This window comes from Carassius gibelio, chromosome A4 (genome assembly GCF_023724105.1).
Source record: "Carassius gibelio isolate Cgi1373 ecotype wild population from Czech Republic chromosome A4, carGib1.2-hapl.c, whole genome shotgun sequence".
NCBI lineage: Eukaryota > Metazoa > Chordata > Actinopteri > Cypriniformes > Cyprinidae > Carassius > Carassius gibelio.
Genome location: NC_068374.1, coordinates 10,288,044 through 10,360,132, shown reverse-complemented (window position 1 = coordinate 10,360,132; position 72,089 = coordinate 10,288,044). Strand labels below are relative to the sequence as shown.

The 72,089-nt window shown below is 37.5% G+C and overlaps 1 protein-coding gene, 1 long non-coding RNA gene and 1 pseudogene across 2 annotated transcripts; 1 reads left to right on the top strand and 2 right to left on the bottom strand.

The window, feature by feature from the left end:
• Window positions 1-20,019: 20,019 nt before the first annotated feature.
• LOC127969967 (uncharacterized) lies at window positions 20,020-22,671 on the top strand. The gene is made up of 6 exons (XR_008156449.1): window positions 20,020-20,607; window positions 20,708-20,763; window positions 21,158-21,252; window positions 21,953-22,025; window positions 22,140-22,310; window positions 22,600-22,671. It is a non-coding gene; the product is annotated as an uncharacterized LOC127969967 (long non-coding RNA).
• Window positions 22,672-25,299: 2,628 nt separating this feature from the next.
• On the bottom strand, window positions 25,300-28,023 carry LOC127969213 (SE-cephalotoxin-like). The gene is made up of 4 exons (XM_052571033.1): window positions 26,721-28,023; window positions 26,483-26,619; window positions 25,624-25,739; window positions 25,300-25,430 (listed from the first exon to the last, which is right to left on the bottom strand). Exons 1-4 carry the CDS (start codon window positions 27,958-27,960, stop codon window positions 25,307-25,309), a joined length of 1,617 nt encoding a protein of 538 aa, XP_052426993.1. The 5' UTR covers window positions 27,961-28,023; the 3' UTR covers window positions 25,300-25,306.
• Window positions 28,024-54,561: 26,538 nt separating this feature from the next.
• Window positions 54,562-55,132, bottom strand: LOC127969748 (4-galactosyl-N-acetylglucosaminide 3-alpha-L-fucosyltransferase 9-like; annotated as a pseudogene).
• Between the last annotated feature and the right edge of the window lie 16,957 nt (window positions 55,133-72,089).

The window sequence follows — 72,089 nt, the reverse complement described above, 5'->3', positions numbered from 1 at the left end:
GTGGTGTGTTCTGCCGAATGTTCGGCAGTTCATCCCTGGTGAAACTGATCGTGTTTGTTAAACAAAAAACAGGAAAAACGAACAAAAACAGCAAAAACACTGGAGAGCCAAGCACTGAAGCAGCCATCTGCGGCGCCATCGAGTACACATTGCCTGCGGTTCCAACACACGATCGTGACCCTTTTTCGTTTGGATTGCATCATCCTTAAGAAATAAACGATGTGCAAATCCGGCATCAAACTGGGCCTTGTTTGTAAAACAAGCATCTTCGAAATGCAGGGAACAAACACTTGCACAACTCCGTTGATGCTCTGTAAAAATAAACTCCATCCATTGGTCCCTTAATGCTGTTTTTTCTTTGGTAATCTGTGCAGGGTTGTCTTGCCCTGGCAACCAAAAACACACTCCTTTTGTGTCATTTCGCGACGCTCTCGCTCTGATCAGTGAAGTCTGTTGTGCTCTCAGTGCTCTGCTATACGAGAGCGCGCTCTTCCGGGAGAAGTGCCCTCAGGACCCATATAAGGAAATTCCGCTCCATCTAACGTCACACAGAGCCATACTCGAAAAAAACTTTCCGAAACTTGTGACAAACCGGAAGGAGTATTTTTGGAACAAAAACAGTATTTTTGGAACAAAAATACTGACAGCACTATGTGTAAAATGTAGGTTATGTTTTATTTTTGACCTGTTGTATAATAATGTCACGTTTGTAGTCATGTGGATATTTGGGAACAATTGCATTCTTGCTCGTTATCATAATTAAATACAAGAGCTCACACAAGGTATGTTTTTGTATCGTAGACAATTTGAGTCTTAAATCGTTATCAATCCTGTATTTGTTCTTCATGCGAGTAAGTGCTAAATCCCCACTCTTACAAAGGTGCATTGTCAAGAACGGCAGTAGCGTTATTTAAGGCAGCAGATTTTTTTGGAACAAAAATACTCCTTCAAACATACAACTTAATTTTTGAAACTTTGTCCATGTTTAGCATGGGAATCCAACTCTTTAACAGTGTAAAAAACTCAGTATGCATGAAATAGCATTTCACCCCCCCTTTAAGAAGTTCTGTATAGACCCTGTAATAAAAATAGCTTTAAAAAAAACCTTTAAATTGTATTAATTATTTTTACTTCTAAACAGGAACGTTTTTTAAACATGACATAAAATACAATCATTTAAAAAAGTATGATAACAAATAGGGGTGTGACGGTTAGTATATAACCGTGAGACCGTGTCATTAAAATATTTTTTACAAACATTTTTTATCAAAAATTATTTTCATTTTTTAGATAGGATCATAAGATTCACGTCATAACCGTCATCACCAGTTCTGAAACCGGCACAACCCTAATATCAAATAATAATCAGTTGATAGATATAAACAGTAAAAATAAATAATACATACTTAACTGTGAAAGGTTAATCCATTTTTTTATATATATATCTCAATGCTTTTTACTGCAGTGTTGTGGCATATTTACCAAAAAGTAAGTGACTTCAGCTGTAGCTGACGTGGAGCATTCCAAGATGGCGGACATGTATATATAATGTGCTAGACCAGTGGTTCCCGAACTTTTTAGCCTGAAGGGATTACTATCCTTCTGCATACCCCCTCTTTTCCACTTCGACTGCAGTCACACCTTTACCATTAAAGGAAAATATTTGCTCCCTAAATTGATTTTTCAGTGCATTTTTTTATTTTAAGTTTTTAAATAACTTTAATGTTTTAAAGAAAAAATGTTGAATAGAGAAAAATGCAATGATGGTAAAACTAAGTAAAACTTTTTAATATTAGTAGGTGGCAGCAAGTCATTGTTTTTATGAGTGAGTCATCGAGTCATTTATTCATTAACAAAGTGAGTGGCTGTGAAAGAATCATTGAATCATTGACTCACGATTCATTCAAAGCCGCAGAAGTGTTCTTGAAACACAGATGTGCGTTGTATTACTGCTGTGGTTTTCATTAGAACTATTATTTCATTGTAAAACAGAGTAAATACTGACAGCACTATGTGTAAAATGTAGGTTATGTTTTATTTTTGACCTGTTGTATAATAATGTCACGTTTGTAGTCATGTGGATATTTGGGAACAATTGCATTCTTGCTCGTCATCATAATTAAATACAAGAGCTCACACAAGGTATGTTTTTGTATCGTAGACAATTTGAGTCTTAAATCGTTATCAATCCTGTATTTGTTCTTCATGCGAGTAATTGCTAAATCCCCACTCTTACAAAGGTGCATTGTCAAGAACGGCAGTAGTGTAATTTAAGGCAGCAGATTTGGCACACAATCTATCAAATGCATGCAGTTTCTATGGATAGTCATTTTTCACTGCAAATTATGAGGTAATCTGATTAAATGTACTGGGTTTACTTCATTTTGCCAATTGGAAATACAAACTCTATTTTAATAATATTTTAAGGTAGAATTAAATGAACTACTCAGCATTTTATTTGCGTACCCCCTATTGTCCCATCACGTACCCCCAGGTACATGTACCCCAGTTTGGGAACCACTGGGCTAAGACTACAGATGATAATTAGACTGGTTTGAAGAATAGAAAGATGAGATCTAGTCATCATTGTGTTTATCCTAGGAATCTGTTTTTTTTTCTTTTTTGTAGTCGTTCCTGAAAATCCTGCTGAAAAGAATGATGCCAGAAGGAAACAAAAGCGGCAATGGTCTACAACTGAAATCACAGCAGTAATGAGACACTTTAAAAAACACATTACCCAGGGAAAACTTGCAACCAAAATTGATTGCCAGCAGTGCAAGAATGCTGAGCATCCTGCATTGGCTCATCGTTCTTTACAAAATATCAGAGACTTTGTTAGGAATAGGGGTTTGACAGAGAATAGAAAGAGACAGGCACAAAACATTTAGTGTTTTTTTTTTTATGGCGTTAAAGGGTTAGTTCACCCAAATATAAAAATTATGTTATTGATAACTCATCCTCATGTCGTTCCAAACCTGTAAGAACTCCGTTCATCTTCTGAACACAGTTTAAGATATTTTAGATTTGGTCCGAGAGCTCTCAGTCCCTCCATTGAAGCTGTGTGTACGGTCTACTGTCCATGTCCAGAAAGGTAAGAAAAACATCATCAAAGTAGTCAATGTGACATCAGAGGGTCAGTTAGAGTATTTTGAAACATCGAAAATACATTTTGGTCCAAAAATAGCAAAAACTACGACTTTATTCAGCATTGTATTCTCTTCCGTGTCTGTTGTGAGAGAGTTCAAAACAAAGCAGTTTGTGATATCTGGTTCGTGAACGAATCATTTGATGTAACCGGATCTTCTTGAACCAGTTCACCAAATCAAACTGAATTGTTTTAAATGGTTCGCGTCTCCGATAAGCATTAATCCACAAACGACTTAAGCTGTTAACTTTTTTAATGCTTACTGTTCTTCGAACACACCTGTTGTGTATGATTAGTATCGCTGGATTGAGTTATCTGAGATAATTGCACGTTCATGTGTTGTCTTAAAAGGGGATATGTATCGATACTCTAAACCATGATCAACAGTGCAGCGATTGGCTGGTGGCAAGACGACAATGTAATGACGTCATATAATTTAAAATGACACCTGATGAAAAACTTGACAAATTTCTGGACTTTTATAAGGAAACAGCCAAGCAAACAAAACTACATAAATGTTATAATAGATACATGAAACAGATAATAGATACATGTTTTTATTTTATTATAATTTTTTTTCATGATTCCTAATCATTTAGATTCACAATTTATAATAGTTGTGCAGTCTTTACATTTTTATTTCAATGTAGAAATTATCTATTTATTTAATTTTATATTTGGACAGATTTGTTACGTGACAGCATTAATGAAAGTTTCTTAAGGGACAATATCATCTAATCTAATACAATCTAATACAATTATGAAGTAATAATTTTATGACAAATAAATATTTCAGTGAGTAAAACTGGCTGTGTCTATAGTAGGCTGTTATGGACTACACAACATTTTAATATTATTTTTAAATCATTTTTAAAATGATTATTATTTTAAATTATTGTCCCTGGATCAGTACGATACTCTTGTAATAAAGTAGCAGTGGTAGCAGACATATTTTGAGTATCAGTTCTGGTTGAAAAGAAGCGATCTAATCCTGTTTACATGAAATAAGCTGCTCCCGACCAGGTTTAAGCTGACGGACCTGTTGCTATGACAGCAGCTCCGGGATGAGCTTCAAAGAACCAAACGATCCAAGATCACGCCAAATCGTCAACATTCAAATCCAGCTAACTGAGTTAGCGACGTACAAAGAACAGGCCCCAGGACTGGAAAACCTGTTCAATCTCACTCTCAGCTACAGACATGGTGCAGATATTCTTGTATGGTATCACTTGACTGTCAGGAAGAAACCAGCTGAGAATTTTGTAATTCCCAAAAAGGACAAACTGGTGTGTGGGTTAAGTAACAACAATCCCTCAACTAGTGTCAGCACAACAAACAAAGTTTTACTAAGAATTCAGAAAATACATCCAATGACTTTGTTTGGGAAGACTTACATAAAGTTTCTGGATTATAAACACTATTATCCGACATGGCTAGCTGCAAATGTTATCTTGCCTCTGAGAACTTCATCCACAAGAACTACATCACTGAGAAGTTAAATGGACCGTCCCTGTGGTGTTGGGTTTCTCCGAGAAGTAACTATGAAAAATGTGCTCACGCCGAGTCCTTCATTCATGTCAATGACTTCCCAGATGCCAGATGTCACTAGCCTGACACTCTAAACAAACTAAACAAAATAAAGCAAAAATACAGGCTGTAATGCCATGAATTTTTACTCGCAAAGGGACAATGTATCCTGGGTTATTTTTGTCAGCTAATTTAATTTTAGTTTTAGACCCATGTTAAAATTTCCTTTTTAGTTATTATTATATTAAGTCAACCTTATACTGTTTAGTTTTAGTCAAGTCATAGTCGACTAAAAGTCTCAACATTTTAGTCTTTAGTCTAGTCTTAGTCCAAAACTGCCCTTACCTATGATCTCCCTATAGTTGAAATCATCAGAACACAAAATATATAAGTATAAGCATGCGTTAACAACATAACTAGTTTAATGTGAATTAAACTTGATCAGTTACTGTTAACCTTAAAGCATTTTTAGCATAGATTTAGCTAGCTATCTATAACCATCCAAACAATATGTAATATTACATAGACACCATGCACAGAAAGAAACGTTAAAGGGATAGTTCACCCAGAAATGAAAATTAGCTCATTATTTTCTCACCCTCAAGCCATAATAGACATATGACTTCGTTCTTTCAGACGAATCCAGTCATGGATGTCAATCCCCTTGGGGCAAGAGGTCAGAGGTCAAACAGGAAGTCATCAATCAAAAAGTTGATGCTTGTATTGTAATTAAAAAGAAAGTTGGTTAAAAAAAAATTCCGCCTCGGCCTCCGAAACAGCATCGGGCACCGCCTCGGCCTCTGGAACAGCATCGGGCACCGCCTCGGCCTCTGGAACAGCATCGGGCACCGCCTCGGCCTCTGGAACGGCATCGGGCACCGCCTCGGCATCGGGCACCACCTCAACCTCCGAAACAGCATCGGGCACCGCCTTGACCTCTAGAACAGCATTGGGCACCGCCTCTGCATCGGCCACCACCTCGGCCTCCGTAACAGCATTGGGCACTGCCTCGGCATCGGGCACCACCTCGGTCTTCGGAACAGCATTGGGCACTGCCTCGGCATCGGGCACCACCTCGGTCTTCGGAACAGCATTGGGCACTGCCTCGGTCACTGCATCGGGAACGTCCTCCTGGACGGCAGCGGCCCGCTCGTGAACATCCCCCTGGACGGCAGCAGCCCGCTCGGGAACGTTCTCCAGGCTTTGAGGAACGGTAGAAGCCTGTCTCCTCATCCTCCGCCCTCTACGATGGCGAGTCAGGGGCACCTTGACTGGCAACTCAGAAGTTGAGTAGGCCATCTTGTGCTGTGGCTCTAAGCTGGCGACCATCTTGGGCTGTGGTTCTAAGCTGCCGGCCATCTTGTGCTGTGGCGCTGGGCTGGCGGCCATCTTGTGCTGTGGCGCTGGGCTGGAGGCCATCTTGTGCTGTGGCGCTGGGCTGAAGGCCATCTTGTGCTGTGGCTCTAAGCTGGCGGCCATCTTGTGTTGTGGCGCTGGGCTGGAGGCCATCTTGTGCTGTGGCTCTAAGCTGGCGGCCATCTTGTGTTGTGGCGCTGGGCTGGCGGCCATCTTGTGCTGTGGCACTGGGCTGGCGACCATCTTGTGCTGTGGCGCTGGGCTGGTGGCCATCCTGGGCAGCGGTGCTGGGCTGACAACCACACCGCCGGAAGAGACAGGAGTGGCTGGGGCATCCCACTGACACCGATGCTGCAGGTAGCGCACAAATTCCCAAAATGCCAGTGTCTCTAACTGCGCCATCTCCTCCAGAGACACTGGATCATCCAGACCGTCATTAAAATAATCTTTAAGGGCCGTATCGTTGTAGCCCATGCCCTCTGCCAGGGACCAGAACACCTGAGCCAGGGCACCAACTTCATTGCCCTCTTGGTGGAGGGTGGTTAACCTCAGATACTTGGCTCGCCTCTCCGCCAGCTTGGCTGGGGAACGGAAAAATTACATACGGCTGGTTCCTAGTGTGACGAAGTCCTTCTGTCACGTTCGGTGTTATGGGAAACACAGGAGAAGGAACCAATTGCAGGTAAGTCATTTATTAAGGGATAATCCAAACGGGTAAACAAGCCAGGCAGGGTCAAAACCAGAAGATCCAAAACAAAACAAACAAAGACACGAAGGCAAGGCAAGACAGACAGGCAGGCAGACAGGCAGACATACATACAGACATGCAGACATACATACATACATACATACATACAGACATACATACATACATACATACATACAGACAGACAGACAGACATGAAATAACTCTGACATTAAACAAGGACTCCGTAACAGACTGAGATAAACCGGTTATAAATACACAGAAGGATGATGAGGGAAGTGGAGACAGGCGGGGGACAATCAATTAACACAAACAAGGAAGAAGGTGACCAAACAAGGGAAAGTGAGACCTCTAGTGGACACCCAGGGATACACAGACCAGACATACAAATTTTACATGTTACAAAATGATATTTACATAAAATAATATTAGGATTACAGCTCAAGATAACAGTATTATTCTATGTTCACTCTTCCTCCTGCACTAAAATGATTGTATTTAGATGCTGTAACTGATAAGAGGAAGTGTGCTGATGAAGTGTTAAGACAGACTGTCGCTTCATACTCTGCAAAATTCTTGGTGTTTATAGAAGTCTGTACTTGAGTGTAAAGAAGTTAATGACATAATGAAGTGCTGATTGAGCATTAGTGATGAACACCTGCTGTTAACAAGCAGAATCACTGAATGAAAGAGAAACAACTGCGACTGACTTCCAGCCTTACAGCCTTCGATTAGATCAACTATATATTAAATCTGATAATAACTCCGCAGAGGATGATTAAACAACTCCACAAACAGCTTTCCCAGCTTCACTTATTCATACACCGTTTGACTTGATTTCTTTTTTGCATGTCTACAAAAGTTCATATTGAGAATGAACAGAGGTTTATCTCTAGTCAATGCTGAACTCTACTGCAGTCAGTCAGAAGAGGGACACAAGTCCTATTCGGACGGGACTAGTTTTACAGGGGGTCGTTAGAGAAATCTGCGTTTCACAGACGTACTTGGTGATTTTAATCCCGTCCGAATCTGCCACGTCTGTGTTTTTCTCACACAACCTCTGTGATAATTCCAGAGCAAATTACCTACCGTTTTTCAGCAAACTCAGTGATCCTCTGAGAAAACTAATCCCGTCCGAATGCAAATGTCTGTGGTTGCCGGTGATGTTTTATATCACGACGCGTTTCCTTGTGTGTTTTGGCCAACGTGAATTACCGTAGATGCTCTTACCGCGCGGATGTTTGATATATTTGCTTAGCGGCAAATAAATAATAATAAAAAAATAATAAAATCAAGAGCAAGATCGCGTAAACTGTTAATACCGGCTATTGTAATATCAGCATCAGGTAAGAATACTCACGTTCATTTATGTACTCAGTTACATAATGTTTTAATTACATTTTATATATATATAAAAAAAAGGAAAACAAGTTAAACTAAAGGAACCACACATTAAAATGGTTTTGCTATACTAGCCATTTAGTATTTATTGTGTAATAATACTAAGGCAATCATTCTGAATGAATTAAATGCACGCACCAGATGCACAAATCAGACCCTCCCACCTCTGTAATAAACACGGAGATACTAGTCCCGTCCGAATTGGTACATGACAATCACAGACGTCAGGTGGTAAGAATAGAAACTCAAACGTAGTTTAGAAAACTAGTCCTGTCCGAATAGTGCTACAGTCTCGTCTCTCGACGTCTGTCTCAGTGTCACATACACAGAGTATGTTTTCACTCATATTTCTGAATAACTTTTGTTAAATCGATAAACAATATTTTTCCAGTACATCCTCCACAGCAGGCGTATGCAGTGTTGAATCTATGTGATGAAATAAAGGAGTGTGAATCAATGACTCGGACATGCAGCATTATTACAGTGGAGAATATTAGTGTATCTCCAGAAATGAACATTAAGAGAATTACTCTGGTGTCATGTGTGAGTTAATGAGACATGTATTTAAAAACTTGTGTCTTTACAAATAAATGACTGAGTTTTATTTATTTCTGTTATTTCAGCAGTCAGATGTGTTTCATTTGCTGAAGCTGTTGGAGCTTCAGCTGCTCAGATTACTGTAGATCTGGTGACTCTTAACTGCAGTTTTACTTCACATTTAAAGCTCTCAATCTCTTGAGGTGTGTCACTGAATCATGGGTAACATCTCCTCCATCACCACAGCAGTTCAGATGGAAACAGACTTCAGATCAATTTGTTCCAGTAGAAGAATAGGGCGAGTTTTATACATTATACAGTTTAAGTGTTTTGATGATCTATTGTTATGTTGACAGTCACATGAAGAGGATGAAAAGGGGATCTGCTGTAAAAGAGAGTTTTCTCTCGAAATGTGAAGTGAACCACCAACAGCAGGTTTTTGTCAGACCACATCTGCAGTTTCTTCATCACACAACCAGAACCAGACACTCAGTGGTTTCTCAGATCACTTCCTTTAGTCACAGTCTCTTCTGAGAAAAGTCTTTCTGTCTTACTTTACAAATATCTCACAAATGTACACAATTATTCACTTAAATTAACACATTTAATTCACATAAAATAATTGAGAAAATAAAATGAACTTCTAGCCTGTGATTGTATAGTTGTTTTTGTTAAAGGGTCACTTTTATGCTCATTTACAGATTATGATTTTGTTTAGAGGGTCAACTAGAAAAAGTTTACATGATTTAATGTAGACAAAATGCATTCTTTCTTCTAATATTCAAGAGTTCACACTTACATATAATTAGCTGAAATATTCTAATGCATTTTTGTAATCAGTGGGATTAATACGGCTCAATACTTACTGCATCAGACGGGTAAGCCTCGCCAGACAGGGAGCGGGAAAAAGAAAACCCAACTGCGCGGGCTCTAGCCACATCCGATGGGAGATCAGGATGCGGGGGGAAAAGATTTGGACAGCGTTTGGTGGGAGGTCGAGACTCTTGTCGTCATACGGCTGAGCCTCGTCACCTGTCAAACAGGAACGAAAAGTTAGGTGGCCGTGAGATTCTCACAGACATCTGATGGGAGCTCAATACTCAGAGCATCAAACAGTTAAGCCTCTCCAACCGTAGCATGGAGAAAGTAAAGTTTATGTGGCTGGGAGACTCTCTGGCATCCAATGGGAGCTCAAAACTCAAGGCATCGAACGGGTAAGCCTCGCCAACCGTAGCATGGAGAAAGTAATGTTGTCTAAACGGGAGGCTCTCGCCAACATCTGATGAGCGGTAAATACTCACAACATCAAGCGGGAAAGCCTCTCCAAATGTAAGATGGAAATATAAAGTTAAATGGCTAGTATTTGGCCAGACAGTGAAGAGTTAGATAGAGTTATATTTTATTTTGTTTTTTGAGTCGTATAAAAATAGAGGTTTGTGGGGGAATTGTGTATGAGAATTTCTAAGAAAGAGGTACTCGAAGATAGACCAGGATGTCTAGTAAAAGAAAAGAAAAGATAAGGTCGGGCAAAAAGAAAAGAAAAGGTAGTTGTCGAGCCAGGAGGCTTTCACCAACATCCGACGGGAGCTCAATACTCACTGCATCAAACGGGTATCCTCACTGATGTAAGACAGAAAGGTAGGGTTGTGTTGCCGGGAAGCTCTTCTCGCCATCAGATGGGAGCTCAATATTCACGGCATGAACGGGCTTCTCTGGTAGTCGGATGGAAAGGCCAAGATTGCTTTTAACCAGGAGGGCTCTTGCAGCATTCGACAGGAGTTCAATACTAAGAACAATTTGATTGTCTAAAAGGGTTGACGCTATGAGGATTACTTGCATAATTGTTTAACAAATCCAATGAGCTGCTTCTGATAACATGTCAGAAAATCTTGTTGCACTCATTGGATTTTAAAATTAAGCATGCAAAAATAAATCGAATTTCCTGTGCCAGTGTACCCCAAATAAGTGCCATGAATCAGCGATCTGGTCATTTGTCAAATCGTCATATTTCAGCACTTAAGAACGACGATATTATGGTGCATGGGTGGAGTAAGAGAGAGACCCTTTATTCTTGTCATAGCGTAACCACTTGGTGTTTTAAACCGTGCAGGTGCACGAGAGAGAGCCTTTGGAATCATTAATAATAAAAAATAAATAAATTATATATATATATATATATATATATATATATATATATATATATATATATATATATATATGCTACTATACTATATAAATACTATTTAATAGCCAGTAAATATTGACAAAAGGTAATATTTGTTGACGTTTTTTAATAATACTTTTTTAGGCTTCAAAATATATAAATGCCACCTCTTGTGTCACAAAGCTGCACATTATCATTGTTGTTACTGTAGCAAACCAATATTACGTCGAACAGACTTGGAAAATCCCCTCCTTAGACACCACAAATATAAGTGCAGAAAGACATTCAACCAGGACAATCGCATGACATGAACAACAACAGCCTACTGTGGCCAGTGCAACAGGGTTCCATAAATCCAGCATGGATGAAAAACAGCAGCACATCAGCAGACCATTGACCGTGGCCAATGAACATGGGGACCAGCCATCCACTATGGCTCATGTACCAACTGACCAGCCATCCACCAGGAACCAAAAACATTGGGTTCTACCTTCTGTGGATAAGGAGCTGAGACATCTTTAAACAAGTCAAAAATTAGTTTCATGTTCTAAATGTAATGTGACTCTATACTTGAAACATTTTCAATGACACACAAAAAGAAAGCATGCAACTGAAAAAATGGACATATGTGCTGACTGTCATCTTGCGAGTCAGTGTATAGATGCAGTGAATGGTATTTTTGTAGTTGGAGAACAAATCTTCATACTACAGTCGATTGGGAAGGGAGATGGTTATGTATGATGCCCAGAGAAACAGCTGGCATTGTCCTTGTGTTAATGCACGGATGTCATGTCCACATAAGTGTGTCGCGAAGTGGTTTCTCTTTCAAATGAATAGACAGCTTTTTAAATCCGTTAAATCAACTGGACCAGATGAAGATAACTTGGATGAACATCAATTGGGCACCAAGGAAAAGCCATTTGGACTTGGGAAAGAACTTTTGCAAAGAATTTTAAAGTATGTCTTGGATAAGAAGCAGTATCCATCAAACCTTCCTGAAAATCTTTGCAAACCAGTGTTTGATCCTCCCCCACCAAAACACATTGTGCCATCAGAGAAGGTTTGCACTGAATGCTGTTATAACTTGCCTCTAAGTGACCCCATCCTGATCACAGCAAAAGCTAAGATTGTGACAATGATGTGTGTCTATGAAGGGAAGTATTGTAAAATATATCTTACTAAATATTACAGCGTGTTCGTATATTCCCATATATCCATCTAATCATTTTATTTTATTCAGGAAAAAGCACATACTTCAAGAAATGTCTAAGATGTGGGATGTAGTAATGTTACCAAGACTGGGAGGATAGAATCCATAACTTTGATAATCACATTCACATGGGTCTCCACTTATGTTTGTATTTAAGGGCATCACTCCAGGTATGATCCTTGAACATTTTGAATGAGCCTTTATTCCACAAAATGCTGACTTAGTGACACAAGTATGTCAACACAAATATTTTTGGGTCTTAAACTAATTAAATATCTCTTTAGACACAGAACATTACAGCATGTTGAATTATTATTATTATTATTACAGATGAATAATTCTGCTCATGTTGTGGACTCATTACCATCAGTGAAAATGAATGATTTTTATGCTTTTTCATGGTAGTTAATTGTTCAGTGTTTGATGTTAATACCTGTAACAAATGATAACACTTGTTTATATTTGCCAATAGACTCATAATGCAGCAGGCAGAGTTTTCAAAGCAATGGAATCTGCATCTGGTTTGAAGCTACCTCCACACAGCCGTCTGTTTCATGGCTAATTACATTTTGAAGCATTGGTGCAACATGACTACAAATATTCATGCATCAATTGTGGCTCTCATCCTCCTGTGGTTATTATGGATCTTCATAAAAAGGGAGTGTCTAGCATGCCAGGTAAGACAACGTATTAAGAGCTATTCTGAAAATATTTATTTTTATGGTGATGGAAAAACAATGTTTGTTACCTTTTACAGTATACTGGGACAGTTAATGTGAAAGACTTCTGGAAGTCTGTGTCCTTAAAGGGGGGGTGAAATGCTCGTTTTCACTCAATATTCTGTTAATCTTGAGTACCTATAGAGTAGTACTCCATCCTTCATAACTCCAAAAAGTCTTTAGTTTTATTATATTCATAAGAGAAAGATAGTCTGTACCGATTTTTCCCGGAAAAACACGACCGACTGGAGGCGTGACGTGTGGGCGGAGCTAAAGAATCACGAGCGCCAGTAGGCTTTTTTGTTGAGCGAGTCTGGAAGCTGTGACATTACCTTGAGGAAAAAACCATCATCCAAAACAAACCATGGCTAACAGTCAGATTCAGCCGTTTATTTATGATCCAGAATTAGATCCCGAGGCTGAAACTGAACGAGAGCAGCAACAGCAACGACTCGCTCCGAGCGGGGCTCGAACCCGGGTCTCCGATGGGAGGCGGACGCACTAACAAGGAGGAAGAGATATTTTAAGCAGTTTTACTCACCGCCTGCGGTTATAACACACGATCGTGACCCTTTTTCGTTGGGACTGCATTATCCTTAAGAAATAAACGATGTGCAAATCCGGCGTCAAACTGGGCCTTGTTTGTAAAACAAGCATCTTCGAAATGCAAAGAACAAACAAAAACACTTGCACAACTCCGTTGATGCTCTGTAAAAATAAACTCCATCCACTGGTCCCTTAATTCTGTTTTTCTTTTGGTAATCTGTGCAGGGTGGTCTTGCCCTGGCAACCAAAAACACACTCCTTTTGTGACATTTGGCGACGCTCTCGCTCTGATCAGAGATTGTCTGTGCACAGCCTCTCTCTGCTCTGCTATACGGGAGCGCGCGCTCTTCCGGCAGAAGTGCCTCAGGACCCATATAAGGAAATTCTGCTCCATCTAACGTCACACAGAGCCTTACTCGAAAAAAACTTTCCGAAACTTGTGACAAACCGGAAGGAGTATTTTTGGAACAGAAATACTCCTTCAAACGTACAACTTAATTTTTGAAACTTTGTCCATGTTTAGCATGAGAATCCAACTCTTTAACAGTGTAAAAAACTCAGTATGCATCAAATAGCATTTCACCCCCCCCCTTTAAATATAATTTCTCTGGGGTTTGTAAATGGTAAGACATGGATTTCCTTTACCATTGAGCTAAGAATCAGAACATTTTCAATCAATATCTAGGGTATGTTGTAGTCCAGTTAAAAGTTTCTGTCATTAAGTACTCACCCTCGTGTCACTGAGGCTTTGTTTATGGGGTTACTTACCAGTGTAACAATGTATTTGTATTGTTCTTCAAGTGCCATCTGCTGTCAGAGAGTAAATGTGCATTTTCATTCATTGCATCTCCTTCACTTGTTCTGCCATGTTGCTTCTGCGTGTTGGGCTTGTTTGATGCAGCATACACGCAGTGAAATCTGAATACTTTTTAATAAATAATTGTTCACAGTATTTTTAAGTGACTACAATAACAATACCGCATATTCATTATCGTGTATATCGGTACATGTCTATAACCTATAATAAATCTGTTGTCATTACTTTATTATTGTTGTTGTTGTTTTTAGGAGGGTGGTCTACAGTTATGTGTCCATGTGGAGTGGTATACACCCTGAAATTTAACATGATAAAATATCACTACATTGATATTTTACAGTCATGGCAACATTTACCAAATGTTACCATTTATGATTTTGCAAGAGGTCTAGCAACACATGGAAATCTGAGGGACCCATTAAAGTTGACATTTTCTCCAAACGAGGGAAGACTTCTTAGCCCTACTGTTGAAATCATTTCTTTAGCCAAAGAAGGCAAGGTCGAGGTTAATCTTCACTGGTTAACAGAGCCACAAAATCCTCCAGATATCAATAGACATCTTATAACAGGGAGTTCAGAGCATTATGTGCTCTATGACAAACTGCACGAAACAAATGCCAAAGATCCCAAAGACTTTTTAAGAAGAACTGCTTTGGTGCCAGAACTGGCTGGAAAGGTTAATACACAAGTGGCAGAACAATTTTTTGCCCAAATGGAGAAGAACAATTACTTTCTAAACATGATGTCTCCCAGCTTTCAGATCTTTCTTATTCGAAATATAGTTCACCATCACAACATTTTGCTTAACCAATCAAGGCTAGAGAAAATACAGAAGTCAATGGGGTCAGACAATTCTCAATGAACAAGAATGGGCAGCTTGTCATTGGTAACACACATTGGTTTAAAACCTTTAAAAAAATGTTTGTGCTAGATCAAGTGTACTATTTTCTTTTTCTTTCTTTTTTTATTTTAGGTCATTCTCCAGATAGAACCTTAACATTGTCACAGTTTGAACTTGCAGATAATCTGCACAAAGATAAGGCTGTTACTAAACTACAGAATGTGAGTGCTACCTGTAGGTGCTGGTAGCATCCATTAAGAGCTGAACTACAGGAAAAGGTATAAAATCAAGTCAGCTTTATTTGTATAGTAGTATACACAATATTGTACACAGTTTCAAATCCAATTTTCAGAAAATGGTTCTGTCTGTAATGTATTAAAGTCTTAACTTTTATAAAGAATAACTCTTTGGATTTGAGACTTCAGTCTTTGCAACATTACAGATCTTCTTTATGCACCAAGAGCTTATAACACTCCAAAGAGAAAGGAAAAATTTTAATTGATCAAATGACCCCTTTAATAAAATGCATGTTGTAGTCATGTTTTTTCTTTTTCTTTAACAGTATAAGGTGTAGAATTTCTTTTGTTAAACAAAAACATTCTGTGTAAACCTTGTGTTACATAACGTTCAAGTCTGGGTGACCAGAAGTTACGTTTCAGTGACCTGGTTACCACCTCTTTCTACAAACCCAATGGATCACTTTCCTGTAAGCTTTTTTTATGCATTAAGATGTATACTTTGTTTACATTTACATTTAATCATTTAGCAGACGCTTTTAATCCAAAGCAACTTACAAATGAGAACAATAGAAGCAGTCAGGTCAACAAGAGAACAACAACAGTATACAAGTGCCATGACAGTCTCAGTTAGTCTAGTATAGAATGCATAGCCAGGTTTTTTTTTTTTTTTTTTTTTTTTTATATATATATTAAATGAAAAGACAAAAAAAAAAAAGTGCTAGTGTTAGTTGGTTAAGTGCAGGCGAAAAAGAGGAGTCTTTAGAGGTTTCTTGAAAATGATTAAAGACTCAGCTGTATGAATTATTTTCCACAAACCACCTGCGCGTTTTCGAAGCCATATGAATTGAATTATGCCCACAAATATGACGAAAAAAAAAGCTCGGCTGCATTATTATAACATCAGTAATAAAATATCAATAATAGAAAAATAAAACAATAAAGAGCAATATCATTATCGGGCATTGCTTATTTGAGCATGAAACGAATCGATGATATCGATTTCAGCATAATTGTTCATGTTAATTAATCAGACGTAGACTAGCTCTTGCAACTTTTATTAGAAAAAAATTCGCCGATGCAGATGTGAACTTGACCGAAAGTGTATATTATATTTTGTATTCAATTTGCACTTTCTGATCAACCAAAATATTATTTAAATATTATTTAACATCATGGAAATCGCTGATTATTGCTAAATAATTGAATGAGATTTAAAATATATTTAAGATAAAAACTATTACAAACAAATAATTTTCGTCATCTCTACGAATAAGTTTAATAGGCTACACATATATCCAGTGCATTTTTATTTTATAAAGACCATTTCATTATTTGTCTGTGATTTAAAAATGAACACACAAAGATACTTTTTCTTTTTTTGTTACTTTATTCAACGGCATTTTTTTAACAAAACATTGTCTTCCAGTATAACTTTAGCAGCATATTCTGATCCAGCGGTGAAACAGTTTTTAAAAGATAAGAAAAAAGTTCACCAAGTTTAACCAAACAACTATTATAAGGTATAAAACAGAGACCAAATAGCCTAGATATTTTAACTATGGCTAAAACTCATAACTAAAATAATAATATTATTTAAAAAAAAGGGATAATATATTTACCACGACCGGTGAAACATTGAAATGTCTATTCAAAACATTTGAGCCGAGTGCGCAGCCTGTTCACATTTAGTGGAATAAATTCGCTCCGCTGGAACAGGAACAGCCAGGCACCACTTAAACTTCTCTGTCCCTGAAACGAATGGGCAGCAAATCTTTCACCACCATTTCAGCGAACAGCTTTGTCGTATTCTCGGTTCTGCCTGCGTTGCACTTAGGTCTTACGGCAAGTGATTCAGTGCTCGTCTGAGTTGCAGCTCTGTTATCGCCAGATATTTTGTGTACAAATTTTAGATGATAGCGCATTGTATTTGTTGTAGATTTGTGTGAAAGCTTTGGCGCTGCACAGCTTACCCTGAACTGTTTTAAGCCTGCCATCACCACGTGACTTTGAGGCCATTATTATGTCTTCTTACTCTTTTGAGGCATCAAGTGGGAAGCTATCCAATCAGAGATCAGGGCGCCGCCCAACGTGCTGCCATAACCAATCAAAAAAATAATAATAATAATTTCGATCATCGTTTACGTGATCGATCATCGAGGTGGCGGTCGAGTACTCGATCACTGTTGCACATCCCTGGTAGCCAGTGTAACTTGATGAGGAGAGGAGTAACATGAGCTTTTTTTGACTCATTGAAGACAACCCTCACTGCTGCATTCTGGATCATTTGCAGAGGCTTGACAGTACATGCAGGAAGGCCCGCCAGGAGAGCATTACAATAGTCCAGTCTGGAGAGAACAAGAGCTTGGACAAGAAGTTGGGTTGCTTGCTCTGACAGGAAGGGTCCAATCTTCCTAATGTTGTATAAGGCAAACCTGCAGGACCGGGTCGTTGTAGTAATGTGGTCTGTGAAGCTTAACTGATGAACCATCACAACTCCTAGGTTTCTGGCTGTCCTCGAAGGAGTTATGGTTGACGAGCCCAGCTGTATAGAGAGTCAGACTTTGTGTCTGACGATTTTTGACTGAAGTGTGTGGGTGGGTCTGTGCATAAATTGTTGATACTGTAAATGTGGAAGGAAGGAAGACGTATTTCATTGAGCTAATGCTGTTAAAAAGAGAGAGAGAGAGAGAGAGAGAGAGAGAGAGAAACTAGTCTAGGGTTGTTCTTAAACTTGGAGCTCATTATATTGAAGTACAAATCCAAACACCAGAAACGTTATGCATTTTATGAATAATGAAATGTTATGAAAATTATGCATTTTATTTATTCACATGCTGTATGGTTGAAATAATATTTTAGTTCACAACTTTAAGTTCCGTTGTTTAAAAATAACTGCTTTATTGGCTAATGTTTCATAAACCTTCAGTTGTTATGCTCTAAAATCCATGCCATTATTAATTTCACAGTATTTTTACCACCTAAATGACTAATCTTTAAAGTCACAATTCTATAATGGTCAAAATTACTCAGGCCAATGGTATTTTTTAATGACATTATTATATATATATATATATATATATATATATATATATATATATATATATATATATATATATATATAATTGTAGCCTACATAAATAGGTGAAGCAAAACAAATATTTGGATCGTCTCTTATTTTTTCCCTTATTTTCTTAAAGAATAAACACTTATTTTCTACAAGAATAAACATGATAACATATTACTAATTCACAGGGCATGTTAAATAGTCTAAATGAACTTGTGTTAATAATATAATTAGAACTAACAATATAGGTGAACACAGCTGGACACAATAAAGCAACACAATAGAAACACATCAGACAGGAAATTAAACTAACTAAACTGAATAAAATTGTGACAATATCATCAATAAATTGTTGCATTATGTGCATTTGATTCTCTCCATGAAGTCACACTGTCTTTAGGACTGTCAACAACAATATATTTAAGCCACAAGCATTATTTAGGGCTGTGACTGACACAAGACATCCAGTGTGAATCTAGTAACATTCATTGAAGCATTTTTTTTTATTATTGTAATTTGCATGCTGTCAAATTTTACATCATGGTAGCAGCAAAGGGAAACTTGGCATTGAGATACATGGTAGGGCTGTAGTACTCGAGTCCGGTCTTGGACTCGAGTCCGGACTCGAGACATTTTTCTGTCGTCTCGGACTTGTCTCGGACTCGTTGCATTTGCACTCGGACTTGTCTCGGACTTGGCCATTGGACTCGCCAAGTCTTCTAGTTGGTCTCGACCGAGTCCAGCAAAAAAACAAACAAAAAAAAAAAATTCTCCTTCAAAACAAAAACACATTTGCATGATTTTGCGACTGAAAATGTGTGGAAAACGCTAGGCGCGCCACTCTCCTTTTTTCCAAAGCACTCTGTAATCTGCGCTCGCGCTCCAGTGGCGTCTGCTGTTGCTGGGCAACCATGACTCGCTCTTCATGATGACGCAGAAGTTTCAGCAAAGAATAAATGGATTTCCAGCACTAAACATCCCTTGTAGTAACTCTGCTAATAGATTAATTTACAAAATGGCTATCCTTGTACAACTTTGATCATCTGTTTCTCCATCTTAGCTTTCAGTATTGTTCCGGGAAAGGATGTGCATGACCAGCGGTGCACTTACTGCGACCTGAAAAGTTTAGATGTTTCTAATTTAATTTCTAACTGTTAGATTGTGTTTTATTTACGTCTACACCCAGATAGCCTTAAACGTACCCTTTACAATAATGAAATACTAATTATTGTTGTACAGTATAGGGGTTGCAAGACTACTGATTTCTGCTAGTAGATTTTTTTTAAGAAAAAAATGCTCGAGTTACTTGGCTACTCGTGGGTCATGCTATTGTAAATGAAAACACATTAAATAGTTATTTTTTTATCAATCAACACATATTCATGTATAGCCTTATCCCAGTTAACACAGAACGTTCCCCTAACGTTCCCGTTTGGTTATTTTTTGGGGGAACCAAATAAGAACGTTCTGGGAACATTCTCTATTGGTTGTTTTTTAGTACCCTAAAGAGAACGTTCTGGGAACGTTCCCTTCAGGTTATTTATTGGCATTTTTTTATAACCTAAAGAGAACGTTCCCAGAACGTTCCCTGCAGGTTATTTATTGGCATTTTTTTATAACCTAAAGAGAACGTTCCCAGAACGTTCCCTGCAGGTTATTTATTGGCATTTTTTATAACCTAAAGAGAACGTTCTGGGATCGTTCCCTCAAGGTTATTTATTGGCAATTTTTTATAACCTAAAGAGAACGTTCCCAGAACGTTCCCTGCAGGTTATTTATTGGCATTTTTTTTATAACCTAAAGAGAACGTTCCCAGAACGCTCCCTGCAGGTTATTTTTTTTGGCTTTTTTTATAACCTAAAGAGAACGTTTCTAGAACGTTCCTTGCAGGTTATTTTTGGTTAACTGAGTTGCTGCAGAAATTCATAAGACATACAATGTAAGCGATTTGAAATTACAATAAACTGATAAAACACGCTAAAAATGTAACCTTTCATAGCAGCTGAAAACAAACCAAATTTGAAAGTGAAGTGACATTCAGCCAAGTATGGTGACCCATACTCAGAATTTGTGCTCTGCATTTAACCCATCCGAAATGCACACACGCAGTGAACACACACACACACACACACACTGTGAGCACACAGCCGATTTTGTAATGAGGGGATTGAATGTTACTGTAAATTCTGCGTGTTTTAATGAGCGCGCGCTGAACATTGGAGCGCGTTCATTCAGATTCAAACACTGGAGCGGAGGGAGTTGGCATGGAAACGGGCGGTCGACAACACTGGCAAGCTGCACGCTCCGTGTCTCGCTGCTGTTTTCACTGATTTCGGTAAGTTTAGTAAATTAAAATTGCACAAATATCATATGCCACTGTTCCTGACATCTCTTTTGCTTGTATTTGACCAGCATCTGTTGAATTTACTTCATAGAAATGGTTAAGTGTTTTCGAACAAGTCCGTGAGCATCTGAACCTTTATCAGAGGAGGTAAATGTATGCTAACTCCATAGACTAAGCTTTTATGAAGAGTTTGGGATTTTAATAACACATGTATGTGTAGATGAGAGGCATTGACAGTTCTGTAAAATATTTTCTGGTCATTTTTCAATGGATGATTGAAAATAGGCTTTTTTTTAATTTAACCTAAATATACACTAACGTTACCGTTAATCAGTGACGTCATTACATCAGAGTCACAGTTCAAACGCATTTTGATCTAGTCTAATGATAAACAAATATTGATAAAAACTGTTCAGGATATTTATTAAATACATATTCTTTCTATTTTCTACATTTCTAGTTGCTTGGTTTATTTAGATAAAACTGTCGTTGTATACTGAATATTGTTGGCTCTGTGACAGATTGCTTGTTATATTTCTAGATTCTTCTAGTGCTTGATGATCTTCTGCATCCCATGATGAGCAAACCTCCTGTCCAACAACATCTCCAAGGCACACTGATCCATATGACTAGCAGGTTTACCCCAAACATACACTAATGCTATCCTTACCAATTTCTGAAATAATATTACAATTTAAAATAGCAGTTTTTGGTGAAATGTAACTTATTCCTGTGATGTGCAGCTGTATTTTCAGCATCATTCCTCCAGTCTTCAGTGTCACATGATCTTCAGAAATCATTTTAATATGATGATTTACTGCTCAAGAAACATTTCTGATTATTATCAATGTTGAAAACAGTTGTGCTGCTCAATATATATATGAGAGAGAGAGAGAGAGAATTCTTTGCTAATAGAAAATTCTTCTTGACACTAACTTTTGATTAATTTAATGTGTCCTTGCTGAATAAAAATATGAATTTATTTTTAAAAATGTAGTCTACATTACCATTTAGAAGTCTGGGGTCTATATAACAATCAAGCTTTAAAATAAATAAATAAACTCTATGCTGTTATAAACGGTTTACACAAATATAAAACAGCGCTGTTTTTTTAACATTCATATTTATCAGAAGTGTTTATTTGGCAAAGAGCAGCATATTATAATGATTTCTGGAGGATCATATGACACTTAAGACTGAAGTAATGATGCTGAAAAATCAGCTTTGATCATAGCAATCAACTGACCCTTCGCAAAACAAGCGTCCCCTCTTAAATACTGTAGCTATGTCTGACAAGCCATGCTGCTCTCACAGTACACACCTTGTTCTCACACAGCGAAATATACATTGTGGACCAAAGAGGAAACTGACAACACACAGACAGAAGAAGACAGAGAAGGTCACTTCTGGTATGAAACAAGTGTTCAGCTTTTAAATTTGGCCCCCCTTTTTTCTTTTTTTCTTTTTTAAGAAATTCAAACAATAAATAGTGTTTTGATTTTTTAATCAATCTTCTCCCACAGATCCATCAAAGTCCTCATCTTCTGTGTTTGAGTTGAACAGCTGGGCAACAGCTTTTGAACAGCTTTCTTCATCAAACATGCCGGGTTCCCTCTCATCATGGTTGATCGCTGCCAGCGTACGTAGTGTACGTATTATGTCCCTGTGTCAGCGGGAAATGGTCCGACAGTCAGGTAAACGACCTTGTTGCAAAAACCCTTTTAGCGTAAATAATCAATTGCTATTTGCAGTTAATGTAGCCTACTTTGTGTAAATGGCATCTATCGCTAATTTTTATCTCGCTGCTCGCTGACATCTATATTTTACCACAAACGCCCCTTTGAATATCCTCTTCAACAGTGACATCTAGCGGTAAACTGTTATTACGTTATAATTGAGGTACTAGGCAATGGCAATGACTGAATGAAACAAGAATATCACTTTTATTTGTTATAATATTACTATTCTTTGTTATATTTACAGATGACTGTTGTGAAGATGGAAGAGTGCAGGATCTACAATTACACTAATAATAAAATTTTTGAAGTAGTTTGATTTTGTTTCGCTTTCTGCCATGTTTTGAATGTGATGCTCAGCCTACAACCCAATGATTGTGTTTGTATTATTATTTTTTTAATCAACAATTAAAAAATGACAAAACAATGGACTGTAAGCTGATTATTTCTATACAGTCGTATGTTATTAAAGTAAATTAAATTGTTAGTTGAATGCTAGAAATAACATTCTGGGATTAATAAAACTCCTGGCAAACCAAAAACAAACCATAAAAAATAACGTTCTGGGAACCAAAAACTAACGTTCTGAGAATGTTAAGAAAACTTTCCTGGCAAACTAAAAACAAACCATAAAAACTAATGTTCTGGGAACGTTCTGGGAACCAAACACTAACATTCAGAAAACTTTCTGGGAACCAAAAACTAACGTTCTGAGAACGTTCTGGGAACCAAAAACTAACGTTCTGAGAACATTCTGGGAACCAAAAACTAACGTTCTGAGAACGTTAAGAAAACTTTCCTGGCAAACTAAAAACAAACCATAAAAACGAACGTTCTGGGAACGTTCTGGGAACCAAACACTAACATTCAGAAAACTTTCTGGGAACCAAAAACTAACGTTCTGAGAATGTTCTGGGAACCAAAAACTAACGTTCTGGGAACCAAAAACTAACGTTCTGAGAACGTTAAGAAAACTTTCCTGGCTAACCAAAAACAAACCATAAAAAATAACGTTCTGGGAACCAAAAACTAACGTTCTGAGAACGTTCTGGGAACCAAAAACTAACGTTCTGGGAACCAAAAATTGTTAGCTGGGATGCAACAATTACATATGTAAATTTTAAAAACTTTATAATTATGACATTACTTATTTAATTTTCATGTAACAGCCAGTTAATTATTAATTTTTAAAATAATATTTATCATGCAAGCAGAGAGATGTCATGACAAACGTTTAGTGATCATTTGAACACGACTGAATCCATTCAATGCGCACATTTTCATTACGCAGAACAGAACACTTTGAGCGAGTCTTAATGTTAATGAACTTCACTAAACAGATGTGTGTGTTCCGCGCAAACCAGCAAAAGGTAAATGTGCAAACATGTAGGACAAGTAGACAATGTATCCGTATCTAAGCTGATTATTAGCCTACTCTTGAGAGAGAACTGATTTGGTTTTTGAGAGACTGAGACGCGCAGCGCGGCTGTTTGATCTGTGAGCGCGCTGTGCTTATTCATTCGTTTCACATCGTAGCCTAAGCTTTAAATCGTTGCCTTTTAAATATATACAAATAATATAACGTGTATGATGTATTATTATAGGTAAAATTACTCTTGCAACGCTCTGATTTCTGAGAGATAAACAGAGAGGCGACAACAATGCAGTGTTTGATTTGCGCTCTTTTCACTCATAAAGTTTACATTCATTCACTTCTGGCGCTGATGCCCTGGCTCACCTGTTATCAAGCAAACACCAGACTGTGTCAGCTTCAGTCGAGTATTCAGGCAGAATTATTAATTGTCCGTTAATCGTTTTTTAAGCCATTAACCTTGCCATTCCGAATAAGGTATTCGGCTTCAGGCACAACCCTAATTATTACATATTTTATTTTTTACATGCAACATAAATAAGGTCATATAGTAACAGCTCCACGCAATATTGTAATTCCAAAATTCACATTGTACTTGCAAACACTTTGTGTGAATTATGGTTAATGCATGCTGGAGTAGTCGATTGTTTCCGACAGTGCTCGACTAGTCTATGCAGGCACTTGCACAGTATGACAAAAATGTCGCTGTATTTATGTGCGCATGTCCAGTAGAGCCAAACGTATCCATTCTAGCCTTGCTGCGCGCATTTGTCATATCCCGAGCTTTGCGTGTGTCTGTGCACTTTGCCAAAGCATCATTCATATACATTTTTGACCACAGACATAATGTCAGCAAAAGCAGCATTATTAAGTAAATAAAATGAAAATAAAGTACATACAAATAATTTGACCTTACAGCTCCAAACTCTAGAGGGCCAGTGTCCTTCATAGTTTAGCTCCCAGGGTCGGACTGGGGGTAAAACCAGTACTGATTACCACACCAAAGGAAGAGCGGGCCCTTGAAAAGTATGAATCTGAAATATATTTTATTTTACCTGGATACTTTCATGGGTGGGGGTCATGGGGGCCCATCAGGACTGCCTTTGCATAGGGCCCATGATCTTGTTTAACGCCCCTGTTAGCTTTAACCCTAATTATACACACTTGAACCTAATCAAGCTCTTACTAGACACACTAATCTTCCAGGTGTTTTAAGGCCAGTTGGAGCTAAGCTTTTCAGGACATTGGCCATCCAGGATGTAGTTTGGAGACCCCTGTCCTACAGAGTTTTTACTTTGCACATGCTTTTTGATCATTACAAATAATAATGTCAAATTATTTTCTTAGAATAAGAGATATGCTGTCTCTCGCATCACAAACATTATCAGTAGTTAAGTGTGTGGTCTTGAAGAAGACCCTTTTTTCTCTCATTTGGACTCGGTCTTGACTTGGACTCGAAAATTTTGGACTTGGACTTGACTTGGACTCTAACCTCTTTGGACTCGGTCTCGACTAGTCCTGGACTTGGACTTGACTTGGACTCGACAAAGCTGGACTTGACTACAGCTCTAATACATGGTCTTCAGATACATGGTTGTGGAACCAGAGCATAGAAACTTCCATCTCTTGTATTGTCCTTGGCAATATGGCACATAAATCCTTGTCGCGTTTTGAAAAGCTTCCCTACAAGGCCATCACTTTTCCCGCTATAGGGTGACAAAGAACACATTAGAACACAATCACAGACATACACAACATAACCATATATTTCAATCTCAATAAAACATTTGACATTTCTGAGATGGGTTAAATTCTTTTTCAGTTAAAGTCTGCAGACATACATGTTTCATAAAGGATTTCTTTTTTGCAACTATGAACTGTATTTGTATTGGCACTAACCTACACACGTAGTATTCGACTCCAGGAAACCTCTTTGATTCATCATATGAGACCATGTTCCTCTGTTCCCCCTCCATCCATTTCCAACCACTTCCTCCACACGGATCAACCAGCACCTGAAGATTAAATACAGTAATTACTGAAGAAATAGGAGAGAAGTCATCTCCTTGCCTACAGTCTGTCAATTGTCCTGCATGTGTTTGTTATAATTTGTCAGTAGAAACTTCTGTGAGTAATAGTGAGTATCTTTTCTGCTCTGTAGACTTTTCATTGAAGCTAATATTCAATTCTGAGACATTTTGGTATTTGTAATTGAATGTCAGAAATAAGTGTTAATACTAAGCTAGCACCTTCAGCGCATTCATGTGCTGCGTTTATGAATATAATATTGCTGCTGTGTTTATTCATATCATTATGCTGCTCTACTGTGAATTATTTCTGTGAAGTTTATATAATATTAGAGTACTTAATTTTTTGCTGTGTGATATTCATTGCCAGTATTTGGGACTTTCAGTTTTAATGTGACCTATTGTGTTTACATATGTTAGGACAATGATGTATCACGTTGTACACTGCCACAGAAAGTTGATACTGTATATTGTGTTTGGTATATTGTATAGGTTCATATGATTTGTTTTGATACTGAAGTCTTAATCTGATTATTTCTTTATTTCTGTTTTATTGAACCACACACACACTTGAATATATCTTCAGTGTTAAATAAACCCCTTTGATTGAAGTTGACCGCCTGATCCACTCCTGTGTTCTGACAAACACATCAAGAGGAAGGCTAGAGAAATCAGAACTATCTTAGATTACAATCCTAGTTCAGCTCCTTCACAGTACTGCACTGATGTACCTCATAGCTATTGGCCTGATGCTTTCTTCCATCATATTCATAATTACAGCATTGATCGTTTACAAAACCACTGTGCCACCCGCTGTCAGGTCCAATGGCTTTGCACACAGCAAGTTGGGCATTAGAACGAACAGCATCTGTAAATCACAATGATTTATGGGTTAATTAAGCCTAATGCTTTGAGAGGATCAGCCTCTGATCTGATGAGAGTATATGTAAAGTGAAAGAGTTTACATACTGCTGAGCACCCCTCCGGTCTGAACCCACTGGAGGTCCTGACTCCTGCAGCCCTGGTATGGGTCTCCTTTCCACGGGCTCACACAAGTGCAGGTCCTGTCATGATTGGAGGATGAGCATTTGGCGTTTACTCCACAGGGTTTAACCAGGCATGTGTCAAGACATGTCCCAAAGGAGCCAGTGCAGACCTCATGGTCCTTACACACACTGTTCTGTGTGCAATTGTTACACGTGTGAGGTGTGAAGGATGGACAGGGTGGTTTTGGGCATTTATACTCAGCAGGCAGAGGGTGTGTGGCGGAGCCCCAGCCAGGCGAGCATGTGGCCTTACAGACAGTGACTCCACCTTCAGATTTGCACTCAACTCGTCCGTTTACCTGCTCAGAGTAGCACACGGGTAAAGCACTCCACTGTCCTCCAGAACACCCCACAGACTCGGGGAAGGGCTTCAATAATCCACTACATTTAATTTTGACCTGCTGCTGGGCTGTGCTGTGGTACTGCTCCTTACAATGGTTGTTCTGAAGATCTGCAGCCTTCAGAGGGCCACATCCATTTTTATTGAAGAGTCTCCACTGCTGTGAAACATAGTCCTTAAAAACCTTCTCAACAAAATCAATGTTCTCTGACTTTCCAGTGACCATTAAATATTTAGACCAAGCTAAAACAGCTTCCTTTTCAAGGGCAAACATGTAGCGCACAAAATAATCAATCTGGTCAGTGTAGTATTTTGTGCACTCTACTGGCTCAGAAGACTGTCTTTGGGAGTCCTGGACCAGCGACTTGCGAAAAACATCCAGAATGTTGTTTTCTTCTCCAGTGCCCATCATCATGTGGTGAAAGTCTGTGAGATGAAACTGAAAAGAGTTTTCCTCTGTGAACTGAGCTCCAACTTCAGACAGATAGTGCCGTTGGGTTATCGTACCATTTTTAAGTTGTGCATGTAATGTGCTGATGTTCCTAAACTTATGAATCACATTGCTGTATTTCACAACTATTTGTGTCCACTGGGTGTCATGTTGGACAGACTCAACTATTTCTTGTGTGTAGTCCTTCAGCTCCTTGACGCTACAATAAACTGTTGTCAGATCAGGGACTGGTTTATAGATCATACCATTGATCTTACTTTCCAGAGCGGGATAGTCAATAATACAAGCTGGACCGCGGTACATCTTATGGCACTCACAGAATAGTTGTGTGGTGTCCTTAATGGGTTTACATTCTCCATCATTACAGTTCATTTCTGAGCAGAAACATCTGTATAGAAGCACATAAAGGACAGTGAGGAAAGTCTTCACAGTATCCATGGCAGCTTAACCTGTTAAAAAGAAAGTATTAAGTGTAATTAGAAGCATTGAATATGTAGCCTACTTTCTTAAGCCTAGTGGCTTAATTCAGTTTGTTTATAAAGCCACACACTTTGTTCTTTGGTGGTAAAGATGCATTACAGAGGATTTCTTATAGTCCCACTTTACATTAGGTGGCTTTAACTGCTATGTAGTTACATCAACAAAAATAAATAAATATATAAGTACAATGTGTTCATATTGTATTGCTGCTATGGAGGGATACAGGTAAGGTTAACAGACAGGTTTGGTGGTATGGGTAGGTTTAAGGGATGGCTCAATAAAGTAATGAAAAATGTAATTACAGAAATAAATAACAGATCTAATTACATGCAGGTGCTTTTTTTATTTAATTTGGCATTAGCTTACACATAAAAATATTTAATTTATTTTTAACGATTTGCATAAAGAAAATAAGGTTGCACTTTATTTGAAGGTGTCCTTGTAGCAGTGTAATTATACATATAAGTACTGAGTAATATTAATAAACTACATGTACTTACTACATGGTTAGGGTTTGGTTTAGGGTTACTTGCATGTAATTATGCATAATTAATAGTTATTATAATAATAATTACATGCAACATATGTAACAGCCTCCTATAAGCAGTTACCAATTTTAAATATATATTTATATATATGTGTGTGTGTGTCTGTGTGATACAGTGACAGAAATTATGATACCTGTTGGGATTCAATATGGTCCAAACTTAAACTTGTTAAAAAAAAAAAAAAAAAAATCTTAATCATCAATGAATTCACTACAAAATAGTTCCTAAATCTCACTACTAGGAAAACATTTTTTTTTCTCAGTTTAAGCTTTCCTCATCTTCTAACTGTAATTTCTGAGACTCTGTAGGCACATACAGACATATGTTTTGGGATTGCCTTGAAGTAAATTTTTGTAAACAGGTATCTATCAGTCTGAAAGAAGTAGTGGAAGTTGAAATATCATGCTGTTCTAAGATCTTGCTTTTAAATGATGACTCTTCTTTCAGTTTCTCTCAGTCCAGAGAAATTTTATTCTCTGGATTGACTGGAGCAAATTACATTGGCATCCTCCACACTCTTTAGCTTGATCACACTGGATGTACTCTTTCCTGGACACTGCAAACATTGAGCTATCAGTTACAAGGATGCACAGTGCTACTCAAAAAACGGTAGCACTTTATTTTACAGTCCTGTTCCTCATGTACATACTATGTACTTATTATAGTAATTACAATAACTATGTAATAACTAGGTACTAACCCTGAACCTAACCCTACCCCATGTAGTTACCTTGTATTACCAGAACTTTCTCAAATAAATACACTGTAGGTACACTATAAGTACATGTTAATACACGTACTGTAAAATAAAGTGCAACCCAAAAAACTATTTCAGCTTGGTTAGTAAAGTGACATGTTTTAAATGTCTTTACACTGTACCTGCCTTCTGCAAATGTATGTAATTATTTTGTTATACACTATCTAGGTGGTACCAAATGTGATACAGAGGGAGTGGGGGAGGTTTTTTTTAATGGTTGCTGTGGGTGGGTTGCAATTTAAAATGAAAAGATTCAGTATGTTGCACTTTATTTCTACTGATATGTCTGTATAATGACTTTCTGAAACACACAATTTGATTAAAAATGTTCTTGATTTACCTTAATTTGATTTGGTGCAAAACAGACTATAAACCATTACAATCATGACTCCATTACAATCATGACTTGTTTAACACATATAGATAATGTGCATAGTTAGTAAATTGTTGCTCCCAGAGGAGTATGGGCCTCCGTTACTGAGTGTGGTTCCACCCATGTTTTTTTCCTCACCCAAATATCTCAGAGGATCTGCTGAATTTGTTACATTACAGGTGAGGTTTAAAGGAGAATTGAATGAACTGAGGAAACTAGGGCTATAAATACCCAGGAAAAATGATCAACTAAAAATACTCAAGTGAATATAATTGATAACCACAGAAACAAGCGAGAACAAACCAAAAACCAAGACAGACCATGTCAGATGTTGTTGGAGTTCAATCTTAATAAATGTTAAGGGGTTAGGTCACCCAAAATGCCAATTCTGTCATCATTTACTCACTCTCATGTCATTTTAAACCTATAAGAGTCTTGTTCACACCAGATATTTTACTGAAATCTGAGAAAGTTCTGTCTTTTCATTGACAGTCCATACAACCACTACTTTGAAGAAACTAAATGGTCATAAAGGCATAAAAAATATTTTAAGTGATTTAAGTCTTGTGAAATGACATGATAGCTTTAAATGATGAACAGATTTAATTTAAACTTTTATTTTAATATAAACATAAAATTCAGAGCAATAATGAAGAAAATGTAAGGAAGTAAAATGTCTAATGTTAATTTATACAGTGACTCAACTTTCGTAGAAATTTTTCAGGAAACCTAAAAACCTGAGGGTAAACCACAACATCATATTCTCACGTTCAAAGAAACAGGCCAGCGTCTAGTCACTAAATCTAATAAACTTACAGGAAATGAATCAAATAAGAGTAGTGATGAGTTTTGCTGTAAAAACAGCAAACAGAAAGAGAGAAATATATTATATTGCCTCTTAATGAAGCACACTTTTTTAAATATAAAACAAAAACAAAAAAAAGGTCTACACACGCTCTTCTAGCCTATAAGTCATTATGTACCTTAAAGATGTGAGTGAGTCGAATTTAATGTGCTTCTTGTGCAATGTACGACCACCATTGAATCTGGCAATCAACGTTCATTTCTCTTAATATTCAAAGTTTATAAATTATTGTGTGCATGTCACAAATAATGATTGAGATTTTGAGAATTTGTAGCTAATTAAAAATTTGGGGTGGCACCAGGTGTGTAAGGATTACTGGAGAGTGCTTGTTTCCCAGTCCTTCCTGTATATCTGTCACATCACCACCTTTCTCCTCTCTTCTTATCTTCTATGATCAGGACATCTAAAGTCCTCATGGCACACATAATGCACTGTGTGAAATCATGCTTATCATGTTTGCTATTATCTTAAATGTCTTAAATGTGATTGGTTCAGCAGTCTCATTCCCACAGCAACAGAGCAGATTACAAAAAAGCCTGACAGAATTTAGGAAAACTCTGCCCTGCTCTGCTGTGAGTGGTGTGTCATTTTTAAAGTCCCCATGAAATCAAAATGAAAGTTTTTTGGGTGTTAGTATCAAGTCTAAAGGTTATCTATAAGGCAGTGTGCTCCAATACAGTGACAAAATTCGCATTGAGCAGGCATGTGATCAGCTGGAGACAAAAAAAGAAGGAAAATCTGACCACGCTACAAAAAGTCACGCCCCCAACACTCATTATTAAAAATATATATTTTATCTCATTAAAAGATATATCTTATATTGTAAAAATACATACTGTCCTGTAAAAAAATTAAAAAGCAGCATTTAATAATCATGACAACAATACAATGAAATATTTTAATAAAGTACTACAGTATAATATATGAAAGTATATAGAATTGTTATTATTATTAAAGTACCTGCCAAAAGTTGGGAAACATTACAATAATGAATGATTTTGAAATAACTAATCAAGTATATGACATAACTAACAACTAATCAACCTCCTCATCAAGGCTGAATTTTTTTTTATAAAAAAAAATAAAAATATAAAAGAATCTTTTAGAAATCATTACAATTTGTTTGACTCTCAAGAAACATTTCTCATTATCATCAATGTTGAAAACAATTTTGCTGCTTCATATTTTGTGTGGAAATGATGATGTACTTTTTAGGATTTTTTGATAACAGCATTTATTTGCATTTATTAAATATATTAATTAAATGCCTTCACTCACTTTTTGTCACTTTCATGCATTTGTTTTATGTTACATTCAATTGTGAGTTCATATTAACGGTCATGTTACTCAAAGAAATGTTTGCAAAAAAGAAATTGCTAATATTTGCTAACGTCATATCATAACAGACTGCATGATAGTGCCACAGCATATGTCTGATCAGGGCGATAACTGCCGTAGACACTGATGGGGGCTTATCCCCCCAATAATTAGAAATCACTAAACCATGGAAGTTGCGTGTATTCGCGTCTGTTCGTTTATCTTTTTAGAGTGAGTTTATTTAAAAATAGTGATTGTATCCTCTCGTCGCTGGAAAATATAATGTAGCGATTCAGTATTTAAACTGTATTTAATAAAAGTCGTGGCGCAGCGATGACAAGTTTATTTTCTCCTGGATGCATGAGCTGCACGATTTCCGATATGTGTGTGTGTCAGTAAGCAGGGCATTGATACAGAACGATAATTAAAGGCTCTATTGCACACCAGCTCACCAGTATATGTGTGTATTGTAAGAGCTAGATGACGAATGATGGCATGTGACGTCATGGTAGTGGTGTCCCAATCCTTAGGGGAATATTTTCTCCCCTACCCCTTGACACTCTGTTTCAAGGGACAAGTGAGTTTTAGAGTCAAATTGGCCTGTATTTTGCAGCTTATTATTTATTAAAATAATTTATAGAATCAGTATTTAACTTTTTGGTAACACTTTAGAATACTGTTCTGTCATTAATGAAAAACTATACAAAAACAAATGAGTAACAATATTAATATTCTAGTAACTACTAACAGAAAATTATGCTTAATTACTAACAACACTTGGTTGAATGAGGAAATTAACTATTATCTAAACATTAACTACCGTGTTTTCCGGACTATAAGTCACACTTTTTTTCATAGTTTGGCTGGTCCTGCGACTTACAGTCAGGTGCGACTTATTTATCAAATTTAATTTGACATGAACCGAGAGAAAACATTACCATCTACAGCCGCGAGAGGGCGCTCTATGCTGCTCAGTTCTCCTGTAGTCTACACTGAAAACATAGAGCGCCCTCTCGCGGCTGGAGACGGTAATGTTTTCTCTTGGTTCTTGGTTCTAAATAAATGCGACTTATAGTCCATAGTTATATATGTTTTTTTCCCTCATCATGATGTATTTTTGGACTGATGCGACTTATACTCAGGTGCGACTTATAGTCCAAAAAAATACTATACTATTTTCATCCCAGAGGTCTACCAAGAACTACTGATCACACTATTTTAGGGACCAGTTCTCACTATTAACTGACTATTACCTTGCCTCAGTAAACTCCTGATTTGCTGCTTATTAATAATTATTAAGGCAGTTGATAAGTTTAGGTATGGGATAGGGTTAAGGGATCTAAAATATGGTTTAATAAGAGTAAGACATTATTATGTGTTCTTTGCATTTAACTGAGTGCTAGTGCTTACTAATGTGTTAATCATATATATGTGTATATGTAGCCTATGTATATAGGGGAGAGTGGGGACAGTTGCAATGTGTGGCAGTTGCAACATTGCTGATTTATCCAATCAGGAATGAGCTGGAGTCATGACACTCCTACTGCACATGCTCACTATGCCCCTCCTTTCTTTCTGGAAGTTACCAGCCACATGTTGAACTACCTTATGGGAGAACTGAAATTCAAGGGAAAAAAGTAACTTTTTCTACAACAAGATTTTTTGTCATAATGTCTAAACTGTTTAAGCATTGATCTTTATAGTTTTATAGTTTGAATGTGCAGTTTCTTAGCTCTTAACAGACTTAGGTACAATGTGTTCAAGCTAATTTGTTAGGCAAGCATCACTAATTTTAAGATGGCTGCCAGGGGGGGTGGGACAGTTGCAACGCATTGTTGCAACTGTCCCCACATGGTGTTGCAACTGTCCCTGATGACAATAATAATGACGATTTTTTTTTTTTTTTTATAAAAGGCAAATCAGTGGTTTAATAAAGAACATATTTCAATAGCCAGGTGTCTTTTTTAAAAGTCATACTAGGCTGCAGTGTATCCTACATTTTCTGTTCAGTTTTTTCAGTATGCCACGAGACAGGAAAAGGATAACAGATAGGAGTGTCCCTCTACCTATTCTGTCCTTAGCTGCTGCTGTAGTGAGCAATGACGACAGGACAGTGAGGTCTGTGGCAAAAGAGTATTCACAACCCTCTACAGCTTTATTAAAAAGAGAAAGAGAGAGGTTAAGTCCAGGAGAGGAGATGAGGACAGGTTATTGGACCCCGAGGAGGGTCTTCTCAGTTCAACAGGAAGATAGCCTGGCAGAATACCTGAAAAGAGCAGATGATCTTTTCTGTGGTCTCAGCACTAAAGAGGTAAGCATGAGGAAGGTATTAAAGTGACTTTGCACCATCTTTGGTGACAGAATGGCCGCCACCACCAGTTCTTACAGAGCAAGCTGTGACATTTGCTCCTTTGGGAGTTTCTCCAGTGCATGCTGGGACTTCTGCCTCTTCTGCAGTTCCTCCAGTGCATGCTGGGAGTCCTACTTCTACTACAGTTCCTCCAGTGCATGCAGTCTCACCTGACACTGTTTGACCTCACCCCAGAGCAGGACCACGGAAGATAACGAAAGCACACGGTAGGAAAAAATGCAAATCGGCCATCTTGACAGACACCCCCGAAAAGGAGGCTTTGGAGAGGGGGAAAGCAAAGTTAAGAGACAGCCAACAAAAGTTAAGAGAAAACTGACAAAAAACACACTGGAAACAAGCCAACACACCAAAACTGAGAAGAAAAAGCATACAGAGAAGGACAGTGACTCTGAGAAAGAAGAAGATTTTTGGAGTCTGTTTGGAGAGCTACTCCAGACCGAACGAGGTGTGGCTTCAATGTTGGCAGTGCAAGACATGGGCTCATGAAGCCTGCACTTATGGTGGATCCATTTACATTTGCCACAGTTGTGAGTAGGGATGGGTATCGTTAAGGTTTTAACGGTATTACAACTCTTACCGATACTGCTTAACGGTCCGATACTTTAATGGTATTCTTATCAGTACTTTGTGTTGTGTTAGGCAGTCGAAAACTTTGCATGTCTCTGTCTGCACATAATGCACTTTTGAAAAATGCTTTGACATATTGCTTGTGTTTCCGCCCTTACATGCAAAAATTTTGTTGAACTTATGACAATGAGCGTTGTCTGCATTAACTCTAGTGAAGTATAACCACACTTTGGAACGTTTTGCTCTCTCCGCCATCGTCACTTTATGTATAAAGCGGGAGTTTTCATACTGTAAGGGGCCGTTCACATATCGCGTCTAAAAATGCGTGGAAAACGCTAGGTACGGCGATTTCTGATTATTCTCCCAAATCCTTCGGGCAGAAGCGCTCCTGAGGCTTCTGCCATTGCTAAGCAACCATGACCTGCTCTCTCCATGAAGATGTGGAAATTTCAATGGACGGAATTGTTACGGAAAAGGTGAAGAAGCTACATGATTTGTGGTGCGCTTTCGGGATTCTGAAAAGTTGAGATGTTTTAACTCGATGCGGTGCGGACGTGCCTGGAAAAAAATTAGCGTGTCGAGACCGCGTCGCTTCCATTATGAGCGCGCATACCGCGCGCCTACATTTGAAATAAAGAACTTGAGCGCGCAAAATACGCGATATGTGAACGGCCCCTTATGCGTGTGCGTGCGGCGCGCTCGTTCTTGTCGTGTGTGTGTGTCTGACAGACAGCCTCCGCGGCGCACATGAGAGATCTCACAGATGTCTTAACGTCTTAATATGATCACACATTAGAAATGTTTTGGTGAGATAAAATGTGCACGACAACATTATTTAACAAAAATACATAGTACATATATTTTTTTCCCACCAGTACCGAAAGCAGAACCGATAGCGTCAGATCTTACTGATACTACGGTCTTTCATAATTTAGGTTGTATGTAAATGTTATGTCAAAATTAGGGTTTCATTCAATTATTATTCTAGAACATATTGTCTGTCATCTCTGAAAATATCTTGGCAAAATGTACTTGTTTAATGCAGAAAAATTGCGATTAGCTATTCTCAGAAAAATAGCTGAAAACTGTTTTCCTATCACACCAGAACACATTGTGGAGGTGCTTTCTCTTAACACTACAAAAACAGTTAAATTATCAAAATAAGTTTAAACTACCGCACAAAAAGTTTTATTTATGTATTTGAATACCGTGAAATAGCGGAGCACAAGAAAACAACACATATATAGACACCAGTCTCTCTTTAAACCCATTTTTCTCAAGATTCTATTCCGGAAAATCATAGCTATCAGCCAAATTCAGACAGCCATAATTTTTACATTCAAGCTATGGAAAAATGAAAACCGTTTAAGAAAGGGATTGAACTCATTTTTCATATGGTATCAAAACCTAAAAAGAATTAACCATGTGTTGGGTTTTCCTAGATCGCATCACACACACACACACACACACACACACACACACACATATATATATATATATATACACTCACTGCTCTTGAATTTGTAACTTTAATAAGAATTCATGTATATGCCATTTCTACAGTGAAGACTATGCTGTGCCAATATACTTTTGAGTCATTCAATTTCTGGACCTGAAAACTACTTGTTAGACCTATCAAAAAAAAAAAAAAAAATGAAAAGCACTGTTCATTAGTTATTTTATTCATATTAGTTCTGTTGTATTTATTTGTACTATGACTTGTCATTTGATTATTTGTTCTTATTGTGGTGTCATAATTGGAATCGAGAAATGTGAATTTCATTCGTATTTAAAATTTGGTGTTCTAGCCTAATATAGTTGCATGGGTCAAGCACAATGAAAAACAATAACTATTTTAATTAATTTTGTTTGTGTGGTGGTGCCAACCTGGCCAGTATAGTTAAACTCTTATACTGCAAATACCTTAAATTCTATAAAATCACACCACTAAAGTGTTTTCTAATGACCAGATGTGAAAATGACTACCAGACCACTGATTAACAGACTACTGCAACATACATGGTGCTGAAAAGCTTTGAGTAATCAATCATCTTAGGAAAAATTGTAATGATGTTGAGATGCAATGGAAAAACAATAAAAACAAGACTCACCAGAAAACATGAGCATACAGGTACAACACTAGACAAAGTCCAGAACCAACACTGGGCTATTTATACTGAAATAATGAATCACGTGGCATTAAAAAGAGGAAGACAAGGTTTACAAAAAACAAAACAAAACCACAGGGCAAAGCTTCATAATACAGTCCAAAGAAACATGAAACAGATATAATGACCCCTAATGGTCATCTGGAATTAATGCCAATTCTAAATGTTAAAACTCTCGTTTTGTTTGTGAGAAACTTACTTGCATGTGCCTTAATGTTTTTAGACAATATGGCTTAGTATATTGTGACAAATAACATTATCACCCATGGCTGCTTATTGATGGGACAAAATTTCAAGATTTTCTCATTAATATGAGTTGTTACATTTTCTAACAATGATTGTCAACAAGACATATCTGTGATTAGTTAATTAAGGTCTCTGAGATCTTGGGGTTTAGCTGTATGCTTACTGCTGTATGATTGGAATGGCCATATTTTGCATGGTGCTCCTTTCTTTTTAACTCTAAGATTGTACAAAAAAATAATGCACACACCTTGTTTAAATGTAATATTTAAACTTAATATTAAATAAGATGCTGGTACCACTTTTCTTAAATGTGAGTCTGGAGCCCTGTATATATTGCCCTGTATTTGTGTGTAGAATCTGCCACCATGCATGTCCACACTTAAAGCTGCAGTCCTAAGTTTTGCCTCTTTGTCGCCATCTCTGTTTAAAAACCTGGAATTGCAGTTATTTTACATTTTACATTTTACAATTACAGTACTTGCAGAGTTATTCTGATTGCATGGGTTGTACTCTGGCATGGCTTCAGCGTGGATGAATCTAATGTTTTGAGGAGTATGCCTGGCAGTCAGTCACAACACCAGTGTGAATCCTATACTTAGTAATCACAAATTCTAGCCTACGTCTTGGAATATATGACCCAAATAAGAATTTTCACCATATATTGTCATCTGAACAAGTAACAAGTCTGCCATGTTTTTTCTGACCAACTGAGGAAAAAAGCATTATAATAAATCACGCTACCAATGGTGATTTAATCTAATGATCGATTAACTCATATCACATCAAACCCATGCAATTTATTATTATTGTTATATTTTATTCTCAAATTATTCATGTTAACAACTAGAGATGTTCCGATACCCTTTTTCTCTTCCCGATACCGATTCCGATAGCTGTGCTAAGGGTATCATCCGATAATGAGTACTGATCCGATACCTGGGTGTGTATCTGTATATACAGCTGTATATACTACTAGCCCTGTGTAAATTGCTAGAATTATTTTATGGTGTGCTTCAGACTGATCCCTTAATAAAACATGAACATATACATGGTGAACTACTGTATTTATTACAGTACTTTTATTATCTGACATAAATTTGACAGTATTATTTCTTTTCTTAAGCGAAAAAGAACTTCAAATGCAGCCAAAAATCTAACACTAACAAACTAAAAAAGGCATTTTAGTTTTACAATATAACTGTATATAAAACTGCAACAAATAAGTCTAGGAATATAAAAATTGATATATTAATCAGTATATATCATTGAGTAAATGAGTAAAATGAGTGAAAAAAATTGAAATACTGAGGCAGGCTCGCAACAGCGCTCGCAAACGAAGTGAGAAATAGCCTACAATCTTAACAAATTAAATTAAATTAAATAAAAACAAACCTGCAGATTATTTTACCTCAAATATGCACCACAGAACGTTATCCATATTCCAACAGTTAAACGAAAATAAAGTCCAGTCAAATGAAAAGTTAGAACAGTCTCTTACAGAGCATCGTGGAGAAAAAGAATAGCGTTCAGAGTGGAAGGTTTTAACCCAGTCCTCCTCTCTTCTATCACTCTTTCCGCTGCGCTGAAGACACGTTGCTGCTGGCGGGACACTAAACACAGAGCGAGCCAGTCTTGATAGTCGCGGTAGCAGGGTCTCGTGCTGTTTCCACCAGAGCAGCACATCTCGTCCATCACCTTCCATGTTGTGATTGAGGCGCATGTATTGCTGTACTTCATCGTCGTCATCCTCGTCCTGCTCCACAATGTTTTCAAACTCGGCCAGCGCTCTCTTCTTTGCTGCGTGGCCCGCAGCAACAGGTGCAGACACAGAAATGCTCACCGCTACATGAATCATAATTTTATAATTATTCGTTGGCCAACTAGGCTATGATTAATCCATTAATTTAGGGGCCTATTATAGCTACTACTACAATAAGTGGATATAAGTGAAGTATAATAGTGGGTCGCGCTGACGGAAATACGTGCGTGAGACTGTCATGTCAGTATGTCAGTTTAATTATAACGGGTTGAATTATCAGATTATGAAAGTCATGAGGTTATGAAATGTCCTTCTATGTTTGTTTTTCTATCGATGACGTCAACTTCTCTTTTTTCATTTTTTTGTTATTAATACCTAAAAATATAAATAGAGGAATAATCCAAAAAAGGCCGGAGGCCCAGCCCGCATGTGAGCTATTATGTGAAAATTGGCCCGAAGCCCGGCCCTAGGGGCATGAAAAAATCGGGGCCCGTCGGGCTCGGGCTGAAATGCAGGGCTTTAAATTACTGTATGGTCATTCTTTATAAAGTAGCAACAATGTCATTTGTTAAGTACAGTACAGTGGAAAAGTGCAAAAGCACATTAGTATTTTCACCCCAAAAAAGGGTTTTAAGCCAGTGTTTTGCTGTAGTGTGTCAGAAGGAAATATCAGTTTGCCATTAATTTTAATAATAATCTGGAGCGTTTCTGAATGCACAAGCAGTTTGATGACGGCAAAATGAATGTTTGGAAATGTAAACTGATATTTTATACTGACACACTACAGCAAAATATATAAATAACTGGCCGAACACCATTCTTTTAAGTGAAAATACTTACGTGCCTAAGACTTTTGCACAGTAGTGTATGTATAAAGTATTTATGATTAAATTAATTAAATAAGTCTAATTAAAGTATGTGTTCGTTCATATGTGTTAAGGACTAGATTTTGGAGGAAACAGATGCTGTGTGATGAGCCAAAACTTTCAAGAACTCCTCGCTGCAGACTGTAGCGCTGTGATGTCACGTATATACGTCACGTATGTGTTTACTGCTCATGCGCAAAGTGACGTAAGGTATGTCTATAACACGCATGCGCGCCGTACGTACTGGCGTTACTGCGCACTCACGTACATGTTCACTCACTTCCGGGTGTATGGTGGATTCGAGAATCGATGGCAGTAAGTAAAGAACATTAACTTACTTATGTTTTCTTAAAAACAATGTGTGTTTGTGTTAACCGATTTTATTTAATTGCAAGGATGCTTTAGTAACAATCATAGATTGCAAATGTGTTCAATTTCGGACATTTATGTTTTATGATGTGTGTTGGTATTCAAGGTGACAGTGATTCTCCCGCTGGTCTTTAAAAGTCTTATTCCGCCCAAACTTAGCCTTTAGAGATGTCTTAAAATAGAGCAGAAAGACTTATATTAATAAAATATACTAATGACACCTATTGTTGCATGCATTGCAAAAAAAATATTTGTAATCTTTTTAATGAACTAACGTTATCGAATATTATTAGATACTGTAACAAATGCTTTGCTCATTGTTAGTACATGTAGTAACCATTATTGTAAAGCGTTACCTCTTAAATTTACCTTCATTTGACTGGCAGAAATCCATTAAATATGAAAAAAAGAACCATCTACTTGACTGTAAATGTGTTTTTGTTTAAATGCATGCTACTGTCATCAGAAAAGGAGAAAACATAAAATAGAACAATGCACCTCATGCTGTGATAATTATCACTGCCCATTTTGTGAAATATGGGTCGACAAACCAGTGGACATGTACAGTGTCAACAAACATGTGGAGGATCACTTGAAAACAGCTGTTCATGAAGAAGGTGTGTAGTGTTTGAACATCCATAAGCATTATTTTGTGAGTGTATTTGGGTTTTACACTTTTTTTCTTTTCTTTTTTCTTTATTATCATCAGGTGCAACTTAAAATGCAGAGATGAATCTCATTTTCATTGCTGCTACTGCTCTGCCACTATATTACGAAAAGCACAATTTAACATTCATCTCACAAAATGCAAACAAAAGAAGCAAAAGATTCCATCTCCACAAAGAGCTGCAACACCCATGGTTCTGATTGGTAAAACACCTCTGCCTTCAGCTTCTGCTCAGACAGCACCCCTACACCTCAGCCTTCATCAAGTGAACCACACATGTCTGTGCCTCCTACACCCAGTACTCCATTGTATCAACCGAAAGTATTTAAGGGACCACCACTTCCATCTCCTTTAAACACTTGCACACCTCTGCCATCAGCTTCTGCTCAGACAGCACCCCTTCTTCAACCTCAGCCTTCATCAAGTGAACCACGCATGTCTGTGCCTCCTAAACACCATGTCCAGACTGGTTCAAAGCAAATCAGGGTGAAATGTATTCACTGTGAAATTGAAGTTAATAAGAAAAACCTACAGCTCCACATTAAAAGAAAACATACAGATGTGAAACAAATGATTACATCTGAACGTCACTTTCTCTGTCAGTGCATTGACAGTGAGAATGGTATTTTTGCTGTTCAGAAATCTTTCTTTGAGCCATCACTGCCAATACATGTGCAGAAGAGAACATGGGGGGCAAACCACAGAATCATGTGTGAGGAAGACCAGTGTAACACAAGAATTTGCAGAATTTGCATTTCGAAGTGGTTTGAAGGCATTTGAATGCGACCATTTGAAATCCTTGGATTTCTGTCCCCGAAGCACTGATAACACTATTACTCTACATGAAGAAATGCTGACAGAGATGGTGCAACAAAAGTGGTTTGGGGAAGACAGAAAAAAGAAGTGCATTGAAAGGCAGCAGACAGCTGTTATTCTAGGTGTGCCACTCTCAGTGGAGGTAACAATTTCTGGACCTTCATACAAGAAATATATTTCAGTGTATGAACCCCAAAGTTCATATTATAGCCGCCTTGGGAGAGTAATTGTTGTGTATGACTCCAAAAAAATCACATGGAGTTTCCCATGCAACAAGACAAAACAATCATGCGTGCATAAATCAATTCCAGAAGAGACTTCCTAATTCCAGAGGAGACTTTCTGCTCACAATGCAAGGAAAATCATAAGCTAAGTGAGCCGATCCTCATAACATCAAGGGCAAAGATTCTGACCTTTACAGGAGTTATTGAAGGTAAATAATATATATATATATATTAATGAAAGAATATTCAGAAATGTTGAATGTCTGCAGTTTGAAAAGGAAAACTCTCTTTTAAGGGATTTCCACCTACTACAAAATCTGCAGCAACTGCAGAATGACATTCCGCTATCAAGAGTACACAGACGGAAGTCATAACTTTAATGACCACCTGCTGATCTGTCTGCATTTATGCATTACCCTTTATAGTACCTGATATTGCTGCTTAAATTATTAAAATTTGAAAGTTGAAATTGCATTTGAATTCCTTAAACTTTAAGATTCAAATTTGCCTCTATAATGTTGTTTGAATTGTTCTTGTAGAATCACACTGCACTTATCAGAGTCCTCAGCCTGCTTGAAGAAATTTCCCAGCCATGACACGGTGCTTCATGCATACATTCATTTTGAAGCACTGACAAATCATGATTACATGTACTCCTGCATAAATTGTGGTTATTATCCTAAAGTGGTTATCATGGACCTCAACAAAAAAGGAGTTTTTACTGTGCCTTGTAAGTAACCACATTAAACACTACCTAAAATTTAAAAGATTGTTTTTTATATATATATATATATATATATATATATATATATATATATATATGAATTCCATTTGTTTTAGTCAGTTGTAAGGTCCAGGCACTCGGCCCAAGGAAGGTATCCGGTGCTGGATGAAGGTTTCCCGCGTGTTCAGTCTTTCAGCGCGTAGAGTTATTTAATTTAGGTTAAACTCAAATCTGACTCTATTTTGTCATTTAATCTGACTCCATTTTCTTATGACCTCGAATTTAGGTTGAAATGCAAATTGGTTGAATGCCTGTTTAATTAACATTCTTTTGACATTTGATTATTCTAGTTAACTCTATTTTTATATTAACTCATTCATTTGGGTGCTCATGTTGCTAACAAGGATACAACGTAATCTACTAGTCAATAATTACAGAGTAAGACAGAATAGAATCAAAATGTGACAATTTATTAACAGTCAGGTAGATATGTATTTTGCCAATTACATATCCAATTGAAACGCATCAAATCATATCAATACAAAACATCAAATTCTCAAAGATGAATCTACAAGTAAAATATGCATACCTGACCTTAGAAAATACAAAGTATGAAGTGAAGAGACACACAACACACTACGGGCTTTCTGGCTACAGAAATCGGCCTGATCCTCTTGCTGCAATCCTTTAAATACCTCAGACCAAGACAAACATCCCCCGAGATGGAGACGGGAACTAACAATTGGAATTTGCATTAACTCAGGTCCAGAGGTGGAAAGTAACGAATTACATTTACTCGCGTTACTGTAATTGAGTGGCTTTTTTGTGTACTTCTACTTTTTAAAGTAATTTTTAAAATCTGTAATTTTACTTTTACTTAAGTATATTTTGTTTGAAGTATTGTACTTCGCTACATTTTAAAACACATTAATTACTGAGTAAAAAAAAAAATAATAATAATAATTCGCTCCCTGGAAACTACATCAGTAAATAATGGGCAGGAGAACAAACTGGCGCTAAAAAACAAGAAAGATGCAGACGGACAATACGGGCGTTAGTGGTGCAGACACCGCTGAAAACGAAACCCAGTCATATTCTGAAGTTGAACTCGAAGGAAATGAAGTGAACCCTGGCCATATTTATGCTCTATGCAGTGTAAACTGTGCTTACCTAGAGAGACCAAACTAGCAGCTTATAAAATCTCGACATCAACCCTTTGCAAGCATATAGAGGTAAGCTAAATAATTGCAACGTTGCATTGGTGGTTAAAATGAAGCTTTGACATTTTAGCAAGAGGTTTTGCACAAATAAGCCAAAAAGACTGGTGTGGAGTGTGCGATTTATCTGGGATATATCGTCTGCTATAATATCATTGTTGTTTTAACAATGTGCGCGCGCATTTACAGTGCGTTCTTTCACTGTGATTCAGTCTTTTAAAATGCATTTAAACTGATCACAAAATTGAAGATATAGGGGCAGAAAATTTACATATATAATTTTCATATAGTAAATCAAAATCACACACGTCTTTTCCTCCAAAAATCATCATGATTATATATATATATATATATATATATATATATATATATATATATATATATATATATATATATATATATATATATATATATATATATTACACACATATTTTACAACAGGTCAGTAAACAAGTTAATTAAGAGACTTGCGTTTTAGATACCATATTGCCTGTTTTTGCTCTATTTTTACAACAAAAAATAATTCCAAACATAGCCACCAAAGCACAGTTTTGCATCTCTGAGCAACATGACTGTTTAGTTCCTGAATCAATCAACCGTTTAAATGATTCGGTTCAATCGCAATGACTCACTTATTAACAGTGACTTGCTGACACATACTGGCCATTTTAAGTTCACAATTAAAGTATCTTTTGATTTTTTTTTAAAATAATTTATTTCTTATCATTTCAAATGAGTATTCAACATTTTATGTCTTGTATATCAAAAAATTATTCATGCATTTGTAACTGCAGGTTAAATGCATTCTTGTCCTGCACTAAACATTGTGTAAATACATCTAAATGCCACTTCCGATGAAGCTTCTGCATTTCGTCTGCATTGAAAAGATGAGTTTGTTGATACTGATTTGCCTGGTGACAGCCCAAATGTCTTATTATTCTAAATAACTGATTTCTTTAATTAAAAACAACTAGTTTGAGATTAATAGGCCTGTGCCAGGGGTGTCAAACTCAGTTCCTGGAGGGCCGAGTTTAGTTCTAACCCTGCTCCAGCACACATATCATGTAGTTTTCAAATAAGCCTAAATGATTAAATTAGCTGGATCAGGTTTGTTTAATTAGGGTTATATCTAAACTGTGCAGGACTGTGGCCCTCCAGGAACTGAGTCTGACACCCTTGGTCCCATTTTTGCCTCCCCATCACTGTTAAAATGTAACTAAGTAATTTTTACTCCGAGTAAATTTTAAACAAGCTACTTTTTACTTTTACTTGAGTAGATTTTTAGACTGGTACTTTTACTTGTACTTAAGTAAAATTTCATTCATGTAATGGTACTTTTACTTGAGTAGAATATTTTTGTACTCTTTCCACCTCTGCGAAATGGTATAATGATTCATTGTGTGGTGGGACATTGTGAACAAATGGACATATTACCATATTAAGGTGTGTGTGTGTGTGTGTGTGTTTGTGTGTGTGTATGTGTGTGTGTGTGTGCGTACACGAGTACACACTCCAGTTTATGAAATGTGTTTTGTGTTGTAAGTGTTTGTTGCACATTTTGATGACATCTTTGAAAAATACAAATGCAATGGCAATGATTAATCAATGTATATTTTGACAGGATATAAATATTACCTAGAGCTTTGCTTTAATACATGTAGTCTTAATGTAACTAGAAATATTATTAATACAGTATAATATATAATTTCAAATAAAATTAAGAGATACATCTTAATTCCTTCTCATACCCACTAACATTTCCCTTAGTTTCAGATAACTTTAGCTAGTTAAACTGAGCCAAAGATTCTGGTCTGGCTGCAAAGTAGTTGTAGAGTTTTTGCTGCATCAATAATAATGTGTACGATGGGCTGTATGTTAAATGTTCTAGACGAGCTTTCTTCCGACTTACCCTCTCCATCACGACGTGTGTTTGTGTGATGTTGTTGGTTACCTAGTAACAGACGGTGACCGAGAATGTTCCGTCTACTTCTGTGTGATCGCGCATCAATGTTGCCTAGTAACGAACGCAATCTGAGATACGTGCTGGGAGCAGGAAACTTCACTTTGTGTTCAGCGCATTATATACACCGTTATATATAAAGCTTGCAGGACAACTTGGTCGGCATTGCCTTTTCAGCTTGAGAAATACACAGTGTGGTGTGTGAGCGTGTGAAGTCTTAGGAGTCTTACAGCCAAAGTGTGAGACTTGAGAACCTTGTGAAATACTTCAAGAATTCGTCTAAATAGGAACTTCAACTCACTGCAGAAGGACACTGAAATAAGTGTTTCAACTATGTGGATTGTGTTGATGTAAATGAGGTTCAAGGTGATGTTGTAAAGTTTCTGAAAAGTTCAGGTTGTTGCTGGTACATCAAAAGTCCAGGCAGCTGATCAGGTTTTTCAGTCTGGTTCTCAGGAGAGCATCTGGAGATTTTGTTCTGAGATGCTCAGCGTGTTTTGTGGTCGTTGTTCTCTTGGAGTTTTTTTTTTTTATTGTTCTCAGACAACATGAAACCTCTTGAATCGCTACAAGAGTCACCACAGACAGACCGAATCTCTCTGTTTGCTGGCAGTGTGAGGGATATTTCATGTGTTTGTGTTCATGTGTGCAGCATCACTGACTGCTTTAACTGATCATCTTCATCCATGATACATTTTACTTTACAAATCAAAACTTTGATTTATTCTTCTGAAATTATTATTTCCAGTATACAAACATGCTTGAAACCAGTGTTTTGGACCTTTAAAGATATTTCACATTGAATGGCAGTTTCAACAGATAAATGTTTATGAATCAAATTTGAACAAAAAAAAAAAACGACACATGAGTAAATAATCAATACAGGTGTATTTGTGTCACAGTTATGCAGAGGGCTTCAACCAGCTTCATTTATATCTGGTTAACCTTTATATTGTGAGTTAGAAAAGCATTAACAGACATTCACATCCAGTTGAGTTTAATCTCAGTTTCCATCATAGAGCTGATGAATCAGGTGTGTTAACGAACTAATGGAGACATTAGGAAAAATAATGAGATAACACTGAATGAGATTTGACAGGTGCATAAATGTTGATCTGTTCCACACAAATTGGTTCAATTTTCTTTATTTGTCACACACATATTACATACATGTAATGAAATAATTTAACTAAATTTCAATTTATTGTAACTTCCTTTTACAGTACGTGTACTTCTCTGGTACATATCTTGTACCTACAGGAAATGAGTGGTAACACAAGGTACTTACCTGAAGTGTATGAACATGGTAACAAATAAGAAACACGGCTGATCTTAACAGTCGTACATGTATGATAATACATACAGACAAGCATGGGTAACAGTCCTTAAGAGGTAGTGTACATACATGGAAACTCATTTTTTTTCCTGTACTGTACTTATGTACAAACAGGGTAAATATGTAGTACTTACGGACAAGTGGGTACAAACAGGCACATCCTTACAGTATCCGTATATGGTGACTAATAAGACACATTACTGTCCATACTAAGGACATATCAATGGTAAATGTGTAGCACCAAGAAAAAATGTGCTATTATGTGGTACCAAACAAGACATACTGCACTTGGTAAATATATAAAAATTGATGAATCATTCTTTGAAATTATGACCCTGGGGTCTTTCAAGAGTGAGAATTGGGGAATTTCTGCATCCACCACAAACAGATTCTGTTTTTTAGCTAAAGAATTTTGTTTTAGAGATGTTCAGCTAAATACAGTATATCCTCAATATTTATATAGTGTCTAATAATGTATTTGCTGTCCATCCTCAATCACTCAAATGGAAATGTGTAATTATTAGATCTAAACACAAACTGTATGCCATTCCACTTCCACACAATATTGAAAGAGACTAAAATCTGATTATGGGGAACTACTTCTGCAGCTTTATACAGGTACAGTGGGTAGACATCCAAAACGCCCCTTCTACCGCCGCGGCGTCTGTAAAGTGCATTTGCAGCTTTTGACACCTGAGTGGTGCTTTAACCACAAGTTATCAAACAAGTGCATCAAAGCACATTTTTGCAAATAGACGTCAGTTTTGCCTCGTTGATGTGTTACATTTGACTGTTTCAGTCACGGAAAATGAAAGAACAACACTATAGTTTAAATATTTAAAATATTTAATATTCACAGATGAAAGTTTGGTACTTATGAAGTTATGTGCATTTCTTAAGCTGCGTTCACACCAGATGCGAATAGAGCATCTGGCGTGAGTGATTTCAATGTTAAGTCAATGCAAAGACGCGAGTAGACATCCTGCAGTGCGAATAGAGCGTTTTGAGTTGGAAAATCTGAACTAACTAACCGCGTTAACCAATCAGGAGCTTGCTCTAGTAGTGACATGATGACGTAGCGAGCGGAGGGAGGATCCAAAACAACAATGGAGTACAAACTTGTAATCACTGTATGTGGATATCCAGAGCTGAATGATACTTCTTCATACTTCTATAGAAACAGAAATAAAAAGGATCTTGCTTGGAAGAAAGTGAGTGAGGAGGTCGGATAATCTGGTAAATTGTAAAAAACACTCTTTACTCAATTTGAGCTATATATACATATTGAGTTGATGTGGTTATTCAGAGGAAGTGTGCAGAAAGAAGTGGAAAAGTCTGAGGGACACATATTTAAAAGAGAGGATAAAGGAGACCGAGAAGAGGAGTGGGTCAGCAGCAGGGTCAGGGAAAAAGTGGATTTACCTGGCGGTCCTGTCTTTCCTCGACCCCTTCGTCCCCTCACGTGAGACCAGCGAGAATATGGAGAGGGGGGATGAGGAGAATCAAGCCCCAGGGTACAAGCACCCCGAGGACCAGGGCGAGACAGAAGCAGCAGGGCACTCAGAAGCAGTTCACATGTGAAGCAGCACAACAGGGCATATATGTTGCTTTTTTATGATGAAAAGTCTGAATTAATTTCTTTTTGTCTGGTATAATGTGCAATGTGTGAAAATATATTACTATTTATGTACAGTACAGACCAAAAGATTGAACACAACTTCTCATTCAAAGAGTTTTCTTTATTTTCATGACTGAAAATTGTAGAGTCACACTGAAGGCATCAAGGGCTGTTTGACCAAGAAGGAGAGTGATGGGTGCTGCACCAGATGACCTGGCCTCCACAGTCACCGGACCTGAACCCAATCCAGATGGTTTAGGGGTGAACTGGACTGCAGACAGAAGGCAAAAGGGCCAACAAGTGCTAAGCATCTCTCAGGGAACTCCTTCAAGACTGTTGGAAGACCATTTCAGGTGACTACCTCTTGAAGCTCATCAAGAGAATGCCAAGAGTGTGCAAAGCAGTAATCAAAGCAAAAGGTGGCTACTTTGAAGAACCTACAATATGACATATTTTCAGTTGTTTCACACTTTTTTGTTATGTATATAATTCCATATATAATTCCACGTGTGTTAATTCATAGTTGTGATGCCTTCAGTGTGAATCTACAATTTTCATAGTCATGAAAATAAAGAAAACTCTTTGAATGAGAAGGTATGAGTAACAGTAAAATGCTGGAAATAATTTTTTCTTATGCTTGAAACGCGATTTACACCTTCACAAACTTATCTTGCGCATGCAAATTTAATTTACGCTTATAGTTTTATGTACACTTCCACAAGCTTCCTTCAATATGACATATTATTAATTAAAAGATAACATTTAAGCAATTAAAAACCTTTTTTAAATTTGAATTTAAATACTAATAAACTAACTTTAAATTCTCAAGGAGTTAAAAAGGTCAAAATGTCACAGTGCATGTTAAATAGCCTAAATGAACTTGTGTTAACAATATAATTAGAACTAACAATATAATTCGTTTTTTTGAAATGAACAATTCCTGTATAAAATGGGGCAGCAACCTTTATATCAAACATTTTTAAATCGTCCACAGCTGATCAACTCAGGAGGTGGATCTGCGCCAGAGAGCACGTGTAGTGAATGTGATGCACAAACTCATGCAAAATGCAATGAGAAATGCAAAATGCTCTGTTCCTCAGTATATAATAATTAGTAACAAATTTTAATTGCAGTATATAATAATTTAGGCTTAGTTATAAACAACAACAAAAAATTATAATAATTAAAAGCGAAACACAAGGTAAGGTTGGGCTTTTTCATTCTCTCACTCAGGAGAAATCAGTTTCCATATTCGTGATGTTGCCCATTTGAAGTTTAACTATTATTCATGAGGTAAAATAGGCTTTGTAGTTCACGCGTGTTTCAGTATCGATGTAAAAAAAATCATAATGAGCAATATGCCAAAGTGGACTGCTGCTCGAGCCGAATGTCACGGTGAACTGCTGTTGTTTCCAGTGAATATGTGCGTGAGGCACCAGCACGAATAAACAGCTGAATCAAAAAAATTTTGGTCACACATAAGGCATAATTCAAAAATGCAAAGTGTTAGCAGTTTACAGGTACACACGGCGGTAGAAGGGGCGTTTTGGATGTCTACCTACTGTAACTGCCTCAGGTTGAACAACATTTAAGGGGAAACTGTTTACTAGGGACGGACAGTTTTTGAGAGTAACCAGGCATCTACGATGTAATGTGCATGAGATGTGCATGTGTAATGGGGTGATGTGCACTGAGCAACATGATTGGCACAAAGGTCCTAGTTTGTCCTTCAATGTATCTTTTTACATGCTATAAAAGAAGGGTTGTGAGTCTGCATGTTATTTCTTTGCACACAGACTCAAGCTGTGCGTAAACTAGATCATTTTCTGCCGAGAATTAAAGCAATACAAGGACAAAACTCTGTCTGGTTTTTCATTTTCAGTCTCTACAAAGTGTTATTGAGTTAGAATTTCCACAACACTGTTTTAAATAGTATTTATAAAGTATAGTAGTTTATATATATAAAATTTAAATTTTTAAAATTTTTATTATTAATGATTCCATAGGCTCTCTCTCGTGCACCTGCACGGTTTAAAACACCAAGTAGTTACGCTATGACAAGAATAAAGAGTCTCTCTCTTACTCCACCCATGCACCATAATATCGTCGTTCTCACGTGCTGACAATATGATGATTTGACAAATGACCAGATCGCTGATTCATGGCACTTATTTGGGGTACACTGGCACAGGAAATTCAATTTATTTTTTGTACGCTTAATTTTCAAATCCAATGAGTGCAACAAGATTTTCTGACATATTATCAGAAGCAGCTCATTGGATTTGTTAAACAATTATGCAAGTAATCCTCATAGCATCTACACTTTTAGACAACCAAACTGTTCTTAGTATTGAACTCCTGTTGAATGCTGCAAGAGCCCTCCTGGTTAAAAGCAATCTTGGCCTTTCTATCCGACTACCAGTGAAGCCTGTTCATGCCGTGAATATTGAGCTCCCATCTGATGGCGACAAGAGCTTCCCAGCTACACAACCCTACCTTTCTGTCTTACATCAGTTTCAATGCAGTGAGTATTGAACCGTCGGATGTTGGTGAAAGCCTCCTGGCTAGACAACTACTACAAACTACAAACTACAAAAATGCATTATAATACTTCAGCTTATTATATGTAAGTGTGAACTCATGAATATTAGAAAAAAATAATTCATTTAGTCGACATTAAATCATGTAAACCTTTTCTAGTTGACCCCCTTAACAAAATCATGAATCTGTAAATGAGCATAAAAGTGACCCAAACAAAAATAACTATACAATCACAGGATTTTCACAATTATTTTATGTGTAACATTCATGTGAATTACATTTGTTAATTTAAGTGAATAATTGTGTACATTTGTGATATATTTGTAAATTAAGACAAAGACACTGTTACTGGACAAGAAGACTTTATTGAAGAGAGTTTTCTCAGAAGAGACTGCGACTAAAGGAAGTGAGCTGAGAAACCACTGAGTGTCTGGTTCTGGTTGTGTGATGAAGAAACTGCAGACGTGGTCTGACAAAAACCTGCTGTTGGTGGTTCACTTTACATTTCGTGAGAAAACTCTCTTTTACAGCAGATCCCCTTTTCATCCTCTTCATGTGACTGTCAACATAAAGATAGATAAAACACTTAAACTGTGTAATGTATAAAACTTGCCCTATTCTTCTACTGGAACAAATTGATCTGAAGTCTGTTTCCATCTGAACTGCTGTGGTGATGGAGGAGATGTTACCCATGATTCAGTGACACACCTCAAGAGATTCAGAGCTTTAAAAGTGAAGTAAAACTGCAGTTAAGAGTCACCAGATCTACAGTAATCCAAGCAGCTGAAGCTCCAACAGCTTCAACAAATGAAACACATCTGACTGCTGAAATAACAGAAATAAACCAAACTCTGTATCTGTAAAGACACAAGTGTTTAATTACATGCCTCATTAACTCACACATGACACCAGAGTAATTCTCTCCATGTTCATTTCTGGAGGTACACTAATATTCTCCACTGTAATAATGCTGCATGTCTGAGACACTGATTCACACTCCTTTATTTCATCACATAGATTCACCACTGCATACACCTGCTGTGGAGGATGTACTGGAAAAATCTTGTTTATTGATTAACAAAAGTTATTAAAAAATATGACTGAAAACATACTCTGTGTATGTGACACTGAGACAGACGTCGAGAGACGAGACTGTGTCCCTCTTCTGACTGACTGCAGTAGAGTTCAGCATTGACTAGAGTTAAACCTCTGTTCATTCTCAATATGAACTTCTGTAGACATGCAAGAGAAATCAAGTCAAACTGTGCAGGAATAGCTGGAAAAGCAGTTTAATCATCATGCAACAGTCTGTTTTGACACTTTACAGCACACTTCCTCTTATCAGTTACTAAATACATGACACTTTTCACACATCATGTTTGACCATAGCTAAATTTACAGCATCTAGATAGTCATTTTAGTGCAGGAGGAAGAGTGAATGTAGAATAATACTGTTATATTGAGCTGAATTACTAATGTTATTGTGTGTAAATATGTCATTTTGCAACATGTATAATTTGTATATGTGATGACAATATCTATATTACATTTACCAACTTAGAATTGTTATATATGTCAGAGGTCGCACACCTCTGGAGCAATTAAGGGTTAAATGTCTTGCTCAGGGACACATTGGTGTCTCATAGTGAGTGGATTTGAACCCGGGTCTCTCACACCAAAGGCATACCATATTTTATATGGTATTAGGGCAGAGTGGGTGAAACCACACATTTGGGGTAAAGTGTAACTAACCTTCTTTTTAATTACAATAAAAGCATCAACTTTTTTGATTGATGATTTCCTGTTTGACCTTTGACCTCTTGCCCCAAGGGGATTGACATCCGTGACCTTGAGACCAGCTACATCAGTTCACCTTTCACTCCCACAAAGAAACAATAATGTACATTATGTGGAAAAGAATGTGTTTTTTTAACCTTTAACCACATAAACACATCGCATTACACCAAATACACAAAATTATGTTCTTTTTAGCAAAATCATATGACCCCTTTAATATAACTCAGACTGGATTCGTCTAAAAGAAGGAAGTCATATACCCCTAGGATGGCTGGAGGGTGAGAAAATAATGAGCTAATTTTCATTTTTAGGTAAACTATCCCTTTAACATTTCTTTCTGTGCATGATGTCTATGTAATGTTACATATGTAACATCTATCTATAACCATGTTTGGATGGTTATAGATAGCTGGCTAAATCTATGCTAAAAATGCTTTAAGGTTAACAGTAACTGATCAAGTTTAACTCACATTAAACTAGTTATGTTGTTAACGCATGCTTATTCTTATATGTTTTGTGTTCTGAAGATGTCAACTATAGGGAGATTATAAGGGGCGTCTTGGACTAAAACTAGACTAAAATGTTGAGACTTTTAGTCGACTAAAACTAAACCGTATAAAGAAGCGGTCACACTAGCCTTTGAACGTGCGAAATTATTTCAGACGCCGCTCCGAATATGGGCGGAAGCAAGATATAACGGTTTCCCCTCAGTTATTACAACATGGATTAATCTGTGCTTTTACTGTGTCTTTTGCCACGGTGTCGAAAGCATCTTATTATGTTGTACTCTCTCTCTCTCTCTCTCTCTATAAATATATACTCACTAAACAATACAAAAATTATAGAACTTGTCCTCATTCAAGTGTACTATCGTTCCCGTTTCCATTGACACTGCGAACCATGCAGCTTCTTTTTTTAATTATCTTTTAAATATGTATTATATAAAATAGGCTAAAATTAGCACTTCCTTCATTTTTTTATTTCTGTACAGAGAGGTCACGCAGTGAGGTATCGATCATCTACTGGTCACACGACTTCACGTGATGCGAATTCGCAGGTCAGAGTTCACCAAACTTGAACTTTCGAACACAGTGAAATACGAAATTTTTCGCATGAGCATGCGTTTTCGGTCTGACGCATTCGCATGTGTATGAATGGAAGTCAATGGAACGAAAAGTGCAGTGTGACCGCTCCTTCAGGTTGACTTAATATAATAATAACTAACAAGGACATTTTAACACGGGTCTAAAACTAAAATTAAATTAGCTGACAAAATGAACTCTACCCAGGATACATTGTCCCTTTGGAAGTATAAATTCATGGCATTACAGCCTGTATTTTTGCTTTATTTGGTTTAATTTGTTTTCTCTTTTCTATGAGTGTCAGGCTAGTGACTCTGCATCTGAGAAGTCATTGACATGAATGAAGGACTCGGCGTGAGCACATTTTTCATAGTTACTTCTCGGAGGACCCAACACCACAGGGACGGTCCATTTAACTTCTCAGTGATGTAGTTCTTGTGGATGGAGTTCTCAAAGGCAAGATAACATTTGCAGCTAGCCATGTTGGATAGTAGTCCTTATAATCCAGAAACTTTGTGTAAGTCTTCCCAAAGTCACTTGGGTGTATTTTCTGAATTCCTGGTAAAACTTGTTTGTTGTGCTGACACTAGTTGAGGGATTGTTGTTACTTAACCAACACACCAGTTTGTCCTTGTTGGGAATTACAAACTTCTCAGCTGGTTTCTTCCTGACAGTCAAGTGATACCATACAAGAATATCTGCACCGTGTCTGTAGCTGAGAGTGAGATTGAACAGGTTTTCCAGTCCTGCTATCTTTATAGTGTTGGTCAGAGATTCTACATGAAACCAAATCCACTTCTGCATGCACCGCTCAAAACTGACCTCATACATCATCCGTCCAGAGCTACTTACGTGTACAGCTAAAGTCATTATTACATTTTGAATATGGATATATTTCTTACAAAACTCACCGATTCGCTACAGGACACCTTTGTTCACCCTCCCCTGGAGCAGGTGAGGCACTTTTTATTATGGATGGATGCGCTTTATTTCACTTCTTCTGGACTGAAGCACAGCAACATTAAACAGCTTGAAAGGTCAGAACAATTTTTAATATAACTCAGACTGGATTCATCTGAAAGAAGAAGTCATATATGTCTAGGATGGCTTGAAGGTGAGTAGATAATGAGCAAATTTTCATTTTTGGGAGAACTATCTCTGTAACATTTCTTTCTGTGCGTGGCGTCTATGTAACGTTACATGGAGGACAGGTAAAGCTGGTAAAGCTGGTAAAGCTTGTGATTAGCTTTTACCATTTTCAGCATTTTCAGTCTGAACCATTGTGCTCATAAAGCTATAGCCCAGCTAATGAAACTGATGATATTTTTCAGACAGCAGAGAGATTCTGATGAGGATTTCAGAAAAGCAGAACAGTCTGTCAAAGTTACAAAGATACTTTACACTTAAACCCTCTGTGTCTCTGCTGAAAGGAGCACAACCTTGGGTCAGATTCTGATTGATGTACCTATAATAGTATGCAAGACTACCTTTAAATACGCACATCCAATAAGTTGATGAGTGCGTTTCAATTGTTTGGCATGCTGGTGGTTTTCTGTTGCTGGAAGAAAAATCTCTGATTTCTGTAATTCTCATGTTGGTTATCTGTAACTACTGGGTGAAAGGAGTGGCAGGAAGCAAGTGCGAGTAATGAATATTTAATAGAATAAATGACACAGTACATATAGATGAGACACGGATGATACTTGGTTGGAATAAACAGTCCAGGAAGATGCAGGTGAGTGAAGGATTCGAATGGCGGAGATGAGTTGACAGCAGGAGAAGGTGACACAGGAACTGCGGGGAAGCGAGCCGAAGGTAAGTGAAGATGCTGGTGGCGATTTGCGAAGAGTGGACGGGGTTCCAGGTAGACACGGACATCCAATGCAGAAACACACAAGAAAGCAAACATCAGACGAGGTACCTGAAACAATGCTCTCACAAACACAAGATGCTAGACAGCTGTTGCTATGAGTGACAGCTGTTGCTGATGACAATTAGTGGAGACGCCCACAAGAACAATCAGTGCTGATGCATAACACACAGACTTCAACCACATAGTGAAAAACCCTTGGGCTGGATGAGAGAGGCAGACACTGAACGAGTCGCATTGTGATGATTGTAGCCCTTTAATGGTGTGTGTGACCTGCTAAAGTCTCAAAGAGTTGTTTCGTTCCAGCTCAATTGATCACTGTTTTGCCTGCCTTGAAATTTTATTTAGTTTTTGTTCACTTTGGCTGTTGGCTCATGACTATTGTTTGGTCTGTTAATTTTACATGCCAACTAGGCCATTCCTGGCAGTTTTACTCAGTGTAACTTTATAAGGAGGAAATATATTCACCATCACTCACATGTGTATTTCATGCTTGAGGGACTATGTATGAAAATATAAGTTGTTGTTGTTATTTTTTTTTGGGGGGGGGGGGGGTTCATTGTATTAATCTTTTAGTGTTAGATATATTTTTATTTTCTTTGAAAAAAATTTGTGAATTTTTTGTGAATTGTTGGCCTTCCATAAAGTATGTTCATTTACTATACATGAACTAAGGAAAACAGTTTGACACCATGGTATAATGAGCATACTCGCACCCAAAAAATGGAGTGCAGCTGGAAGAAAACAAAACTAGAGGTATTGCGTATTGCTTGGCGGGAAAGTAACCTATCCTACAAAAAAGCATTAAAAACTGCACAGGGGTCAACCTCTCCTCTGAAGCCCGTTGAATATGCATCGACTGAGTGGCACAATCTGCTAAGCTGCTGGTTCTAGAACTTTAAGGTTGTCCATTTGAATCCATGGTGGACATGCACCAAATAGCTCTTGTGGACTGAAGTGAATGTTGCTTCTGCTCCAGATATTGGATGTTATGTGTGTATTGTAGCATAAATTTGTTTTTTGGTCAATCTCATCTGAATTGCTGTTCATCTTTTAACAAGTCAAAAGTCAAAGTCACCTTTATTTATATAGCGCTTTAAACAAAATACATTGCGTCAAAGCAACTGAACAACATTAATTTGGAAAACAGTGTCTCAATAATGCAAAATGATAGTTAAAGGCAGTTCATCATTGAATTCAGTTATGTCATCTCTGTTCAGTTTAAATAGTGTCTGTGCATTCATTTGCAATCAAGTCTGTAGTGCCTTCCAGTAAGTCACTTCAGACGCCTCAGGGGTTTAAATAGATTCTTGGTTTATTTCAGTAAAAAATAAAATGTGATTTAACTGATAAATAATCCATAAGTAAATAAATTGAAAACCATATGCCTGCTGGCGTCCATTCATTTCCAACACCAAGTTCAAACTCCTTTGTCCGCCACTAATTGGCACAGGTGTGCAATTTAACTCATTCTGTTCCAAGGCCTTTCAAGACCACAATATCATAATTCACCAGCAGGGGTCACTAAATTAACTTAAACATAAATATCATATGGCTGGCTCCTATGGCTCCTACACACCGGCCCTCTTATTGCTACCGGCTATATAGGTACAATAATAACTAAACAGAAAACATGGAGCCATACATTATAATATACACAGAAAAGATAAATTTGTCAAATCATCAATAATCAGAATCATTCACACGTATACAATACATAAATGTTTGTTTCAAATAAAAATATCAAATTTTTCAGTTCATTCAACAATATCAGTTCGAATTAAAGTTCATCAATAGTTCTTTTTTAGAGTCCTTCTTGTTCAATATATAATGTAAACAACAAAACATGAGTCCATTATGCCACAAGAGGCATTGTGCATTCAAAGGTCAATTTCAGTGTGTATTTATGTGTATACGCGCATGTGTGCACGTTGCAAGAAATTTCTTGCTCGAATAGTCCTTGGTCCATTGTGCGCTTGTAATGATCAGTACATATAAGTTCTTACAAGGTAAAGTAATCATCACATATACATTGGTCATTCATATCTACATGTCATTTTCCTTCAATAAACAAACCTTTGTAATTGGTCTGTCTATAACACTTGTCTTTGTTTTTAAAGTCAAACTACGAACAATTCCCTTTGAATCTTTCTTTGTGTCAATAACCTTCCCTAACATCCAAGATCCCCTAGGGGCAGTAGGGTCTGCAATTAACACAATGTCACCATTTGCATAGTTTCTTTTCTTTTTAAACCATTTCTGTCTCTCTTGTAGGTTTGGAAGATATTCTCTAACCCATCTTTTCCAAAATATATCAGCTAAGTATTGTATTTGCTTCCATCTACGTCTACTATACGTGTCTGATTTCTGAAATAAGCCAGGTGGTAATGTAGGTTGCCCTTTAAGAAGTAAAAGGTGGTTGGGCGTTAAAGGTTCAAGGTCATTTGGACTATCCGGATTTGTGGTAAGTGGGCGACTATTCATTATGGCTTCTACCTCACAGATGAAAGTGTGAAGAGATTCATCATCTAGAATTTGATCCTTTGTTAGTGATAGAAGTGTTTGTTTGACCTGTTTTATTAACCTCTCCCATACTCCTCCAAAGTGTGAAGCGGCAGGTGGGTTGAAAATCCATTCTATGCCCTTTTGTTGCAGAGCAACTTGGAGTTTGTGGTTTTGGTTCCACTCTTTTATGGCCTTCTTTAGTTCAGAGTCAGCTGATGTCAGGTTAGTTCCATTGTCAGATCTTATTTGACGCACTTGCCCTCGTCTGCATATGAATCTGCGGATTGCATTGATGCATGAATCAGTGTCAAGTGAATTGGCTATTTCCAAATGTATTGCTCGAGTTGTAAAACAGGTAAAGATGACACCATATCTTTTCACTTCACTGCGTCCTCTTTTTACTACAATTGGACCAAAGAAGTCTGCTCCAACAAAGGTAAATGGTGGTAAATCTGGTGTTATTCTTTCTTTTGGCAAGTCTGCCATTTTTTGTTCTCCTAGGTTTGAATGTAAGCGTTTGCAGAACACACACTCAGACCGTATTTTTCTAGCAAGGGAATTTGCTGCTGGAATCCAGTATTGCTGTCGCAGCTTGGCTAACATGTGATTCCTTCCACTGTGGCCAAGTTGTTCATGAATGTGTTTCAACACCAGTTTGGACACATGATGGTGTTTTGGAAGAATCATAGGATGTTTTTGGTCCTCTGGCATAGCCATTTTGCTTAATCTCCCTCCTGTACGAAGTATACCATCTTGCAGAATAGGATCAAGCTTACGAATGTGGCTCTGACGACTGACGTGAGTGTTTTCTTTTTGCAAGGTTTCGATTTCTTCTGGAAATGCCTCCATTTGTGTAAAACGTACGATTGCATTTTCTGCTCTTTTGACATCTTCTAAAGTAATCTGCTGTACATTCATACATTTTTTGACGATTTGCATTTTTCTTTCCATCAGACATTTTTTCTCTGCATTTGAGTTCTTACTTGTGTTGGTAAGTATTTCCTTTCGTTTGTGACTTAGTTGCAAGAGAACGTCCTTTAGCTTAAGTAACCAAGCTACTGCTCTGGTTAGATTGTTCCAATTTGAGTGATAGTGTATGAATGTATGAGTAGGATTTTGTTCTTCCTTTACAATTAAGTTCATGATGAGAACGTCCTTCTTCACTTCCACATCAGCATCCTCATCACCTTCATCACCTTCATGCGTTTGTGTGAAAATGTCGGAATTTGTCCATTCAGATTCATGACATTTGAGGAATTCTGGACCATTTAGCCAAGCCTTTGAATTCAGAAGAGCACTGGCCTTGAGACCACGAGATGCACAATCTGCTGGATTTTGTTTAGTGTTTATGTATCTCCATTGTTTTACCCTGGTAAATTCTCTGATTGTGTTCACTCTATTGGCCACGAATGTTTTAAATCTTTTGTTCTCATTCTGAATGTACTTCAATGTTGATGTACTATCTGTCCAGAAAATGGAGTTCTCAAGAGCAAGTTGTAACTCTGCTTTGATCATTCTATCCATTCTTACCGCAAGAACTGCTGCAGTGAGTTCCATTCTTGGCATTGTAGTATGTTTCAGTGGTGCAACTCGTGATTTCCCCATTATAAATGAGGTGTGCACTTCAAGTTTTGAATTTGTGAGACGAAGGTACGTGACACAGCCATAACCAATTTCAGATGCGTCACTAAAGTGGTGTAGTTGTGCAAATGTTATTGGACCAAAGCTCTTTGGCTTGAGACATCTGTTGACACTGAGCTCCCCAATGCAACTTAGACCTGCCATCCATTCACGCCACATCTCTATGTAGTGGTCTGGTAGGTCTTTGTCCCAGGCGAAATTGAGCTTGCAAAGATCTTGCAGAATGTTCTTAGCAGTGAGGACGAATGGACAGATAAAGCCAAGAGGATCGTATACTGAGGATATGATGGACAGTATTCCTCTTCGAGTATATGGCTGCTGTTTCAGGCTCACTGCGAAAGTGAGTTTGTCTCTTTCTATGTGCCATTGTATGCCAAGAGTTCTTTCTGTAGGAAGATCATTGGATTCCAAGTCAAGGTCTTTGACCTCCTTTGCTCTGGCTGCCTGTGGGATGGACATTAGTACTGTTCTGCTGTTACTTATCCACTTGTGCAAACGAAAGCCTCCCATTGAGCAAGCCTTTTCAAGCTCTTTTAGCAACATCACAGCATCAGTTTCAGTGGGCACTGATTTCAAGCAATCATCTACATAAAAATCTTGCTTAATTGTTTCCACCGTTTCTGGCGAAAAGAGATCTTTGAAATCTTCGGCAGCTTGTCTGAGGGCAAAACTTGCACAACTTGGTGAAGATGTTGCCCCAAATAAATGCACTGTCATTCTGTGTTCTTTCAAAGGTAATCCTGTGTCACCATTTGGCCACCATAGAAAGCGCAAAAAGTCCACATGCTTCTCCATAACTCTTACCTGGTGAAACATGCTTTCCACATCTGCCATAAGGGCGATTGGCTCCTGGCGGAAACGCAACAAGACACCTACCAGATTACTGGTGAGATTTGGACCTTGTATTAATTTGCTATTCAAGGATGTTCCCTGGAAGGATGCAGAGCAATCGAATACAACTCTTAGGGAGCCCTTCTTTGGATGGTGCACTCCATGATGTGGAATGTACCACACCTTTCCACTTTGTGTTTCCAGTTCATCAACTGGCACCGCTTCTGCGTGACCTTTTTCAAGCATTCCTTCTAGAAATGCAGTATACTCTCTATGATATCGTTCATTCTTGTCAAATTTTCTTTTCAGAGACATAACACGTTGCTGTGCCTGTTGGTAGTTGTTTGGCATCATTACGTCATTTTCTTTAAAAGGTAACGGTAAGTAATAATGCCCATTTCTCAGTTCCTTTGAACTTTCCATCATAGACATGAACCTTTTGTCTTCGACTGACATCTCTGATTTCTCCTCAGCTGCAAGTTCTGGAAAATCCTGATGATACTGTTTAATCAACAAGTCATTCAAATCTGCTACAGATATGCGATTAACTACAATACATGAGTGACTTCCTTGCATTTGACATGTTGTTTCTTGCATGAGCCCGTTGACGACCCATCCTAAGGGTGTGTTAACAGCATATGGCCCATTACCTCTACTGTTTATCACCTTCCATGGCTCCATAAGCTTTGCAGCATTTGTGCCTATTAACAACTCAATGTCAGCATCCAATTGTGGAATCTTCACCTCATGTAAGTATTTCCATTTCTCTAGTGATTTTTGTGTTGGTATGTGTCGTTTTGAAACTGGTAATTTTGTTTGAGTATAAACTTCTGGGAGTTTATGATACAGCAGGCCTTCCATATTGCTGACTTCAAGGCCAGAGACTATACTGCTGTGGACACTTTTCTCCTGTCCCATTGTACACAAGAGTATTGTGGTGTTTTTACCAGAGACGTTTAACTTTCTTTTCAGTGAGTCAGTACAAAATGTAGCTGAGCTACCGGGATCCAGAAATGCATGAGTATTTATGACTTTGTCAGAATTTGAGACCTTTACTTTCACTGGCACAATAGCAAGAGTGCACTGTTTTGATTGACCGACCTCCATTAGTTCATCATCTTCTACGGATACCATGGCACTACTCAATGGTTTGTTTCCAGTTACAATGCAGTCATCTTTAATTACATCTTTTACTTTACCAGTATGAATGTGAAGGATAGTTGGATGAGACAGAGAACATGTTTCACATTTCATTCTATTTTTGCATGTTTTGCTAACGTGTCCCTTTGTTAGACAACCAAAGCACATCCCGCTTGTTTTCAGGAATTCTATTTTTTCTCACTATTTGGTTTGGACTTAAACTTTTCACAATTTTCAAATGTGTGATTTCTTTCACAAAATAAGCAAGGTCTTTCAAGGTAACACTTATTTGCATTCCGTTTGTGTTCATTTTGTGACTCGTTCTTTTTTATTTCAGATGCTTGAGCAACTGTAGTGGCAAAGCTGGTCCTCCCACTAGGTTTGGTGATAGGTTTTTGTGGTTTAGGTCTTGACGTTATTTTGCTCTCCATTGAGATGTGGATGTCACCAAATATTGGATCAAGCATTGCTCTGGACTGTCTATCAATAAAGTCTATTAAGTCTTTGAATGTTGCTCTGTGTTTGTTATCTTGCATGCTACACACATTTGCTCGCCATTTATCTCGCAGCTTATATGGGAGTTTAGACACAATGAGTCTTAAATTAGTGGAACTTTCAAGCTCTTTTAATCCATCAATGTCTTGCATTGTATTGTAGCAGCTATGTAAAAATAGAGCATATGATTGCAACCCATTTCCATCCTCTGGTTTGATGGTTGACCAGTTTAAGGCTTTATTCATGTAAGCAGATGCTATTTTATAGCAGTTTCCAAAATGGTATTCGAGCTGCCTTTTAGCTTCATTATATGCAACGGTAGGATCCATATGCATGAAGCTATTGACAAGGTTTCTGGGCTGGTTTCTTGTATACTGTTGTAAGTAATATAGCCTGTCATCCATATTTGTAGTTTTACTCTCAACACATTGCTCAAATGCTTTGATGAATGTCCTATATTGAAGAACATCACCATCGAATATGGGAATTTCTCTATCTGGCAGAAGAGAAAGTGTTTGTTGTTTCACTAACATTTCAGTGATTTGAGTTTGATTTTTTAAAATATCAGTGACGTTTTTGTCATAGCCATTTGGGTGAATCGCTCTTTCTATTGGCACTGAAACGCTCAAGTTTACATTTTGTTGTGCACCTAAAGTTTGCCTAGGGTCACTTCGAGGGGCTGATCCTTCTCTCTTGGATTTCATTGGTCTTTGTGCTGTTGCAGGGAGGTTATATTCGGTCGGTGTACCGTATTTATATTCGCCCGTCACTGAACGTTGTTCTTCAGCTTCCCTGAATACTTTAACCCTTGCCTCTGCGGCAGCCAGTTCGGAATCTATGACCATTTTCTCTCTTCGTGCCTTTAATTTTGCAATAATATTTGCTTCTTCAATATCAAGGTCAAGTTTATTATTCAAAGCCTGTGCCTTTGCTCTAATAGCCGCGCATTCTGCTTCAGCCTTTAGATGCGTGAGAGATTCTCGTGATGCGCCACTGAGAGCGCTTGTCGCTTTGCAGCTATGCGTGACACTGTGCGCTACTTGAGATGCGCTATCTTGGGGCTTAACAGTACCAATATCGTCCTGCTCGTCTTTCTCATTATCATCATCTTGATCAACCTCGAGCCAGTTCGTGACATCATCTAAGAAGCTTTTGAAAAGGTGATATTTGGGTTGGTACCAGTCTAAATCATCAGCCTCCTTTTCATATTCATCTTTTATTAATTGTTGTACAGTTGCTTGTAAACTAATAAACTCAGCAAAAAATCCATCAAACGAGTTAACTTGTCTCCTGACAGTTTCTTTGTCCTGTCCTGCTTCAATAAGACTGTTAATTTCATTTCGTTTGCGTGTTAAAACACCAAGCTTTCCCCTTCGTTTTGCAATTAACTTAAACAGTTGTTTTTCTTCAGACGAATCCTGCTCTACAGTCTCTTCGTCAGACATTTTTCAAGGATCAACTCCAAAGTTCAACACATCAATGAGATCAATTTATGTTTATGGTGTAAACACGTTGGCTCATGTTCAAAGTCATTGTAAGAGCTCAGCGGCCCGGTCCAATTCAGCGGTTTACTCACAAACTTTAGAGAACGCTGCTCCCAGTCTTTCAAGTATTCCTAGAAGTCCTTGAATCAAACTTTCCAATAGCAGAGGTTTTCAACTATATAGTGCCTTCCAGTAAGTCACTTCAGACGCCTCAGGGGTTTCAATAGATTCTTGGTTTATTTCAGTAAAAAATAAAATGTGATTTAACTGATAAATAATCCATAAGTAAATAAATTGAAAACCATATGCCTGCTGGCGTCCATTCATTTCCAACACCAAGTTCAAACTCCTTTGTCCGCCACTAATTGGCACAGGTGTGCAATTTAACTCATTCTGTTCCAAGGCCTTTCAAGACCACAATATCATAATTCACCAGCAGGGGTCACTAAATTAACTTAAACATAAATATCATATGGCTGGCTCCTATGGCTCCTACAAAGTCAATGATATTGCCGTGTTGCAAGGTTAATTTTTTAACGAATATGTGCAATTTGCTTGTTGGTAATAAACATTTAAACTGTTATCCATTGTATTTTATGTTGTTGGGTATCACAAAACGGAATATAATACGAAAAAGTAGGTACTATCTTACAGCGGTCTCCTTTCCCCCACAATGCATTGCATCACGTCACGTTGGGGAGAGAATTTACCAAAGCCGCCTTGAGAGCATTGAGAGTGACTAGAGAGACGTGAGTATTCAGATAGCGCAGAATGCAGATTATAGATAAATACATATATATAGATAGATAGGTAGACTAGATACAGTATGTAGATAGATAGACAGACAAATAGATAGAGAGATAGCGACCCAAACGCACTCACTTCCCTACAGCACAAGCTTTCTAACGCAGTTTACATGGGATGGCACCCACACAAGCTCCTGTCAAACACAGCGACACACACGCGGCTACGTTTGCAACAACATTTTCATCGGAGGACGAGATAAACGCTTAGAAACGTCCATATATCTAGCATGATGCCTTTTATTTCTAGATGACAAAGACAAAATTTTCCAGTTCTACGACACTATGACAAAGGTTACAGGTACTTCTCTGAACTAACGTCATGATCACTGCCACTAGATATAAAGAAAACATTTATTTTTCAATGACAGTAATAAATAAATAAAATTATATATATATATGTGTGTGTGTGTGTGTGTGTGTGTGTCGTAATTGAGCAATGCTGCTCGTAAGCTAGCTCCAGTCCTCATTGCTGCGATGCTAAATGATAGCAACTCACCAGGACACTTCACCAACTCATTCTCCTCGGACCAAGCATAGGCTTTGACGGACATCAGTTCTTGGCAATTCCCCATTTTACACAGCTGCGGGCCATCATACATGTTTGCTCTCGCTACCTCTTCCTCATGCCAGTCAGTCGCTATAGTTCTGATGCTGCGCGTGTTCCAGGCAGGTTTTTGAGCTCGTAATCACTATTTCATATCACTACTAACGACTTTGTACCTTTACAGGCAAGTTACGCCAAACTTTCTGAGCGCAAGGAATTGTAACTAGATTATTTATTTTATTGCAACGTTGCATTGACCTAAAATCGTTTTTTCAACGTGTACTAATTGCATAAACACTGCATCTGCAGGCAGTATTATTCATATGGGCTGTCATCGTTGTTTCGCGTGCTGTGTGACCTCAGAACTCGGAGAACATCGATCTAGTATGAGACACGAGTTCACAGGTGGGAAGTCACGGATTTGATTGCCATTCCAGTGGACTTTCAAGGGTTTAAGGTTGGAAAAACACGGTTTACGGGTTGCCTGGAACGCTGCATCATACTAGACTGAGGCTACCTTTCCTCGACTTCTCCCCAACATGACGTCATCACCGAGTTGCGTAAAAAAACCGTTAATACCAAAAACTTAAAAAATAGGTCTTTAAGACCATTTTTGAGACATTTTAAAAATGATATACATATCTTGAGTGATTTATGTACCCATTAATCGAAAGTGGTGTTTAACCTGCAACATGGCCTTTAATGTGTGTGTGTGTGTTTGTTTGTTTTGGAAATCAAATCGTATAGTATAGTTAAAACATAATGTAATGTATATTAATTACCATAATATTAATATAACATCTTACGCTATGCAATTACAATATGACATCTTACATTAAAACATTATAGGCCTGACAAAAGAAGTGGCTAAAATCGACATTAAAATAAAGCCTACTTTTGGATTGTAATCGTCTGAGTAGCCTGTTCTAAGTAATTTTAGTTAGTTAAAATTATAATAAAACAACCATATAAAATGAAAAATAACAGATAAATAAGTACTTGTAGGTCTACATCTCAGCACAATCTTCAAAAAATTATTAAAAGTGATTCAAATAGGCACAGATGCACACATATGCATTAACGCACATTTACCATTTTTTTTCCATCTATCTTCTTTGTTTCCTTCTATCTACATCAAACCGAATAATAACCCATTCAACAGAGCTAATATATAAGCCAAGGAACCATACTGTAAGTATACAATATACTATATCCCCTCAAGTCATTTTCGTATCCATTCAATATATTCATTTTATATAGTCTTTTAAAATTGCTCAATGTTCTACATGATTTCATCTTTTCACGTAAAACATTTAACCATATAATATTCCAATGTATAAAGAATTATGAGCTAGGTGTTAAATCATGTAGTTTGGGCTTATAAATCATAGTCAAAAACACTTGAATAGAAATGGTTTTCTTTGTTTCACATTAGATTATGTAGTATAGGTCAGGATCTATGTAGTATAGGACCAGGATGAAAGGGATCACATTCATCTTCACGCGTATCCTATATTTGTAAATAAATAAAGGAATAACGTTAACCGTGATTGACATTGAGATGAGTTTTTTTTTCTTCCATTGCATGTATAATTTCATGATAATTTCCTCATCCCCCATTAATATAGATTGCCCGTTACCCATACTTCATTATTTAATGAAGTAAATAATTATTTAAAGTTCATGGTACAATGTTACTTCATATGTAGTGAATACTTCATACTGCCCACATAGCGAATTATTTCCAATTCCTCAAAACCTTGTTGAACAATTTTGTCCCGTGTCTTTTATGGACTCTCTATGGGCTTCTCCATTGACTTTATGCCTCCACGTCCCCCCGATAGCCTCATAGACAGTAAAAGATTGTCTGCGAGCTTCTCCTCCTGTCCATACGGTAATTTCTCTACTGTGCAACGGAGAGTCGCAGGTTATGACGCAATCATTAGCCTACTTTTACAAAAACTGCTTCTACAGGGCCATAACATAAGATACAAGGTAATGGGGCCTTTTATACATTTTCATGTTTCTTTAGAAATAATGAATGGACAAATGGAGTCTTTAAACGCCTCAGATGTAAAGTTATTCGCTGACGTCAAAATGAATGGGAGTCAATGGAGCGCTAACAGCAGGTGGGGGTCCGCTAATCAATGTATTAGCCCGGGGAAGCTTCAATAAATTATGAAACCCCCCCCCACCCCCCCCCCCCCCCCCCCGATAGACCAGAACGATGAACTAATCGATTCACTTTCCGGCTCAGACTGCATTGACTGACACAGGTGAATTACACTAGCAGAACAGAACCTATAGAATATTGCACAAGCGCGACTTAACGAATCACACCCCTGAGACGACTCGTTCTTCCTGAGTCACATTAAAGATTCGTTCAAAATCACTACACGACACATCACTACTGCGCCCAGACAGACAAGACACAACTGGAATAAACAAGGATTAACATGGGTACATTTGTTAACATTTTTCTGAATAAAATTGAGAGCTGTAGACCTTCTTTAACATATAATATCTCATTTTCTTTGTTTTTATTGAAAGATACTTTAAAGAGTAACCAAGAAAATCTAGGGTTCTGTTTTGTTTGTTTTTAATTTGGGGTCACTGAGTTGGCTGAAAACCTCTTCTGTACTAAGCAGAGTCTATTTGATAGTTCTGGGGGACAGTTTCAGTGGAGGAGTTTATAATGAGGTATAGCAACATATATAGGCTAATTTAAAAGTGACTTTTATTCACATAAACAATTTTTTGTATTACCTGTACAGACTTTATCTCTTATTGACAGAAATGTAGGCTATACAATCTAAAGTTACAATTTAACTAAAGACAAATGATAAAAATGCAATGTCTGATATGAAGAGTTTAGCCATTTGTATCGTGATGAAACTGAGGAAAGTGCACCTCTCTGTCCAGCCTAATACCTTAAATCAGCATTAAGAAAACAAATAAGGAATATTTATCATTTCTTTTGCTCTTCAGTTTCACAAAGAAGTCTGAAGAGGAAGAGACTGAAGATGGCTCAAATGAGGTAATAAACCATAACATTCTTCATTCTAGTATACATATATTAGTTCCCTCTAAATGTTAAAGTACCAAATTCAACAAGGTGGCTGTAGCATCCTCAACCCCACGCCTGGCCCTGTAAGCAAACTGGCCCTGTAAGCAAAATTTAGCTCTGCTGGATGATTCTTTTTAGCCACTGGGATAACTGTAGAGGATTTCCATAATCTCGGCACCTTCTGTTGAGTATAAAAAAAAATAGATCCCAATTGCTCTGCACAAGAAATAAGCAACTGACCTTCAATATTATTAGGGCCAGAGCTTTTCCTAGCTTTTAGATGTTTAAACGTGTTAATACCATCCTGTTTTTCAAATGGGATAGGTCTATTACCAATTAATTTATGTTTTTGTTCACAGAAAATATTTTCAAAATCATGAGTATCAAACCTTACAAAAAATTAATTGAAAGCTTGAGCAAGCTGAAAATCATCTCTATACCCTTCCAATACTATATTAAAATATCTTTTAAGCTTTGTCCCAACTATGGTTTTCATGCCATCCACTTCAAATCCCACTGATGTCCAATTAGACAAGCACCACAAACTCCAGAAAAACCACACAAGCGACAGAAAAAATCTGATTCCTCTAGTCACAAATAATACCTAGAATATCAAAATCAGCTGCGGGCGGCAGATCCTTTTCCTATTTGGTGCCTAAATCTAGATTAAAAGAGCCATCTCTTTAACCTGGCTTACACATAACATACTAATATGCTTTTAATATCCAAATCCGTTAAAGGATTTTTAGGCTGCATTAATTAGATCCAGTCTGTGTCCAGATCAGAGGGTCACTGCAGTCACCCGGATCCAGTACGTATCCAGACCAGATGGTGGATCAGCACCTAGAAAGGACCTCTACATCCCTGAAAGACAGCGGAGACCAGGACAACTAGAGCCCCAGATACAGATCCCCTGTAAAGACCTTGTCTCAGAGGATCACCAGGACAAGACCACAGGAAACAGATGATTCTTCTGCACAATCTGACTTTGCTGCAGCCTGGAATTGAACTACTGGTTTCGTCTGGTCAGAGGAGAACTGACCCCCCAACTGAGCCTGGTTTCTCCCAAGGTTTTTTTTCTCCATTCTGTCACCGATGGAGTTTTGGTTCCTCGCCACTGTCTCCAAATAAAGGTGACTTGACTTGACAAACAAACCGAGCAGCTGTGACTGAGCAAGTATGTGTTTTCTCTTTTAATGTGAAATTATGATAGTTTGATTTAGCATGCTCACACAAATTAATACATTTATGTAAACATATTTATTTTAATCGTAAATCATATAAAATATCTATGTTTAAGACTTAAGTTTTTATGTAAGGAAACAAACATCAGTTGCTGTTAAGTTTGTTTTACGGTATAGTTTTCATAAATTTTACCCTCACAAGTGACATGCTGTGGTTGTGTGACGTTTGCTTCAAAGAGGAGTATTAAGGGAAGGTTTTAAAGAGCCAGTAAGATGAAAATTCTAATCTTCCTATCACTGTTTATAAGTCCTGTACAATAGGTTTAAATCCATGCAAGGTTAAAAAACATTGTCATTTTGTCAAAATATCATTTTAAAATTACCTCAATTCTCAGAGGTTTCTAAACGGTTCGCGCGAAGCTGTTCAAAAGATTCAGTTTCCTTAAACCCCACCTTTCGGTAGCATACTGTGTTCTGATTGGTCAACTAACATAGTCAGGTTTGATTGGTTGTTCTGCACACAACTTCACGGTAAACAATGCGTTTTTTGGGGTGAATTATGTCTTATTCCTCTCATCGCGAAGCAAACAGTAAAATAAAAAAACTTAAAGAACAGTCTCGCTGCTTCGCGTGCTTCAGTTTGAATTTGAATAGCGCGTTCAGCACGGGGGCGTGGTCACATTAGATATAATGAAGGGAGACATGAAAAACAGACATCGTGTTGTTTTCATATGGATTACTTTATCACAGAATATCTGTTTTCAGCAGCACTTGTTTAGTTTTAAAATAGACATGTCAAGCTTTCTATAGATATCTCTCTCATGTCTCTTCGTTGAGTATTCACGGAGTTAAACTTCATTTTAATGACTTGTTTGTAAATGAAGATCAGAGCACACAAAGGCTGTAAACAGCGCACCTTGTTTGTTATCTTTATTTTATAAGTGCACAAAGTTTTGTTGTTATTATGTCTTTATCTAAAAAAAAAATAGACCCTTTACAGATTCAATTGATGTATTGCTCTTATCTCTACGATTAAAACTGAAAGTGTAATTTAAGTTCTTTTTCGGGGTTATCAGGGGAAAATGACTCATAATGCGTATACGCGTTAATCGACTCCAGTGCCAGCGCGACATACTGATAAGACGCTCGGGAGAAAACAAACACATAACTTCATAATCATACTTAAAGGTTGTGATTCGGAGATGCTTGTTGAGTCTGTGTGGGGGGGGGGCAGGTCAGAGGTCAGTTTCTCTCAAGACGGTAGGCGGAGATTATTATGCAAACTGTTCCTAGTGACGTACATAGAGATGGGCAAAAGATTTGTAATCTGTAACGACTCGTTTCAGCGATTCAGAGTCGACTCCTTACTTAGCCAATAACTTTATAAATCGTGTACCTTTTGGTTTAATTACTTTGCACATTGTTTACACTGATGGACAGCTACATCATACACTGTAATACAGGTAATTTTTGATTTCCCATCTGTGTGGTTCTTAAAAGTAGCGCTGGGCCAACAGTGAAAATACAGCTTGATTTTGGGCTCGTGTCTTGAGGGGTCGAGGCTATGGGCCCAGCACGGCTCGTTTTTAGCCCTGGCACACATTTGCCCGAAAGTGGAAAAGACGTTACTCGGCGCTTCTGTACCTTTAGGAATTCCAAATGGCCCTTTTGTTATTTAAGATAGGTTTGAGTTGGGCTGGGTATCGAGTTCGATACTTTTTAGGCACCGACCAAATTGCCTTGATACTATTGAGTATCGAAAAAATGTCTTTCCATTCGGTACCAAATTTCGATACCTAAGGGTTTAATCTTGTCATCATCAGTGAGCCAATAAGCATGTAGCATGTTTGACATGCCCAAATCAAAAACACTATTTTACACAGATTATGCCCAGAGACATGGCTCACATGTGAAGCAGTAGTATGTACGTATATACATATACAAAAATTGTGAATTGTGACTTTGATCGCGCTGGTGCCTCACGCGCACATATTCCCTGGAAACAGCAATAGTTCACCGTGTCATTCACGTGAGTAGCGGTCCACAGGCACAGTTTTGCTCCTTATGATTTTTTTTCCCCCTCGATACTGAAACACGAGTGAAATACAAAGCCAATTTTATTTAATGAATAAGAGTTTAGCTTCAAATGAGCAACATGTTTGGATTTGGCCCGAATGAGAGAGATGAGCCCAACCTTACCTTATGTATCGCTTTAAATTATTTAAATTAAATTTTTTATTGTTTATAAGCCTATATTATTATTATA

What these genes read in the sequence shown, in the direction of transcription:
- LOC127969213 (XM_052571033.1), bottom strand. Translation starts at nt 27,960, where the DNA reads ATGAACTGTAATGATGGAGAATGTAAACCCATTAAGGACACCACACAA. An exon ending in ATCAGGCCAATAGCTATGAG is followed by an intron (nt 25,740 to 26,482) that starts GTACATCAGTGC and finishes TTTAATCTTCAG; the next exon opens with GTGCTGGTTGATCCGTGTGG. An exon ending in GTCGAATACTACGTGTGTAG is followed by an intron (nt 25,431 to 25,623) that starts GTTAGTGCCAAT and finishes GTCACCCTATAG; the next exon opens with CGGGAAAAGTGATGGCCTTG.